The 72,089-nt window shown below is 40.2% G+C and overlaps 2 protein-coding genes across 2 annotated transcripts; both read left to right on the top strand.

Annotated features, from left to right (window-relative positions):
• The first annotated feature begins 27,094 nt into the window (after positions 1–27,094).
• Positions 27,095–27,889, top strand: LOC122936232 (oligodendrocyte transcription factor 3-like). Its single transcript, XM_044292329.1, has one exon. It carries the CDS (start codon positions 27,095–27,097, stop codon positions 27,887–27,889), a length of 795 nt encoding a protein of 264 aa, XP_044148264.1.
• Positions 27,890–34,041: 6,152 nt separating this feature from the next.
• LOC122936243 (oligodendrocyte transcription factor 3-like) lies at positions 34,042–34,857 on the top strand. The gene has a single exon (XM_044292340.1). The coding sequence runs from the start codon at positions 34,042–34,044 to the stop codon at positions 34,855–34,857; it is 816 nt and encodes a 271-aa protein (XP_044148275.1).
• Positions 34,858–72,089: the final 37,232 nt, after the last annotated feature.

Here is a 72,089-nt window from a genome sequence, read left to right as displayed (position 1 = left end):
ATTCTAGATTTTTTTTTTCATCATTAACCTTCCTTTTTGCTTGTGGGCCAATGAGAGAGCTGCGATGTCTTTGTCTGAGCTTAGCAACATCCCTAGCAACCAATAGGAAAGTTGCCTACCCCTTACTATATAAGAACCTCCCCAGCAGCCCTTGTGTGCAGTTTTATGGAGATCTGAGAGAGACAACAGTGTTATTGCTGTGCTCTCTGCTTTCCTGTGTCATTACAATAGATAGTTAGTTAGTTAGTTAGTTAGTTAGTTAGCTTATATACATAATACAGATAGTTAGTGGGAGATAGTCAGTGTAGGTTAGATAGTGATATAGTGTAGCTCATACGTTCTGCTGTCCATACATACATGCTACATACATAATGTTTTATGTATGTATGCTACATACATACATACATAGTCCTGTGATGTCACAAGTTCACAACAATACTTAGTGCACCAATCACTAATAAGTAGTCAGACCTGCTGTGTGCGCATCCCAAAAATATCTGTGACATACAGTGTACTTTTTCAATAGATGGTTTCTGCTTCTGACAGTGACATTAACAGCGCCACATCTGCAGTGTAACGTGTGCGCTTCTAAAATGTATCTGTGACATGCAGTGTACTTTTTCCGTAGACGGTGACTGTTGCGGACAGTGACATTACGTGCGCCACATCTGTAGTGTAACGTGTGCGCTTCTAAAATTTATTTGTGACATACAGTGTACTTTTTCCGTAGACGGTGTCTGCTGCGGACAGTGACATTACCAGCGCCACATCTGCAGTGTAAAGTGTGCGCTTCTAAAATTTATCTGTGACATACAGTGTCCTTTTTCAATAGATGGTGTCTGCTTCTGACAATGACATTACCAGGGCCACATCTGCAGTGTAATGTGTGCGCTTCAAAAATTTATCTGTGACATACAGTGTATTTTTTTGTGTAGATGCTGCGTACAGTGACATTACCAGTGGTACCTCTCCTGTATAACGTTTCCTCATCCCAAATACCTGTGACATTCCCTGTAATTTTTCATTAGCCGCTGGTGACAGCATTGACATTATCTGCGTGATATCTTATGTGTGACTTTTCCACATCCCAAATACCTTTTTAAATTTGTTAGCGCATACACTTCCAAATCCTACACTACTGTACGTGTGACAGACTTTCAATCATATACAACATTTAATATGAAGAAGGCGAGCAGTAAGGGACGGGGCGGTGGCCGTGATGCTGATGGTGCATGCAGAGGCCGTGGCCCTGGGCGTGGTGAAACTGTGCCTGCTGCCAGAGCACAAGAAAAACTATCATCCACGATACCTAGCTTCATGTCCCAGTTTGCGGCGCAGGACACCACTCTTGAAGTCAGACCAGTGTGACCAGGTGGTCGGTTGGATTGCAGCAGATAATGCTTTCAGTCGGTTAAGCACCACCCTGTCTTCCACCAAATCCAGTCTCAGTAGCCAAGAGTCTGCTCAATCCAATCTTCACCCCTGATCCTTCTTCCTCCCACCATGGAGAGTCTGGGCAAACAAGTGATTCCACACTCGGATATGCCGAGGAGCTTTTTTCAGCGCCATTCGTTGATTTGGCCCTCTTGCCAAGCACACTTGAAGAGGGACAGATCTTGTGCCCTGATTCCCAAACTCTTGAGCATCCACAATCACAAGAAGATGACGGTAAGGAACAGCAATTACTGTTAAATGAGGTGGATGATGATGAGACACAGTTGCCAATAACTCAACGGCAATTACTGTCTCAAGAGGTTGAGGAAGAGAATGAGACACAGTTATCAATCACTGAGGTAGTGGTTAGCTAAACAAGTCAGGAGGATAAGCAGAGTGAGGAAGTGGAAGAGGAGGTGGTGGACAATGAAGTCACTGACCCAACCAGGGGAGGTGGAAAGCTGAGTGAGGACAGCAGTACAGAGGGGGAGGGATCTTCTGCACAGCAACAGGCTGGAAAAGGCAGTGGGGTGGCAAAATGGAGAAGGCGGGCCACACCAAACAGGCCCGCAACTGTTCCCCGGAGCACCCCCTTGGGGAACTCTTTCTTGCCAAGGGGTAGGTGTTCCTCAGTCTGGTGTTTTTTTGAGGAAAGTGCGGACGACAAAAAAATTGTAATTTGCAGCCTGTGCCATACAAAAATGAGCAGGGGTGTGAACACTAGCAACCTCACCACCACCAGCATGATCCGCCACATGGCATCCAAGCACCATAATAGGTTGGGTCCACAATCTGTGTCTGCAGGTCACACCACTGCCTCCTCTTCCCCTGTGTTACGTGCTGGCCAATCCCCTGTGGAAGGCGCAGGCCCAGATGCCGCCCACCCTGCACCTGGACCTTCGCAAGCACCATCAGCGACCACATCCACTTCTTTGTACCAGCGCAGTATACAAATGTCCTTACCCCAGGCATTTGAAAGCAAGCACAAATACCCAGCCACCCACCCACAGCCCATAGCACTAAATGCGCAGCTTTTCAAATTACTAGCCCTGGAAATGTTGGCATTTAGGCTTGTGGACACTGAGGCCTTCCGCAGTTTCATGTCGGTGGCTGTCCCGCGTTGCGCAGTCCCCAGCCGCCACTATTTTTCAAGGTGTGCCGTGCCTGCCTTACACCAACATGTGTCCCTTAACATCACACGTGCCCTGACCAAAACAGTTAATGGGAAGGTCTAATTAACCACGGACACATGGATAAGTGCATTCAGCCAGGGACGCTACATTTCCCTGATGGCACACTGGGTGAATGTTGTGGAGGCTGGGAGCGGGTCGTACCTTGGGATGGCACAGGTGCTACCGACGCCAAGGATTGCGGGCGCTACATTGATCAGGGTTTCCGCCAGCACCTCCTCTGCTGCCTCCTCCACTTCCACCTCCGAATTATCCACGTGCAACACCAGTCAGTCATCAGTCAGTAGCTGGAAGCAGTGTAGCACTGCAGTGGGGAAGCGGCAACAGGCAGTGCTGAAGCTGATATGCTTAGGGGAAAAGCAGCACACTGCACACTGCAGAGCTGTGGTAGGGGATAAGAGACCAGACTGAGCTGTGGCTCTCGCAACTCAACCTAGAACCAGGCATGGTTGTGTCTGATAATGGCCCTAACTTGGTGGTGACTTTGGAGCTCGGCAAGCTCAGACACATCCCATGCCTAGCCCACGTCTTAAATTTTGTGGTTCAGCGGTTTCTTAAAACCTACCCCAATTTGCCTGAGCTACTGGTAAAGGTGCGCTGCATGTGTGCACATTTCCGCAATTCATCGACAGCTTCAGCCGGTCTGTCAACGCTGCAGCAGTGCTTGAAATTGCCAGCTCACCGGCTGTTGTGCGATGTGAGAATGTGCTGGAACTCGACGTTCCACATGTTGGCCAGGCTTTGTGAACAGCAGAGGGCGGTAGTGGAATATCAGCTTCAACATGGTCATTGCCTTTCCAGTAAGCTTCCGCTATTCACAAGCGAGGAGTAGGCATTGATGTCTGACCTCTGTAAGGTTTTAAGAAACTTTGAAGAATCAACACAGAAAGTGAGCGGCGATAATGCTATTATCAGCGTAACCATGCCACTTCTGTGTTTACTCAAACGCTCGTTGCTCACAATTAAAGACGATGCTTTGCATGTGGAAGAGGTGGAAATGGAGGAAGACATTATGTAAGATTGTTGATAAGCTCTGCCTGTATAATGTTTATGTTTAAATTGTATTGGAGCTGTCATTTGGCATTTCGGGCACTAGAGGCCACTGTTTTGCAGCACAGTCAGCACACTCTGGGATCTGCATATGCAAAGCAGATGATGACTCATTCAAGCTGTTTTCTGTGTGAACCAGGAAGTGTTGATCTGACATGGTGAAAGGAATCTGTTGTGAGGGACTGAATACGATTCCATCCTGGCTTGTGGATGTCCGGCAGTGAATGGACACTCAAAGGAAGGAGAGTAGCTGTTGTCCCCTTACTGGATCCAGCTCTTTGAAAGAGAGGTTGTCCCAGGAAGACCATTTCCTGTGTGTGGACAAGAAGCCTTATCATCAAGCAAGGCTGCACTGTTGCTGAGAGCTCGGTGGCCATCCCGGGTAAGCGGCATCCTAGGGCCCGGAACGGACGCAGGTCAGTACACCTGATTACCAATTGTAATACAGTTTGGCACCTAAAGTAACAGAGACTAGCCTAGGCCTTGTATTAGCTAGTTAGTTAGGGTTATAGCTTTGTTAGGCCTTACTGGACTGGACTGCAGCGCAGTAATTTACTTGCAGGCTCTGCTGCGTCTGCCCACGGTTAGGTGTGTCCTCTATAGCGGCACAGCACGACTTGTAGGCTCTGCTGTGTGCGCCAACGGGCTAGGCCTGTCCCTCGGACAGGGACGGTGACTTTGGGCCTGGGGTGTTACTTATTCTGTTTGTACTTGTGTTATTACTGTTTCCAAAGTAAAGTTTCTGTTCTTGTATATAAAGCTGGTGTCAGTGTCGCTTTCCTTGTCTGTGACTTCGCTGTATCCTGGGGAGCCCACCCCAGTGCATGGCTTACAATTACACAGGGTGATAGCCAGACCACCCTCAGGTCGTCTTCTCAGCGCGAATTGGATGATGAAGAGGAGGATCAGAAGATGGTTGCCTCCGCTACAGAGGGTAATACCCATGGAAGTTTAATTCCATCTGTTCAGCGTGGGTTGGCAGAAGAGGAGGAAGAGGATGAGGAGATTGAGAGTGATCCTCCTGATGACGACAGCGAAGTCTTGCCTGTTGGTACTTGCCTGTTGGAGGTGGGGTTCACTTCTAGGCGCCAAAAACAGGTATTTGAATGACCTACCCAGCAATACTAATGCACCTTATGATACCAGGAGGTCTGCTATGTAACTATCAGTAGTTTGCCCACTAATATCAGATGGGAAATTATCTAATGAAACCTGCAATAATTTATCAACTATCCTGAGTCCCCTGATGAACCAGTCTTTACAACGTCTGGGGAAACGCGTCGGGACAAACTGCTAAAGAAGAGACGAACATCATCAATCCTTACAGACAGGGTAGCATTATGCAACAGCGGGGGCTTAGCCACCGAGAGGTGGGGTTGCCCTTTTGGGGCGGGTGCTCCGCCTGTAGGCAGGGGTACACTGAGGGATGTATTAGGGATATTGTTCCCTTCCCCTTATCCACCACCTCTCTTTCACCGTTTGGCCAGGTCCACAGTCATCTAACTGTAAGTTGCCGTAAATTTTTCTATACATCGGACTGCACTATCCTGATACGTCCAAAGTAAGGCCTTGTCTTTTTATTTGACGTAGCCTAACATACATATTAAGATGGGGTATTATTTTAACCAACTATAGTAAAAGTTATGTTTTAGATGAAAAGTCATTTTTCTCTGTGATTTATACAAACCGGATTCCAAAAAAGTTGGGACACTAAACAAATTGTGAAAAAGAAATGAATGCAATGATGTGGAGATGGCAAATGTCAACAACGTATTTTAGATGGTCAGATCAGCAGGCCCTTGCTCCAAATGTTTTTGAGGGTCACCAGCAGGCCATCAATAATCATAAATTTTCAAGGCTGTGTATGATGCCCTTTATGTGTAACAAAGGATATATTGGAGTGCCAATTCCTTGTTTTTTTGGGCAGCCCTTTCACTTAGTGCATAGGCTTTATGAGTGTAGGAGTCCCACTACCTGAACAATTGTACCACAATGTGAATGAGGCCCTCCTTTATGTGATATACAGGTTGTATCGGAGTGCCTCTTCCTTGTAATTTTTGGCAGCACTTGCACGTTATATACAAATAAATATACAGGAAAGAATGTTTCCTAACAAGTTTTCCCCTTGAACCGATTTTATCTTTGGTTTGGTGCGTATTATTGTCAGTGTGTAAAAGTGGTGTACTACTCGGACAACATCATTCCCAGCAGCACATCTCAGGAGACTTCAGAGTGTCATAAATGACTTTTTAGGGCAACTGGGGCACTTTGATTTGGACCCAATCAAATCTGATGACCAAATCAGACCTTAAACAAATTTTCAGAAATTCACTTATCTCTACTATACAATATTATTTTTAGCTTTAGAAACAACTTTCCTACACTCTACAAAGACGTTGCTATATGAAAAGCTATGTACAACTTTGCAATAATTTCACAATTAGACAGCTGTCTCTCTAAACTCCCCCATACATATACATGTTCGGTTCTGCCAAACAGGTATGTGTATTCAAAGGGCAGAAGGGAGGAAGCCGCAGCCAGACACCTCTGCACCTTATCTCCCTGGGTAACAAAAGTATCAGGTGAAAATCATGTTGGGGTAGAGTTGGGAGCTCCCTACACACATTATACTGCTGCCAGAACCTGCCGATCTCAGTGGGTTCAGCTGACAATACACTAATGTGCATGGGGGTCTTTACTCTCCTGACATATCTTTAGCACCATTAAAGGGCTTCTGTCACCCCACTAAAGTGATTTATTTTTTTTGGGCTGGTGAAATTAGTTATATTGCGATATATCACAATATAATTGTGTCACTTACTTTGATCCAGCAGTTTCTTCAAAAAACGAAGTTTTATCATATGTAAATTCGGTCTCTAACAGCAAGTAGGGCGGCTACTTGCTGGTAGCTGCTGCAGAAATCCGCCCCCTCGCCGTGTTGATTGACAGGGCCAGCCGGGATCTCCTCCTCCGGCCAGCCCTGTCGGCATTTCAAAAATCGCGCGCCTCTGTTGATTCGGCACAGGCGCTCTGAGATGAGGAGGCTCGTCTCCTCAGAACTCCCTCAGTGCGCCTGCGCCGATGACATCACCGAAATAGAAGACGTCATCGGCGCAGGCGCACTGAGGGAGTGCTGAGGAGACGAGCCTCCTCATCTCAGAGCGCCTGCGCCGAATCCACAGAGGCGCGCGATTTTTGAAATGCCGACAGGGCTGGCCGGAGGAGGAGATCCCGGCTGGCCCTGTCAATCAACACGGCGAGGGGGCGGATTTCTGCAGCAGCTAGCAGCAAGTAGCCGCCCTACTTGCTGTTAGAGACCGAATTTACATATGATAAAACTTCGTTTTTTGAAGAAACTGCTGGATCAAAGTAAGTGACACAATTATATTGTGATATATCGCAATATAACTAATTTCTCCAGCCCAAAAAAAAAAAATCACTTTAGTGGGGTGACAGAAGCCCTTTAAGTCTCACAAAGCTGAAACTAGACATGTAACTTGAAGCTCTTTTTAGGTAAAAGTGGAGTCATTGCGTCCCTTCAAGAACCATGGCAAGTGTGCTGTTGCATCTTGGAAATGCCTACTGGGTGGGCAGGGTGTGCTGATGATCATGGTAACCTTTGGATGCTGGAGCCTCACCTGCCCAGCTATACAGCTTAATGTAGAATGAAAGGATTGTCCAACTACTGCTTCGGTTTTGCTTCTTCCTGTGTCATTCATGCCACAATGATCATATCCACATGGATACAAATTTAATTTTTTGCCATACCAACAGTCTACTGAGACAAAAAGGGCTTATAGGAAGCCAGTCACTGTGAAAATGTTTAGGTGTGTGTACATGTGACATACTCAATAAACACTTATTGAAGACTGAACTTTATTTTTTTTAATCTAGTATAAGGTCCATATAAACCTATACTTAACACCTCTTTTATAGTAGATATGCATGTTCCTCTCATTGGCTAATTAAGTCCCATAACTGTTAGCCAAACAAAAATGTATTATCTAGATGTCTTTAGAACTTTTATTTAGGACAATTTTGTCTTTATTAAATAAAAATAGTTTTTTGTCCATTCAGTGGGCTTTTTAATTGGGCACATAAGATTTCCAAGGAATAGGGAAATGATATTGATATTAATTATCACTTTTATCCTATGTTTTGATGTGCCATACTAAAGCAATGTTCCAGCTGCTATTTCTAATGAACTTCATGATCAAACAAGAACTTGCTAATTAGTAAGTTAATGAGGACAAGTTCATATAAATATTTAAGTCAGGAATTTTAAGTTTCAAAGAAATGTTGAAACAGTGCAAGATCACAAGTTTTGGCTAAAACAGCATTTTATTGCATTCTCCCTTTGAATCCTGATACATAGGAAGCAGGAAGTCAGGGACTGAGGCAGAAAGAGGGTATACAATGATAAATCATTTCATAGCCAACGATAATTTGAGAACACAGTTGACATCAGCATGGCTTGACAAGCTCACACCAAGAAAAAAAAGTGTATTATCGGAGAAACTTTTGAAAATTCAGTATGTAAATCAAGACAGAAGTGAAGCAGACAAAGATAGCAAAGGACCACTATGCAAAATGTTATGTGAGCCCTGTTCTCTCTAATGACCAATTGGAAAAGAGTACACAAGTGCCTTCACTCAGTCACCACCTTTACATTTCTCTACCAAGTCCCTAGTTTCTTTAATGGACTGCAAATCATGAGTAATCATTGGTTTGGTATCTTACATGCAACATTGTAGAAAGTGCTTAAATCTAATTTTTACTATTTTTGTTACATTAAAAAGGATATTTTAAGATTAAAAGTATCTGTCAACTATTCATCTACCACAGCAAATACTTTTGATATGGTCATAGCTGAGAAGGAAAAGACGCAGTACAATGCATTTATTTTTTCTGACATTTACACTTCGATTTTAGTAACCCTAGCTTGATTTCATCAAAAAGAAATGGATAAAAACATAACATAAAGATATGCGATAGATAGGGATTTCACATTTACTGTAATACTTCCATTGTTCTGCTCTATTAAACTAGAAAAAGGCTAAAATAATAGTGGCACTAAATCCATCAAATGGATACAAACGGAGCTTGACTATAATAGGAGTTTCTATGATGCATCCTGACATTTTACTGGACAAATTTTCGCAGCATGCTACAATATTTTGTGCAGAATTTTTGTGGATAGATAGATAGATAGATAGATAGATAGACAAGTGGTACTGTATTGCATTTGGGGCTTTGTGGTCTAGGAATGAGATCTACAGTTTGCCAGGAGGTGAGGTAATGTCAGACATTGTTGCCCACCACTGAGTGGAGCCTGGAAAGAAAATAATAATGCAATCAGGCCATTAGCAGGAGACCTGCTGTGGTCCCACACCTAAAAGCAGCCTGTGGTTGAATTTCCCAGAGTTTAGAGATGCTGTCTGCATTCTGTAGTTCTGATCTTGTGTGTTGTAGCTATTTGAGGGGGAGTCTGCCCGCTGGGTGGGTTTCCTTTCCTTCCAGCCGCTCAGGGGAGGTGAGAAGGTTCCGTCAGGTCTCCCCCTTGATTCCCTCAACATACAATAGATTATCCAGCAGGTCCCTCTGCCAGGGAGCTTTACCCTCTCCCTTCTCTCACACTGAGACATTTTTCCACATTTCCAGGATTATGACTACTTTCACTTAGATCTATGTGTGTTGCATCCACATACAAAGAAGCACTTGGGGACAGGATTAGTAGGATTAGAAGAGAATCACATATGTCCAGTTCAAGCAATTGGTATTCAAAGCTTTACACTTTCAAATGCCACCAAGAGAGAGAAAAGGGCCTGAGCGCTAACTTTGCATTTCAGCACCCTCATGAGGAGGCCTGTGTGCTTTGGTTATAGAGGAGCCTAAAGATGTGATAACTGAAGATAAACAGGCTACTATCTGTTTAATCCTCCAACATTCAGAGGCTCAGGTCTGCATTGCAGAAAATATCCAGCACTTCATAAGAAGAAAAAACAAAACATTCATTTAAATGACTTGGATTCCGAGATGTGTGACTGCTGAAGGTCCATGAACCATGGATATCATCTGGCGCTACTATGAACTCTGCAATGAACCCTGACTAGGGAATACAGAATTGAACTTCAGCTATCTCTACAGCTTTGATATTGATATTCGTTGGTTTTTTAATGTTTTTTTTAAACACTTTATTTGGTTTTTGGTATAACATATAAAACCCTATTTCAGAGGCCAGAAACACAAACAACTGACAAGTTATTGAAGTGCCTTGCAATGTCCTTAAGTAACGCCAATATACTACTCCCAAATTTCTCACTGAAATCAAGCTGAGACTTAGACATAAGACCCAAGGGGCCCAAGGAATAGTATCTGTCAACCTCTCCACCCATCTCCTACTAACCGCCAACTGTCTGAGTGTTACCTTCAAGTTCTCTATCGCATACTACTGTGTAAACTGAAACAAACTCATTAATCAATCTCATCCCTTGAAAAATGTCAATCTATAAATGGCTTCCAATGATAAAATAATTTCTTAGAGTGGGATTCCTTGTGCCTCTCAACCCTTAATTCTCTCCAGATTCACCAACTTATAAGTGGTAAGCCAGTTCCTTACCAGATGGGATTTTAGTGTCCACCCAATGGAGAAACAGAAGCTGCAAGGTGGTCAAAAGTATTGTATGAAGCAATAAGGGGACAGCCCTAATTCCAATTGTTACACAGGCGTGTTCAGCAATTGCATTGGCTGGGTGTGGTGGTACACAATATTTGCAAAAGAGAAAACTAATAGACCTTCTGCTTGGCATTGTCCTCTTTTCACAGTATTCAGTGAAAGTGTTTTAAAATACTGATACTAGTATACCAAAATGTATTTAAATGTATCTGTAACATGTTATAGAGCAGGAACCTGATGAGATTGATATCTAGTTTTTGGGAAAAGATTCAGTAAAACTTGCAATTTATACATTTATAGGGCATCTGTTTGCAGATTTGTACCTATGAAACTGGCTGACCTGTTGCATGTGTGCTGAAGGCATCTGTGTTGGTCGCATGTTCATATGTACCCGCATTGTTGAGAAAAATTAAATTTTAATATATCCAAATGAACCTCTGGGGAGTTACTGTTACTCCTAGAGGCTCTGCTCTCTCTGCAACTGCCAAGCTCTCTGCACTTTGATTGACAGGGTCAGACAGTATAAACGTGATCATTATATATATTTTTTAATTATTATTTTGTTTGTCATATTTTATGAATTGCTTTTGAAGTTTTTTTTTTTTATTATTTTATTCTTATTTTTTATGTATATGACATATTTGGTTTATCATATGCTGATGGATCATCAATAAATCTATCAATATATGGAGGTCTCCAGCACCCTTTTTGTTTTATATATGATTTACCATCAGGGGTGCACTGGCCACTGCCTTACAGGGGGGTGATCAATGACAGAGGGGTGATCACCCATATACACTCCCTGATCACCCCCTGTCATTGATCACCCCCCTGTCATTGATCACCCCCCTGTAAGGCTCCATTCAGACGTCCGCATGTGTTTTGCGGATCCGATCCATGTATCCATGGATCCGTAAAAATCATACGGACGTCTGAATGGAGCCTTACAGGGGGGTGATCAATGACAGGGGGGTGATCACCCATATACACTCCCTGATCACCCCCTGTCATTGATCACCCCCTGTAAGGCTCCATTCAGACGTCCGCATGTGTTTTGCGGATCCGATCCATGTATCCATGTATCCAAGTTAGCGGAAATATATATTTTTTTTTTGTTTGTTTTTTCTTACAAAGTCTCATATTCCACTAACTTGTGTCAAAAAATAAAATCTCACATGAACTCACCATACCCCTCACGGAATCCAAATGCGTAAAATTTTTTAAACATTTATATTCCAGACTTCTTCTCACGCTTTAGGGCCCCTAAAAAGCCAGGGCAGTATGAATACCCCACATGTGACCCCATTTCGGAAAGAAGACACCCCAAGGTATTCGCTGAGGGGCATATTGAGTCCATGAAAGATTGAAATTTTTGTCCTAAGTTAGCGGAAAGTGAGACATTGTGAGAAAAAAAACAAAAAAAAAATCAATTTCCGCTAACTTATGCAAAAAAAATAATAATAATTCTATGAACTCGCCAGGCCCCTCATTGAATACCTTGGAGTGTCTTTAAACTGCCCTGGCTTTTTAGGGGCCCGAAAGTGTGAGAAGAAGTCTGGGATCCAAATTTCTAAAAATGCCCTCCTAAAAGGAATTTGGGCACCTTTGCGCATCTAAACTGCAAAAAAGTGTCACACATCTGGTATCGCCGTACTCAGGAGAAGTTGGGCAATGTGTTTTGGGGTGTCATTTTACATATACCCATGCTGGGTGAGAAAAATATCTTGGTCAAATGCCAACTTTGTATAAAAAAAATGGGAAAAGTTGTCTTTTGCCAAGATATTTCTCTCACCCAGCATGGGTATATGTAAAATGACACCCCAAAACACATTCCCCAACTTCTCCTGAGTACGGCGATACCAGATGTGTGACACTTTTTTGCAGCCAAGGTGGGCAAAGGGGCACACATTCCGAAGTGCACCTTTCGGATTTCGCAGGCCATTTTTTACACATTTTGATTGCAAAGTACTTCTCACACATTTGGGCCCCTAAATTGCCAGGGCAGTATAACTACCCCACAAGTGACCCCATTTTGGAAAGAAGACACCCCAAGGTATTCGTGAGGGGCATGGCGAGTTCCTAGAATTTTTTATTTTTTGTCGCAAGTTAGTGGAATATGAGACTTTGTAAGAAAAAATAAAATAAAAATAAAAATCATCATATTCCGCTAACTTGTGAAAAAAAATAAAAAGTTCTATGAACTCACTATGCCCATCAGCGAATACCTTAGGGTGTCTACTTTCCGAAATGGGGTCATTTGTGGGGGTTTTCTACTGTTTGGGCATTGTAGAACCTCAGGAATCATGACAGGTGCTCAGAAAGTCAGAGCTGCTTCAAAAAGCGGAAATTCACATTTTTGTACCATAAATTGTAAACGCTATAACTATTACCCAAACCATTTTTTTTTTGCCCAAACATTTTTTTTTATCAAAGACATGTAGAACAATAAATTTAGCGAAAAATTTATATATGGATGTCGTTTTTTTGCAAAATTTTATAGCTGAAAGTGAAAAATTTCATTTTTTTGCAAAAAAATTGTTAAATTTCGATTAATAAAAAAAAAAGTAAAAATGTCAGCAGCAATGAAATACCACCAAATGAAAGCTCTATTAGTGAGAAGAAAAGGAGGTAAAATTCATTTGGGTGGTAAGTTGCATGACCGAGCAATAAATGGTGAAAGTAGTGTAGTGCAGAAGTGTAAAAAGTGGCCTGGTCATTAAGGGGGTTTTAGCTAGCGGGGTTAAAGTGGTTAAAGGGGTTGTCTCATCATAGAAAATGGGGGAATATCGCTAGGATATGCCCCAATTGTCTTAGAGGTGTGGGTCCACCGATGGGACCTGCACTTATTTCGGAAACGGAGCCCTGCAAGGTGGTGGCTCCCCATAGAAGTGAATGAGAGCGCACCACGCATGACCGGCCACCGCTCCCACTCACTTCTATGGGCTCGACAGAAATAGCTAAGTCAGCGCTCGGCTATTTTCGCCGGCCCCATAGAAAAAGAATGGAGGGCAGCTGCACATGCGCAGTGCACCCTCCTTCACTTTTGGGCATCCGTTCTCTATATAGGTGCGGGTCCCATCGGTGGGACCCAACCCTATAAGACAATGGGGACATATCCTAGCGATATGCCCCCAGTTTGCCTATGATGAGACAACCCCTTTAACTGTCCTCCAGATGGTGATACAGTTGAATACTGTGGTTAGGGAGTGAGTATTATGTGCTGCACTGTGGTATTTGGTTCTGATGAAGAAGTATTTTGTGCCACACTGTGATAGTAAGTTCTTCTGGAGCGGTATTTTGTGCTGCACTATGGTATCGTGGGCCGCTTACTTCTGTTGTTCCTGCCTACATGTGTTGGCTCTGCCTACTTGTTTTGCCCTGTCTTTTGTCACTTTGGATCCATCTACGACATGGGGCCACTTTTAGATTTTTTTTCAGGGCCACTTAGCCAGTCTGCCCCTGTTTACTATTGAATTCCTAGCATTGAAGAACATAAATATAGTTGCTCAACCTAGCATTTCTACACCTCATCCCCATTAGAGTCTACCTCAATAGAATAATAAACGTCATCACACCTGATCCTGACTTTTCCTAAAGTCTTGCGCTTAAGTATCAGGCGCAATACAGGAAAGAGGCGCATTGGCAGTTTTTTTCTGTACTGCGAGCCTTTCTCCTGTAGGAGTTCAGAATACTCAAGACTTTAAGCGAAGTAAGGGCCAGGCATGATCATGTTTATACTGCCCTGTCAATCTAAGTGAAGAGGGTACAGCAGCTGCACAGAGAGCTGAGCCTCTAGGAGTAACAGTAACGCCATTGTTGCTCCTAGAGACTCATTTGCATATATTAAAACATAATCTTTCTCATCAATGCAGGCACATATGAACATGGGACTAACACAGATGCATTCAGCTGCCAAGTGCACATGCAACAGGTCAACAATTTTCAGACAGATGCTCTTCAAATCTCTGCTCTTTCTGATTTCCTTGTTCACAGGGGAGATGTTAGTGTCAGTGATTCATAGCATTCTATGTGTAAGTGTGTATACAGAGATAGATGTTAGTCACTGATAGCTGTTCACAGGGGAGATGTTATCAGTGATTGATAGCATTCTCTGTGTAAGTGTGTATACAGAGATAACGGTCAGTCACAGATAAATGTACACAGGGAGGTGTTATCAGTGATTGATAACGGTAAGTCACCGTTAACACTTCCTCCATGTACTGAGAGCTGTTTGCAGAGGAGATCTTAAAGGGGTTCTGCAGTTATTTTAAACTGATGATCTATCCTCTGAATAGATAATCAGCATCTGATCGTCAGGGGTCCAACACCCGGGACCCCCGCCGATCAGCTGTTTGAGAAGGCAGCGGCACTCCAGGAGCGCTGCAGCATTCTCACTGTTTACCGCAAGCCCAGTGACGTCACAACTAGTATCAATGGCCTGGGCGGGGCCAGTACCATTCAAGTGAACAGAGCTTAGCAGCACCCAGGCCAGTTGATACTAGTCATGACATCACTGGGCCTGCGGTAAACAGTGAGAAGGCCGCGAGTGTCCCGGGTGTTGGACCCCCGCCGATCAGATGCTGATGATCTATCCAGAGGATAGATCATCAGTTTAAAATAACTGTAGAACCCCTTTAAGTTTGAAAAAGCAGAGATATACAGTCAGGTCCATAAATATTGGGACATCAACACAATTCTAAAATTTCTGGCTCTATACACCACCACAATAGATTTGAAATGAAACGAACAAGATGTGCTTTAACTGCAGACTGTCAGCTTTAATTTGAGGGTATTTACATCCAAATCTGGTGAATGGTGTAGGAATTACAACAGTTTGCATATGTGCCTCCCACTTGTTAGGGGGCCAAAAGTAATGGGACATTTGGCTTCTCAGCTGTTGCATGGCCAGGTGGGTATTATTCCCTCATTATCTCAATTACAATGTGCAGATAAAAGGCCCAGAGTTCATTTCAAGTGTGCTATTTGCATTTGGAATCTGTTGCTGTCAACTTTCAAGATGCAAGCGAAGCAAGCCATCATTAGGCTGAAAAAACTAAACAAACCCATCAGAGAGATAGCAAAAACATTAGGTGTGGCCAAACAACAGTTTGGAACATTCTTAAAAAGAAAGAATGCACCGGTGAGCTCAGCAACACCAAAAGAACCAGAAGACCACGGAAAACAACTGTGGTGGATGAATTCTTTCCCTGGTGAAGAAAACACCATTCACAACAGTTGGCCAGATCAAGAACACTCTCTAGGAGGTAGGTATATGTGTGTCAAAGTCAACAATCAAGAGAAGACTTCACCAGAGTGAATACAGAGGGTTAACCACAAGATGTAAACCATTGGTGAGCCTCAAAAACAGGAAGGCCAGATTAGAGTTTGCTAAATGACATCTAAAAAAGCCTTCACAGTTCTGGAACAACATCCTATGAACAGATAAGACCAAGATCAACTTGTACCAGAGTGATGGGAAGAGAAGAGTATGGAGAAGGAAAGGAACTGCTCATGATCCTGAGCATACCACCTCATCAGTGAAGCATGGTGGTGGTAGTGTCATGGCATGGGCATGTATGGCTGCCAATGGAACTGGTTCTCTTGTATTTATTGATGATGTGACTGCTGACAAAAGTGTTTCGCGCAATATTATCTGCTCATATTCAGCCAAATGCTTCATAACTCATTGGACGGTGCTTCACAGTGCAGATGGACAATGACCCAAAGCATACTGCAAAAACAACCAAAGAGTTTTTTAAGAGAAAGAAGTAGAATGTTATGCAATGGCCAAGTCAATCACCTGACCTGAATCCGATTGAGCATGCATTTCACTTGCTGAAGACAAAACTGAAGGGAAAATGCCCCAAGAACAAGCAGGAACTGAAGACAGTTGCAGTAGAGGCCTGGCAGAGCATCACCAGGGATGAAACCCAGCATCTGGTGATGTCTATGCGTTCTAGACTTCAGGCTGTAATTGACTGCAAAGGATTTGCAACCAAGTATTAAAAAGTGAAAGTTTGATTTATGATCATTATTATGTCCCATTACTTTTGGTTCCTTAACAAGTGGGAGGCACATATGCAAACTGTTGTAATTCCTACACCGTTCACCTGATTTACATGTAAAAACCCTCAAATTAAAGCTGACAGTCTGCAGTTAAAGCACATCTTGTTTGTTTCATTTCAAATTCATTGTGTTGGTGTATAGAGCCAAAAATGTCAGAATTGTGTCAATGTCCCAATATTTATGGTCCTGACTGAAAGTGTATAAAGTACAAGTTTTATGGAATCTTTTCCCACATAAATTTGTATCAATCTGCTCAGCATCTCCTGCTCTATAAGATGCTGCCTGCAGTTGCCAATGCATTTTGTGATGAAAGATCCTCTTTAACAATTACTGCAGTTCCTTATTATACAATATTAATTGGTTCCAGGACAACAATTGTATGTTGAAACCATTGTAACTTGAGTCCTTATTTCTATGGAAAATTAGTAATTGGTTCCAAAGCTCCAAAATGGCATCCCAAGAAAAGAGAAAGTTATTAACACACAGTGCCTTAAAAGTTTATGGTGCCCAGCAAGTAGTGTCCCTGAAACTTATAGTGCCGTAAACATAGTGCTAAGCTGATATGGTGCCAGGGTGCCTCCTGATGTAACAGTCTTCCCAAAAGTCCCACCAATAGTAATAATTATCTGCCAGAGTGCACTTTGTGGTAACAGCGCACCCAATGGTAATAATGTCACTCATTTTACCCCCACAAGTAATAATGTCCCCAAAGTGCCTCAAGTAGTAATAATTCCCCCTATAACGTGTGCCATACAAAAAATGAATCCTTATAATGTGTAACAGTACAAATATAGCCTTTTATGTGTGCCAGTACAAAAAATGCTCCCTTATGACATGTGCCATTACAAAAATAACCTTTTTAGTCTCCCCTGTATAACAAATGTCCCCATGGTGGCCACCTTATAATGTGTGTCAGTTCCAAAAATGCCCCCTTATGTCTCAGCACAAAAAATGCTCTCTTATATTCTGTGTCAATGCCTTTTAGTGCCCCCAGTAGAACAAATGCTCCATGACCCCCTTATGTGTGCCAGTACAAAAATGCTCCTTTTTACAGCCACAATGTTCCCATAGTGCTTTCTCCACAATAATGACCACTCTATTTATTCTCCATGGAAGAACCGTAGATAGCCGAGTAGAACGGTGGAAAAGGACCCCTGTTCTCGTGATTGTGGGGGTCCCACCAGTCGGACCCCCAGCTATCAGCTAGTTATTTCCTATTCTGTGGATTGGGGATAACTTAAAAACTTGGCACAACCCCTTTAAATTTCATGAACATAAACAAAATAAATTACTTAATATTTTCCTCACTCTCTATTCTGTATCCCTGTTGATGCCACAGAATATCCTTTCCAGGAATGTGTTATCATAAGTTGCAGAGGAGGCCAATGTCCACCACTGTGTCGCTCTCCATGGCAGGCAAGGCCACTATGCATCTCTGATGTTTGCCAGATCCAGCGGTCCAGCAATCTCCTCCGCTTTCCCAGGGGGCCCAGCCTCTTCTTCCTCTTGCAGGCTACAGGCCTACTTTCACCTAGCACTGTATTTTGCTGCCTATAGGGTGCATGCATTTCCTTCAGATTTTAACCCCTTAATGACCTCTACCGTATACAGTACAGACCAAAAGTTTGGACACACCTTCTCATTCAGTTTTCTTTATTTTCATGACTATGTAAATTGTAGATTCACACTGAAGGCATCAAAACTATGAATTAACACATGTGGAATTATATACATAACAAAAAAAAGTGAAACAACTGATAATATGTCATATTCTAGGTTCTTCAAAGTAGCCACCTTTTGCTTTGATTACTGCTTTGCAAACTCTTGGTATTCTCTTGATGAGCTTCAAGAGGTAGTCACCTGAAATGGTCTTCCAACAGTCTTGAAGGAGTTTCCAGAGATGCTTAGCACTTGTTGGCCCTTTTGCCTTCACTCTGCGGTCCAGCTCACCCCAAACCATCTCGATTGGGTTCAGGTCCGGTGACTGTGGAGGCAGGTCATCTGGCGCAGCACCCCATCACTCTCCTTCATGGTCAACTAGGCCTTACACAGCCTGGAGGTGTGTTTGGGATCATTGTCCTGTTGAAAAATAAATGATGGTCCAACTAAACGCAAACCGGATGGAATAGCATGCCGCTGCAAGATGCTGTGGTAGCCATGCTGGTTCAGTATGCCTTCAATTTTGAATAAATCCCCAACAGTGTCACCAGCAAAGCACCCCCACACCATCATACCTCCTCCTCCATGCTTCTCGGTGAGAACCAGGCATGTAGAGTCCATCCGTTCACCTTTTCTGGGTCGCACAAAGACACGGTGGTTGGAACCAAAGATCTCAAATTTGGACTCATCAGACCAAAGCACAGATTTCCACTGGTCTAATGTCCATTCCTTGTGTTAGCCCAAACAAGTCTCTTCTGCTTGTTGCCTGTCCTTAGCAGTGGTTTCCTAGCAGATATTCTACCATGAAGGCCTGATTCACACAGTCTCCTCTTAACAGTTGTTCTAGAGATGTGTCTGCTAGAACTCTGTGTGGTATTGACCTGGTCTCTAATTTGAGCTGCTGTTAACCTGATATTTCTGAGACTGGTGACTCGGATGAACTTATCCTCCGCAGCAGAGGTGACTCTTGGTCTTCCTTTCCTGGGGCGGTCCGAATGTGAGCCAGTTTCTTTGTAGTGCTTTGATGGTTTTTGTGACTGCACTTGGGGACACTTTCAAAGTTTTCACAATTTTTCGGACTGACTGACCTTAATTTCTTAAAGTAATGATGGCCACTCGTTTTTCTTTACTTAGCTGCTTTTTCTTGCCATAATACAAATTATGATACAAACAGTCTATTCAGTAGGACTATCAGCTGTGTATCTGACTTCTCCACAACGCAACTGATGGTCCCAACCCCTTTTATAAGGCAAGAAATCCCACTCATGAAACCTGAGAGGGCACACCTGTGAAGTGAAAACCATTCCAGGTGACTACCTCTTGAACCTCATCAAGAGAATGCCAAGAGTGTGCAAAGCAGTAATCAAAGCAAAAGGTGGCTACTTTGAAGAACCTAGAATATGACATATTTTCAGTTGTTTCACACTTTTTTGTTATGTATATAGTTCCACATGTGTTAATTCATAGTTTTGATGCCTTCAGTGTGAATCTACAATTTTCATAGTCATGAAAATAAAGAAATCTCTTTGAATGAGAAGGTATGTCCAAACTTTTGGTCTGTACTGGTATGTACACGCTCACGCGTGCTGCGGGCGCCATAGCCTCGGGGTTTATGCTATTTTAAAAAGGAGAGACCCGCAGCACATGTATGCGATCAGCCATAAGGTTGATTGCACACATTTTTCCCTTCAGATGCCGTGGTCAAATGTGACCACGGCATCTGATCAGCCCGGAAGCGGAAGTCGCGCACTTCTGCTCCGGTAACAGCGTTCCCCGACTGAGATTGGGGAACCTGTTACATGCCTGAAATAGACCATAGCCTGCTTAAGGCTTTGGTGTTCTATTTCAGGAATATACCAATACAAGTCACTAGGTTGCAGCTTTGTATTGGTATAGTGCAAATGATGTTTTCAATAATAGATATTTAGTTAGATTTTAATGACATATGGCAAATGGCGTAACGGTAAAAAAAAATAAAAACAGCCAATTTGCCATTTTTTGTCATTTTTATAAAACGTGATTAAAAAGTCGTACACACTTCAAATTGGTATCATTGAAAATTACAGATCATCCCGCAAAAAATGAGAAAAAAGTTATAGGAGTCAGAATATGGTTATACAATGTATTTTTTTCTCAAAGGTATTACTTTTTTTTTTCAGTATTAAAACGCAAGAAAATGTTTACAAGTGTGATATCGTTGTAACCATACTGACCTGGAGAATGAAGATAACAATAAATTTTGCTGCACAGTTTACAGTGTAAAAATTTGTAAACCATTATCAAATTTTTTTTCCCACTTCCTACTACATGGTATGCAACCGTAAATGGTTCCATTAGAAAGTACAACTTGTCCAGCAAAAAATAAGCCCTCATAAGGCTATGTGAATGGAAAAATAAAAAAGTTAGGACCATGGGAAGGCGGGGAGTGAAAAACAAAAAAGCAAAAATGGAAAATCTCATGGGTCCTTAAGGGGTTATAGGACCAATGCATATGTCCTAATGTTCCCCAGCCAATGGCTGGTCACCCAGGGGTACTTAAGACACCTTTCCCTGTGGGAAAGGTGGCTGAGCAGTAGGTTCCAGTTTGCTATGCCCTGCTAAGTTGTGCTGCGTTACACTTATTTGCCCATGTACTTACTCCTACCTGTTTCCTGGATTTTGACTCTTCATTGCCTGTCCTGACTTCTGCCTGATCTTCATACTGACTCTGAGATGCCTGTCCTGACTTTGGACTGTTTACTGGATTTCACATACTCTGTCTGCTCTGACCTTGGCCTGTCCCTGAGAATGGTTTTGCATGATCACTCAGTGTTCCTCACCAGTGTATTTTAACACCCTCGGGATCAACAGTCACCCACAGACTACTCTGAGAGAAAGCGGCCTGGTGGTTCCCCTGCAGTGAAACCCCCCTATAGGGGTTAAAGAGTGAATACCAGGGGGAGAGCACTTAGATAACACCCTTAGGATTAGCCTCAAGTGTCACTTCACATAAGCCTCACTTAGAATACACTTCCTACTTCAGGACAGAAGGATTGTCCTTGTACCTTAGGCCCTTATTTCAAAAGTCCTCACTATACCATCTCTTCTTTTATTTATTTAGCTGAGTCTGCTACTCTTCAGAACTGACCAACTAGGCTCCACCTCAGGCCTTCAAGACAATAAGATCTCCAGGTTATTAGCTTTCCATTCCATGGAGTGGAATATTCCACAACCCCCAACAGGACCTAACTACATCTTGAGCAAAGTACTGCTAACCCCTTCCTGGTTCTTCCCTTAATGACATTCATAACCACAGCCTTAGAAGACCCTCCAAAAGCTAACCCTACTGATATTAGCGTATGTGTAAAATTGATTACTTCCAGTGCATTGGTGAGGAATAGACTTTCACTGGGTGGAAGGTTTGCACTGTAGTCTATCAGCTATGCCCTGTAGAGGAAAGCTGAGAACTGAAGACAGCAAGTGTCAGGCAAAGATGTAACATATACAACAATATCAAAATTGTAGGGTAGCGTTGCCAGCCAGTACTGTACTGGGAAGGAATCTGAGAGGAGGGTTAGAATATATGGCTTAGAAATAAGAATATAAGGAATTGTCATGAAAGGAGGCAATAGGGGCACCTAAATAAATGATTGTCCATCAAACAGGTATAATTCTGAACTTCAGGATAAGCTACTGCTGCTTAATACTACTGTAAATCTTTTTTTATAGTCCATAGATCAGGAGTACTCAAGTACTTTCTGCAAAGGTCCACATATCAGGGTATGCCTTTGGGTGAAGGTTGGAGCTGAAAAACAAAATGTAAGGAGGGACAACACCAGTGGTCCGTAGTGCACTGTGACAAGTTTATTTGTTTATTTAATTTGCTTTACAATAAGTCAGGCCTCCCACCCAATGTCTTTTGTGCCCGCACACTGTTATGGTGGGGTCACATAGCCTATGATTCCACACCCACTGTGGAATCATCTATGCTGTAAATGATGCCTGTTTACATTAAGTCCAGCAGTATAATGTAATCAATATAATTGAATTCCTTACAGCAAAAACTTGTAATTATTGTGTAACTAGTAATGATCATACCATGTGGACAATATCTTTATGCCTCGTTTGCCATTTATAGCATTATTAGTCAGTATACCTACGGTAGCTATAAAAGGTCTACGCACCACTGTTAAAATGGCAGGTTTTTCTCATGTAAAAATCAAACCACGACAAATTATTTCAGATTTATTTCCACCTTTAATGTGACCCATAATCTGTACAATTCCATTGGAAAATGAAGGGGGAATAAAAAATAACAAAACATAAAGTAATGCACTTACATGAGTGTGAAGATCCTCTTATAAATGGGGATGTGGTTATGTTCAGGATTAGCCAATCACACTTAAACTCATTAAATAATAGTCAGTACGCAGGTTCCATCATTTAAAGTGATTCTGCTTAACCCCATATAAAGTTCAGCTGTTCTAGTAAGATTTTTCTGACAATCTCTTGTATTTTACAGCAAAAGCCAGGGTCCATAAACAGCTTACAACACATCTAAGGGATCTATCTCATTGTTGGAAGGGATCAGTCAGGAGAAGAGTACAAACACATTTCCAAGGCATTAGATATACTATGCAACATAGTAAAGGCGGTTATCAAGAAGTGGATAACATTTGGCACAACAGTGACATTACCAAGAACTTAATCAAAAATTGATGAAAAGACAAGAAGAAAATTGGTCCGGTAGACTGCCAAGAAGCCTACAGCAACACTTAAGGAGCTGCAGGAATTTCTGGCAAGTACTAGTTGTGTACTGCACGTGACAACAATCTCCCATAAAAAGCAAGATGGAAGCCTTTTCTTACAAACACATCCAACCCGGCTATGTTTTGCCAACGCCTAGATCAAGTCTGCCAAAAGCATGTGGAAAAACGTGTTATGGACTAAAGAGACCAAGGTGGAACATTTTGGCCATAATTCCAAAAGGTATGTTTGGTGCAAAATCAAACTGTGCATCACCAAAAGAACACCATAGCAAGAGTGAAGTATAGAGGAGGCAGCATAATGCAATGGGGCTGTTTTTCTGCAGCTGGAACTAGGCAATAGTCAAGGTGAAGGGAAATATGAAGAGTTCCAAATATCAGTAAATGTTGGCACTTCAGGCCTCTGCTACACAGCTGGAGATAAAAAGGAATTTCACCTTTCAGCACAACAACGACCCAAAGCATACCTCTACATCAACAAAACAATGGCTTTGCCAGAATAAGATCAAAGTCTAGGAATAGCCCACCCAGATCTTAATCCAATTGAAGAGGGCTGTACACAGGAGATGCCCTCGCTATCTGACAAATTTGGACCACTTTTGCAAGGAAGCGGGCAAAGCTTGGCAAGTCAAGATTTAGTATGCTGATAGGCTCCTACCCAAAAAGACAGAATACTGTCATAAATTGAAAGGGTACTTCAACAAAGTATTAGTTTAAGGGTATGCATATTTATGCAATCACATTATTTTAATTCTTAATTTTTATTTTGCCATCCTAAAAGATTGAATTGTACAGATTATAGGTGACATTAAAGGTGAAACAAGTTTTGTAATTATCCTTCTTTGTTTGATTTTTTTTACATGACAAAATCCATGAACATTTTTTATAGACTTTTTATATCTACTATATTAACTAAAATGAATGGCTTGGTTTTTGCTACAGCTTTATCTACAATTTTATAAACTTTTTTAAAATACAGTAAAAAAAAAAAACACAGAGAAACCAAAATAGAATGTTCTAATACACACTTGAAATATGATATGGATTACTCTTCTGCACCCATAGGATTACTTACTCGGAATTCCACAATATGGGATTCTCTCAGCTTACATGTATATTCAGCCTAATCACTAACTCCACTGCCCAGCCATCTGTATAAACAATGTTTCACCAGCAGAGGGAGTATTTCTTTATAGAAATAACCAAGCAGTGCCCCCACAGAAACCCCAAAAAAAAACAGGATCTCTGCATTGCTTAACATTGGGTAAAATATGTATGAATTTGTAATTAGACCTGTTTACATTATATAAATCCACAAACACCAGTGGACATGTTTTGCACAAGAATCAGTGTTACACATTTTAAAACAAGTAACTTATAATATTAATATAGAGATAAACACATTAGAAAAGACATTTAAAAAAAAATATTAATACCAGGAATCACTTAATAAAGTTTTTGGGACCAACTGGCTTATCTCAGGTGTTGGGAAGTATTAATGTAAACCACCAGCATAATCAACCATACTGACATAGCTATTAGGAGTGCAGAGTTGGCAGTTGCATTGGGGACCTGGCGGTAACGACAAGCTAGATTGTTTCAGGCTTTGAGTTACAAGACAAAACCAAGAACAAAGAGAGTCTTTCTTCCAGAAGTAGAACTTATAATGTTTGGGCCAAAAAGGCCCCCTTGCTACCATGTGCTTTTTATCTTTTTGGTGTCTTCATTTGTGCTATCAGAGCCCACATAGAAATCCTAGTTTTTAATACTTTATATATGGCGCAAATGAAAAAGGAGATATGTACTGAGCCTTGAGAAAATACCATATCTAGATGTTTGAAAATAATTTAAAGCATACCGTTTTTCACTTGAAATTTCCAACTATTGCTTGTCTTAAGGGATGTTCACAAGATACATGTACACAGATATTTTCTACATGTACTAATGGAAGTAAACAAATCTGTCACAGTTAGCTAAACCTTACAGAACAGAGATATTATACTTTCAACATAAGTTTAATAATTCTTAAGTTTGTTATGTTATATTGGTACATCAGTAAAAAGAAACACCAGAGGTGGACTGCCCATAGAACCCATAGAAAAAATTCCCAGTGGGCCAATGCCCAGGGGGCTGCCCGAGCCCTCCTCATGGCTGCTGGCCAGGTACATAATGATCTGATGCTTTCAGCATTAATGCTAGAAGCATCAGGTACTTATGTATCTGGCTAGCAGCTGCAGCTGCCCTCCTAATTTCAGCTGGATCACAGTCCTCAGTATCGGTTTTGCTGGCTCTGCCTACTTGTGTTGCCCCACCTTCCGTCAGTTTGGACTCGCCTACAACATGGGGCCACGTTTAGTTTTTTTTTCAAGGGCCACTTTAAATTCCAAGTCCACTCCTGAAAAACACAATCCATCGACTTAATTATTTTTTTTTTTATAAAGTTAAATATTACAAGACATGTCTCTAATATGGCTAATATGCTGCAGACTTTTACATTTTACAAAATGAATGGATTTCTTATTTTACTGAGAAACATCTGCATTCTAAAAAAGATATAAAGTTATCATACAAAAGAAAAATTATAAAGGGAAACCTTGTGTTAAAGAGAACCTGTCATCAGGATTTGGGATATAGAGCTGAGTACATGGGTTGCTAGATGGCCACTAGCACATCTGCAATACCCAGTCCCCATAGCTCTGTGTGCTTTTATTGTGTAAAAAAAAACACGATTTGATACATATGCAAATTAACATAAAAGAGTCATATCTTACTTGTGTGACCAGAGAAGAGTCATATTTTCAAGCTCTGACTCATCTCAGGTTAATTTGCATATGTATCAAATCGGGTTTTATACACAATAAAAGCACACAGAGCTATGGGGACTGGGTATTGCGGATGTGCTAGCGGCCATCTAGCAGCCCATGTCCTCAGCTCTATACCCCAAATCCCGGTGACAGGTTCCCTTTAAATAAAAATACTTTACCATAGACTTTATTAACCAAAACTGTGAACAAAGTAAAAAGTTAGAATAACCAGAACTTGTCTAAACTGCACTAAGTAAAGTGAACACTGGTGTATTGGTGGGAGCATAAACATATCTGTGCAGTTTTAATTTACTTGCAATTGACGTATTGAAAACCTTTCAGCCATGTTCTATCTATCTAATATCTATCTATCTATCTATCTATCTATCTATCTATCTATCTATTTATCTAATCTATTTAATATATATCCATCTATCTACCTATCAATTCTATTTAATATCTATTATATATATCTGTCTGTCTATCTTAATCTATCTATCTATCTATCTATCTCTGTCTATCTAACTATCTAATCTATTTAACATTTATCTATCATTCTATTTCTCTCTGTCTATCTACCTATCTAATCTATTTAATCTATCTATTTAATATCTATCTATCTATCTTTCTATCTATATCTATTATCTATCTAACTATTATCTATCTATTTATCTATCCATATCTATTTATCTATCTTTCTATCTAGCTAATCTATTTAATATCTAGCATCTGTCTATATACCGTTTATATTTGCTTTCTTTATTTCTATATGTTCCAATTCTGTAAAAATAACCAGCCTACTAGTCAAGTTGTCACATGAAATAAATATTACAGTTCTGTGTAAACTAATTAGTAGTGTATACGTGTTTAACAATTTAATAATGAAGAATATATACCTGTACAAATATTTATTTTTCCATATAGAATACTGGATGCAACTATTAGTATTTATAGCAATATCTTCATTGTATACTGTACCAACACAAACTGTGCACATCGCTGAGTATTTGGGGAGGGAGTCTAAGGCAGCTCCTGCAGTAGTCAGTTTGCTTTAAGTCTGACGGTCGGGGGTTTTGTGTTTCCTTGACTCTGGATGGTCCATGGCCGAGATGTCCCAGGGTGGTATTACAATGAATATGAATAGGGCATCTTGCTTAATGTGACAGTCAAAGCGTACCGCCCTGAATAATGGCACGTCATCCTAACAAGACCATTGTAGATAGGAGGGCTTCTTTTGTCTGTCTCCTCTGAAGTAGCTCTATAAATGCTCCAGTTTTCAGTCTGTGTGCAGTGCATTTGCAGCTTCCATTGACTACCTGAAAGCTAAAGAAGAGTACAGCAACTAAGAGAGAAAGTCACTCTCTTTCCCTCTTTCTATCATCATTGCTTACAGAGACTTCTGCTGCCAGTCATCTTCTGAAAAGTTTTATCAAGATCTAAGAAAACACATCTCAGATAAGACTCGAGAAAATGAATTCTGATTCAAGCTCAATTTCCAGCAGAACCTCATCTCCAGATATAGATAACATGTATCTCAGAGGCCATCATCATCATCTCCAGGACAACAGACTGAACTCTGTATCTTCTACCCAGAATGACATTTTGCAAAAGATGTCAGAGGAACTTCTCACAAGGCACAGTTCTAAAGATGAAGGGGAAAACAGCAAATATAAACTTAAGAAGCAACTGTCCGAGCAAGACCTGCAGCATCTGAGGCTGAAAATCAATGGCAGGGAGCGCAAAAGGATGCATGACCTGAACCTTGCCATGGACGGCTTGAGGGAAGTCATGCCCTATGCTCATGGGCCATCCGTAAGAAAACTTTCCAAAATTGCAACTCTTCTGCTTGCAAGAAACTATATCTTGATGCTCACAAGTTCACTGGAGGAAATGAAGCGGCTAGTGGGTGAGATCTATGGGGGCCATCACTCTGCATTTCACTGTGGGACTGTGGGACATTCTGCCACTCACCCAGTTCACCCATCAAATGCCGTCCATCAGATGCATCCCATCCTAGGCAGTGCATTGTCTTCTAACACATCTGGCCTTTCAGGATCATTACCAGGAATTGGTAGTATTAGACCTGCACATTCACTGCTCAAAAGTACACCGGCCCCTCCACTGCCACTTGGCAGCAGTTTTCAACATTGGGCAGGCCTTCCTTGTCCTTGTACTATCTGTCAGATGCCACCACCACCTCAGCTGTCTGCTCTACCAAACAGTCTCAACAGGATCGCTGCAGAAGGCAAAGACTTGCTAAAGTAATAATTCCAACAGACTTTTTTTTTAGAATTTTTTGATGACCTGCATCAATCTAAATATATAAATGTAAATTTGTGGTATTCAGGAAGGCTCAGAATGAAATCCTGTCTGCATGCATGCTTCTTTTACTTTCAGCACCGTTTGTACTGTCTTCATGAGAAACATCTCTGAAAGGTAACGTTTAGTTGGATACAATGTATTATATGTAAATATTTAATGTAATTATATTCAAAGATTATGACTATACTGTATAGCCCACTTTTATTATATCAGTTGAAGCTTCTATTATATCTGTATATATATTTTCAACCACAGAACTGGGAAAGAACCATGCATGCTAGGAGTGAGTCTTGTGGAAACATTTGCCTGGCTACCAAGCATATTTCCTTGTAACAAGGAATTTATTAATGTGACTGTTCACATATATAGATACCTAGTCAATGTTTTTATTATTATTGCAGTGACAAGGTTAAAAGAACTTAAAAAATTAACATTTCTATCAATTTCATATTGTAATTTAGCATTTTTGTTCATTTTTCTCATTTTTGTCTAAATAATTCTATTTGTTGTAATCTATTCAAAAACAGTGTGTGCTTTTATTTTTTATACATTCTCAAGACGTATGGATATATTTATTATGTTTCAAATAAAAAAATATTTGCATTGGACCTTTGTGTTTTAATTATTCCTTTTCATATGAACCTAAATTATTTCATTTCAAATATGTTGTAAGTTGTATTTATTATTTGTTGAGTTACAAAGTGCCATAATTCAGCTCTATTCTAATATGTGTAAACACATTACTGTTAACTCTAATTAAAAGTTTACTACACTATGCCATATCTATCTATCTATCTATCATCTATCTATTATCTATCTGTCAATCTATTTATCTATCTATCTATGTATCTATCTCATATCTATCTAATACCGTTAACCTTACTTAAAAATGTGCTAATCTATCTAGCTATGGAACTATTATTTATCTTTCTATCTCATATGTATCTAATCAAATACTATTAACCATAAGATTGCTAGACTATCTATCTCCTATCTATCTATCTAGTATTTATCTATCTATCAAATATCTATCTTTCTATGTAATATCTGTCTAATCCAATACCGTTAAGCCTACTTAAAAGTTTGCAAACTATCTATTACACTATCTCATATCAATCTATCTCATATCTGTCTATCTTATATCTATCAGAAAAGAGCTGGGTGTAATCCCTCCAAAACCTTTAGCTCCTGGTCTAGGATTATCAAAACAGCATAAGAAGAAGCAGCACTCAAAAATAGGTGAAAGGGCTGTAGACCCGCTTTACTCAGTGGGTCCACAACCTTTTCACCTATTATGAAGTGCTGCCTCTTTTTTTGCTCTATCTATCTATCTATCTATCTATCTATCTATCTATCTATCTATCTATCTATCTACCTACCTATCTATCTTTCTATCTATCTATCTATCTATCTATCTATCTATCTATCTATCATATTGGATTCTGAGGTGATAAAGCTATTGATTGATATGTGTTAACTCTACAGATTAATGGAATTATAAAGCTATGATGACACAGAGGCAAGAAAAGATCCAAACATTTGTATAAAGAAATAGGTAGTTAAGGGGCTCATTATTCACAGAATACAGTGTCACTTCTCATTTGCTGAAATTGCATGTGATAAGTGTATATAAATGTATATATTTCCGACAGTACAGCTGGAGACAGATGGATTACACAGAAGAAATGTTTTGATCACATTAAGAAAGAGATTCATCAAAAGATGGTGATGATTATATTCAGTCCTCCAGTTGCCACAGATAAAAAATATTTCTAAATATCCTTAGAACTTTATATTTGAAAAATAAAAATGCTAAATGCACAATGGAACAAGTACTAATAAAACTTCTTACGAATAATTAAAGCAATAATTTTTTTCATTATTTTGTGCATTTCTGCATGCAGTTTAGCATCAAGAACAATTCTGAGTATCTGTTTTAAGTACACTTAGTGCATGATCTACCTAATGTATAACCCTCCTCCTGTTCATATCAATGGAACACATGAACTACTAAATAAATTTTACTAAATTAGCAAATGATGGTACTTTGCAATTTAAGCAAAATTTTCTTCTTGCAGTCATGCCTTCCATACATGAACCTTGCTGCATTATGTTGCATTGCTATCAACAGCAATACACAGGGATCTAGCACTAACTTGAATAGTCATAGAATTGAAAATCATAAACGTGCACCATCTATATCTATGAATTCTCCATTTTTTGATCATTCTTCTTTTCCCATAGAGTTTTAAAAGAGTTCGATATTTCTCATACGTTTTAAAATTGTGAAAAATGTACAAAGTGCATTTTTTATTTCAAATATATATATATTACTTTATTGGCTTCAGATTTGTTGTCCATTTTCTCAGTGTGCGAACATAAGTACTGCAAGTTGTTCAAGTAAGTGAAGCGCAAGCTTTGCATGGCGATTTTCATATGGAGACAAGAGAGCCCCCCAATCAGTTGATATAATTATTTAAGGGAAAATATAATATTAGAGGGAACCCATTGATTTCATAGTTACTATAGTTCTCCCAAGCAGAAAGCCAACCCAGCACAGGTGAAACAGAGTATTACATGCTAACCAGTGAAATGATGTAATACATGGACAAGCAGGATTGCCAGACGAGAGCTGCTCATTGTAAGCGACTCTTTGCTCTGTCTTCAATCAATGCAAAAGGGTCCCGATCAGGGCACCCATTATCCAATTAGCTTATATACAGAGAGAATGATTAATTGAGACAACCCAAAAATCAACAAAATAGAATTTAGCCTGTCAATAAAAACAAAAAATTATTGAAATAAATCAATATAAGCATATCCCCCCCTTTACAGTGCTAAGTGATGTACAGCAGGCAGATGCGTTTTTCAATGGATTTATTTCTATACATTTTTGGATTTTATTTGCATACTAGATCCTAATTCTTCTATTTCTGGATTACCTGGACATGAGCACGTCGTGGATCCTTGCAGTGATTCAGAACAATGACCCAATTGAGTGTGCTGGACTTTTATTTATGGATCTAATCCAGACAATATCTTAACTTTATTAATAATTATAGAAACAATTTAAGTTAATTCATGATTTGTAAATATGTAAAGGATTTGGAATAATTAAAATAAATCCCAGACTGAAGAGCAACAGTGTACTGTCAGGATCTTGCAGAGAGTAAAGACTAGTAAGTAGCAAAGAGTAGTAAGTAGCAGTAGTAAAGTGTATTAATTTACTGAAAAGGTAAAAAGAAAAATGCACAAAACTGACATACAGCAGAGTGGAACAATACTAAGCTTTTCCAAATCCAATTAGGCCATTACATATCTTGATAGCAGGCCTAAATCACTAGCAAGAAAGATGCTAGTGTGACATCAATGTAATATGTAATATGTCCAGCACTCTCACATATGTCCAGTACTCTCACATATCCTACATATCTATAGGTTAGGTAATCTACATTTAAATATATAGTACTGATATATGAAGATTCTTATAAAAGCTGTAAGGATTGTGCTTTAAGCTCAAGGGTCACTTAATAGCATTAAACCTCCAATATAATGTAATTCTTTGCTGTACCTTCATTCATATCAGTGATAAACCAGCCAATTACTCTCCCATGTTCTCCAGTACAGACTCTAACCCTCTGTGGCTGTACCCTCTCCTGTCATTGCACAATCCACAAACTATTTTCTGGCAATCAGAAGTGATAAACACATGAAGTCCGCAAAAGGAGGGAAAATAGCTCTTCACATTCCCATTTCTACTCAAGATTTATTTGAAATGTGTTGATGTTTTATGAGCAAAATAATAAAGGGTGTTCATTTAAGATGGGGAATGGGAATACTGTAATTGTAAGAATTTAAGAGTAGAAAGTCTAAAAATAAAACCATACTCTAAAGTCATTTGTTACTTTTATCAGCCTGATGCATAGTATGCTGCTTGTGTTAAAAACAGCAGCTCTTCATTTTTTTAAAATGTTTTCATACATCAAGAAAACTATCTTTAAAGACTTAGGGGCACATTCTAAAACACCCGTCTAAATAAGGCCCTGCGCTGTAGAGGGGCCGGCCTCTAAATAACTTCGGTGTATCCACCGCCAATTTTAAATGTAAAGCTTCCTTGCTGTCTTACATTTAGACAATTTTCTACTCCTAAAGCAGGTGTAGAAAATGATGAACGAGATGGGCCTGTCTGTCCCCTTCCCCGCTATACCCCCTTTTTGAAGACCTGGTGTCAGCTGGGAAGAAATTGCAGAATCTGCTGCAACATGGGGTGCGACAGTATCTGTGCCATATATACGCCACAAAAGAGACATATATCTGGATATGACACACACTAACCCATTGCACACACACACAGATATAATATACAGATACCATATTGTACACACATACTGTACACACTCACCTACTGTGCACACATACACAATATGCATATGCATACTGTACACACATACTGTACAAATACATACTGTTGTGCACACATACACAGATACAGTTACTGTACATACTGTAAACACATACCATACACATACTCTCATACTGTACACTCATACACAGATACAGTATATAGATACATACTGTACACATACTGTGCACAGATACCCACATACTGTACATACATACACAGATACAGATGCATATAGTACACACTCAAATACTGTACACACATATATAGTATACAGATACCCCCTGTTAATAGATACATACTGTACAATACATACATACACAGTTATAATATACAGCTACTCACATACTGTACACAGATACTCATATACTGTTTTCTACACATATACATGTATACTGTATACAGATATTCACATACTGTATTGTACACACATGCATGAATACTGTACACAGATGCACATGTACTGTATATACATACACACATACTGTACAATTTTTCTATACTGTGCACATATGCTGACATACTGTATACACATCCATGCAGTATATATTTTCCCATACTGTACACACATACAATATACAGATATTCACTTACGGTACACATACTGTACAAAGATATTCACATACTGTATAAACATACACACATACAGATACTTACATATCGCTTGCAAATACAACAAAGATATTCTGTACCACATACTATATCCAGATATTCACATATTATGCATACATACTCACACACAGTCACGTGTACTATATAATACAAGTCTGAGAAATATCCCAAATATGACTAATGACTAATACATTACTTAAAATGTTTAAATCAGTTACTAAACTGTATGGAAAAGAACATTATACAGAGGACACGTGTCTAATAGTACACAACTATTCCTGTAAGTTTTAAGTTATTCTTGAAATAATTTGTTATTAAGAGTTACAGTGCAACCATAAAGTTGAAGCGATAGCAATGAATATATCAGAAAGCATTATAGTGAGGGTTGTCTGTACTGTCTCTAACGTTTGATGGAGTACTCAGGGCAGTGCTTTAACTTAGATATTATTTTACCCTTTTGCATACAATCATGGATATTTTTATACTCATAATTTTTATTTTAGCAGGTAAAATCTAAAATTTCTGCTCACTTTTTGAATTGTTTAAGAAGTACCTCTTTCCAGGTGCCTTGCAGGCAATCTACACACAAATATGCACTTTCACATTTTTCTATGCATGTACAGTACTTTTTACTGTACATATGTATTACAAGCTGTTTTTAGTAGGAAGCGGTGAAGGGCATCTCCTGCCGTGGCCAGTGTGCTGTTAGTCTGTCACTCACAGGGTTTTGTATTTCCCTGACCAAGATGTCCCAGTGTGGCATCACAATGAATATGAATAGGGCTTCTTGCTTAATGGGACAGTCAAATGCACCGCCCTGAAGAATAGCACGTCATACTAGCAAGACCATTATAGATAGGAGGGCTTTTTTTGTCTGTCTCTTCTGAAGTATCTCTTTAAATGCTTCAGTTTCAGTCTGTGCGCAGTGCATTCACAGCTTGCATTGGCTACCTGAAGGAAAGAGGAGCTTGCAACAGATAAGAGAGAAAGTCCTCCTCTTTCTCTCTCGATATAAAGCTCAGAGAGGACAGAGAAGTCATCAAGACCTCAGTAACTCTTTTAAACTGAAATATCTATAAAAATGAATTCTGATTCTAGCTCAATGTCCAGCAGAGCCTCATCCCCAGATATGGATGACATGTATCTCAGAGGCCACCATCATCATCGTCACCACCATCATCATCACCAGGACAGCAGACTGAACTCTGTATCTTCTACCCAGAATGACATCATGCAGAAGATGTCAGATGAAGTCCGCACAAGGCACAGTTCTAAAGATGAAGGGGAAAACAGCAAATATAAAATTAAGAAGCAACTGTCCGAGCAAGACCTGCAGCAGCTGAGGCTGAAAATCAATGGCAGGGAGCGCAAAAGGATGCATGACCTGAACCTTGCCATGGACGGCCTGAGGGAAGTCATGCCCTATGCTCATGGGCCATCCGTAAGAAAACTTTCCAAAATTGCAACTCTTCTGCTTGCAAGAAACTATATCTTGATGCTCACAAGTTCACTGGAGGAAATGAAGCGGCTAGTGGGTGAGATCTATGGGGGCCATCACTCTGCATTTCACTGTGGGACTGTGGGACATTCTGCCACTCACCCAGTTCACCCACCTAATGCCGTCCATCAGATGCATCCCATCCTGGGCAGTGCATTGTCTTCTACTAACACATCTGGCCTTTCTGGATCATTACCAGGAATTGGTAGTATTAGACCTGCACATTCAATGCTCAAAAGTACACCGACCCCTCCACTGCCACTTGGCAGCAGTTTTCAACATTGGGCAGGCCTTCCTTGTCCTTGTACTATCTGTCAGATGCCACCACCACATCAGCTGTCCACTCTACCAAACAGTCTCAACAGGATTGCATCAGAAACTAAGGACTTGCTAAAATAATATTATTTACTGTATAAAGGGACTTGAAAGATTAATATAACTTTTCATCTATCTATTGTATATATAAATATATATTTGTGGTGATGCAGGAGGATGCAGACACTTGTCCTGTTTGCACGCATGTTTCTTTTATTTTTCTATGCCATTTTTTTTAGTTTTTCCATAATCTCTTTTGATTATGTATCTCACAAACCTAAAGACTAGGTAGATTCTTGTAAAAGTATGTTATATGTAAGTTTGTTCTCATAATATGAATAAATGAAGGGAAATGGATGGTTAACAAAGTTGCTAAAGCAGGTTATCAATCACATATCTGGAAGACTGTGCAATTCCTGTCTATGTCATTTCCACCAGCAAACTGAAAAGATTAATGCATGCTAGGAGTGAGTCTTGTGGAAACATTTGCCTGGCAACCATTCAATTTTCCTTGTAACAAGGATTTTATTAGTGAATTCTTTGAAATCTGATATTTGGTGTCTATGTGACTGTATATTGTCAAAGGACATAAGCTTCTAGAAGTGTCTGTTTCCAGTTCTAGAACCAATTCTATACTGGTGTTTAAGTCTGTCACAATGGACTTCTCGAACTCTTTATTTGTACAGAGACAAGGACTATATATTACATTGTGCCAGGTTTATAAAAATATCACCATTGAGAACCATTTTATTAGAATCATGTTTTTTTTTATTTTGTCTTCTCTTTAGTTTCTGAGCATTTGCTTGAAACAATTTTGTTAGGCCTCAAAGAGAGCACGTGTCTTTATTTTTATATATTCTTGATAAGTATAAATCTATTTATTATGAACTTGCTCAGTTTCAAATAAAAAGTCATATTTGAACATAACTTTGTGTTTGTCTCTTGCTCCAATCTAGCTATAAGAACAAATTCAACTATTAAATTAATAACTGAACATAGAATGTAAAAACACATTTAAAAAGTTTTACAATCCAGTAGGTAAAGGGTGTTAGTTTTAGTGATTTCTTCATATAATATTCAAGTAGATGCAATGCCACAACGTAATGCAGTAATTAACCCAATATCTTTCCCCTAGAGTGGTAATTAATTGCTGGATGATGATTATCTTCACAGTAAATGGTTAGAGTGCACCAATTAGCTCATTCCCCTGAAATATAATACAGTTTTTTTAGCTCTATCATAAAATTAGGATATACACATTTTACCATAATCTATGACACATCCCATATTTACCCATAAACTTCAAATTCTTCATAGAGTTATAGAAAATAATAAAATAGTTTAACTATTCTCTTGAGAATCAAATCTAATCTTGAATTTCTTACATAAGATATTTATTACAAAAATATCATCAAAAAAGATGCTTGTTTAATTAAAAGTTAGACCTTCCTCCTCAGTAAGATCAATTAGCAAATACAAGTTGATTGATACTTGTACACTAGTCAACACAAAGGAGAATTCTTTATGAAGAAAAGGTTATAGCTGATAAGTCTTGAAAATATAGTGATAATTATATACAGGATTTGTGATTTTATCAAACCATCAAAACTTTAAACTGCCAGTTACTTGCATACAGATATCTTTTCTTAGGATGTCAATGAATTGTGCACCACCTACTGTAGTACAGATCTTCCTCATCAATATACATCACAAAGGTTTATCCACATCAGTATTTTATGATCTGTCACCAATTTAAGGAGCACAGTCTGAATTTCCATTTCTCTTTGGGAACATAATGACAAGCAATTGAAAACAGAGTGGTTTTACTTAAACTGCCAGGAGGCACGACATAATCTCAACTCTTTCCCACCATTAAAAGGAGTCTTCTACACTTGTGTAAATGAGCCGAAACATGCTCTACTTTTTAGGCAGCAGAGGGCTGGCTACTTTCTGTTAATGTTATAACCAGCACATTGATAGATGAAAATAACCTTAATTTAACCTAGACTTATGGGAATGGTTCACATAGGTTCACATAAAATTTCTTAATGGTGAACTAGAATAATCAACAATTACCGGTAGATAATTTAATTTATAATCATTGTTAAAAAAAAAGCTCCAAAATCATACAGAGAAATCTAAATTTTATTGACATGCATTAATTGCTATTATAGTATACAACAAATATACTATATAGAATTGTGCAAAGCAACAGAAATATACATTCTTTTAACAAACAGAGTAGTAGAGATTACATATTAATTTTGTTGGCATTAGGATCAAATAAATAAATGAATTTGAAGGACTATAATGATCATTTTAATTAGTTTATTAATGACATTATTCATGTAATTCTTTATTATTTATAGTATTTATTACATTATTCACTATTTATTACTTACATTATTAATAATATTTATTGGCTTTTAAATTTAATTAAAATAATTATATGATGCAGAATTGTTGCTCAAGGAATAACCTTTTAAAATAAAAACTAGTTAAGGAACTGGAAACCTGTTCAGGTTCAAACAATTTTCAAGTTCAAACATAATTTTGTATATGATATAATCATTGATCAGATTTAATAGTTAATAGTAAATTAACAGAGTTAATAGTACAGATAAATTATGATAAAATGTTTTAACCTGAAAACATTTCTTATAAAAAAAATAAGAACATTATTACCCTTGTGTATTTAGCAAATAATATTATATTACCTATCTCTAGTATATAATTTTAGTAATGTAAAAAGCAGTTTACTTGGACAATGTGCAAAAAATAAACTGTATTTTTTTTTTAAATTTAATAATTTCAATAATTGAGGATAAATGTAACTTGTAAATGTAACTTAACAAAATATTGTATTATTACAGTATGAACGGATAGACATAGATATATAATTAGATAAGAGATAGATAATAGATGATAGATAGATAGATAAATAGATAGATAGATATATGATTTCACTAATAAGCATTCTCAAACAATAAACGCAATTTATACAAATTAATACATTTAAAAAAATTACAAATAAGTTTTAATAAAATATATACTTCTATTTTTCAATATCATAATCATATATTTGGAAATTAAGATGAAAAACTGGATCAGAGAATTGAGATTCTGCCTATTGTTATGGAAAAAAAACTTACACATTCTCGTTATACATACAGGACGCACTAAGTAGTACACATCCTGGACAGTCATAATTTAACAATTCCATCTGATAAAAAAAAAAAGAAGATATGTCTACCCATTTTTGGGAATATAATTTGTTGGATGCTGAGTTACCATTTTTATATATTTATTTTAATATTAACAGTGCATTTATTATTTAGAAAATAAGGCCTATAGAGTCCTCAGCATTCATGTTTTTTGTGAATACTACCTAAACCAAACTGCCCTTTGGTTCTAACATGAGAAAATGTTACATATATTTCCTTGATAACAAATATTTGTTTTACTCTGTGAATGAGGATTTTGTCCCATTTTATATATTTTTTTAAACTAGGTGAGATATTTCCATTGTAATTCATGAGGATTTTTCCACCTTTTAATTACCATTTTAATGTCAGACGATGGGGGAAATAAATAAGCATATAAACTGTCTATTAAAAGTTATTTATGCCAGAACAAACATTGTTTTCCTTCTTGCATATTAATGTCACATATTTTTCAATGCACTCAGATCAGAGCATTACCGTAGCCATGGCATTTCCTTTGCCCAGTCATTCACCAGACACAAAGCAATGATGAAAGACTTTATTGTTTCAATTTTATCTGATTAATCTATGTATTATGGACAAGATATGTGACATATATATATATATATATATTAGTGTAAAATATTCTTATAGGTCTCATTGGAGAAAACTTGCCAGAAGATTATCATTTTGGTTTATATTTAACAGACATACAGCTAGAAGTACACAACATAAGTCAATGGTCAGTGAGCAATCTGCATGACATATGTTTTCTCAGTTATGTTTCAATTCATTTGAACAACAAACAAAAAAACAGACAGAAATACAAATAATTGTATTCTATGTGTTATATATATAATTGTATAAAATGTGATATATAAAGCATATATCCGTACTTTAAGTCCCAGACATGGGGTGAACAGAGCCCTGCATTCTCTAATACATGTTTCTAGATTCTGAAATGTGGGGCAATGTACAGTATATAAAAAATACCTATAAAACATAAAAGTGAAGGTAAAAAAAAAATCAGCAATGACTAAGTTTTTGGACAGTTGCAAATTCTATTTGTTTATGTCTTCAGAGTAATCTTTGGGAAAGATGGATGACAACCAGCTTTCCTAGACACTTGAATGACAAATAATTATAATACATATCCTTTCTAATTTAGCTGTAAATGGTCTTCACAAAGTGCAGTTTTGATGTATTTTTTCTGTTCATATGTGGTGGGGTAAATGATTAAGACTGGCATATGTTTCTGACACCAGTTAAGAAACCTCACTTGTATGTCAATAACAATATCCCTTGATAATTTTTGTACAACCTCGGGAGGTCTGTGCACCAAAAATTAAATCTATGCCAGAAAGGGGCTGGGGGTTGGAAGAGGGTAAAGTCACAAACTTTTGTTGCAAAATGGTACTTGTGCCAAAATTAGCAACTTTGTATTTTCACTTTTGCTCTGGATATTGCTTTTTTGTCGTTTAAAAAAGATAAAGGATTGCTAGACAAAATGTTACTAAAACTTCAGTAGTGAAGCTATTATGATTGCCACTTTTGCGTAACATATAAAAAAATATTATTGTCCTTGAATCTCTGTTCTGATGGATCCTACAGTCAGGTCCATAAATATTGGGACATCGACACAATTATAAAATTTTTGGCTCTATACACCACCATAATGGATTTGAAATGAAACAAATAAGACTCTCTAATTTGAGGGTATTTACATCCAAATTTGGTGAACGGTGTAGGAATTACAACAGTTTGCATATGTGCCTCCCACTTGTTAAGGGACCAAAAGTAATGGGGCATAATAATAATCCTAAATCAAACTTTCACTTTTTAATACTTGGTTGCAAATCCTTTGCAGTCAATTGCAGCCTGAAGTCTGGAATGCATAGACATCACCAATGGGGGGTTTCATCCCTTGTGATGCTCTGCCAGGCCTCTACTGCAACTGTCTTCAGTTCCTGCTTGTTCTTGGGGCATTTTCCCTTGTTTTGTCTTCAGCAAGTGAAATACATGCTCAATCGGATTCAGGTCAGGTGATTGACATGGCCATTACATAACATTCCACTTCTTTCCCTTAAAAAACTCTTTGGTTGCTTTTGCAGTATGCTTTGGGTCATTGTCCATCTGCACTGTGAAGCACTGTCCAATGAGTTCTGAAGCATTTGGCTGAATATGAGCAGATAATATTGCCCAAAACACTTCAGAATTCATCCTGCTGCTTTTGTCAGCAGTCACATCATCAATAAATACAAGAGAACCAGTTCCATTGGCAGTCATACATGCCCACGCCATGACACTACCACCACCATGCTTCATTGATGAGGTGGTATGCTTAGGATCCTGAGCAGTTCCTTTCCTTCTCCATACTCTTCTCTTCCCATCACTCTGGTACAAGTTGATCTTGGTCTCATCTGTCCATAGGATGTTGTTCCAGAACCGTGTATGCTTTTTTAGATGCCATTTGGCAAACTCTAATCTGGCCTTCCTGTTTTTGAGGCTCACCAATGGTTTACATCTTGTGGTAAACCCTCTGTATTCACTCTGGTGAAGTCTTCTCTTGATTATTGACTTTGACACACATACAGGTCCTTCTAAAAAAATTACCATATTGTGATAAAGTTCATTATTTTCTGTAATGTACTGATAAACATTAGACATTCATATATTTTAGATTCATTACACACAACTGAAGTAGTTCAAGGCTTTTTATTGTTTTAATATTCATGATTTTGGCATACAGCTCATGAAAACCCAAAATTCCTTTCTCAGAAAATTAGCATATCATGAAAAGGTTCTCTAAACGAGCTATTAACCTAATCATCTGAATCAACTAATTAACTCTAAACACCTGCAAAAGATTTCTGAGGCTTTTAAAAAACCCCAGCCTGGTTCATTAATCAAAACCGCAATCATGGGTAAGACTGCCGACCTGACTGCTGTCCAGAAGGCCATCATTGACACCCTCAAGCAAGAGGGTAAGACACAGAAAGAAATTTCTGAACGAATAGGCTGTTCCCAGAGTGCTGTATCAAGGCACCTCAGTGGGAAGTCTGTGGGAAGGAAAAAGTGTGGCAGAAAACGCTGCACAACGAGAAGAGGTGACCGGACCCTGAGGAAGATTGTAGAGAAGGACCGATTCCAGACCTTGGGGGACCTGCGGAAGCAGTGGACTGAGTCTGGAGTAGAAACATGCAGAGCCACCGTGTACAGGCGTGTGCAGGAAATGGGCTGCAGGTGCCGCATTCCCCAGGTCAAGCCACTTTTGAACCAGAAACAGCTGCAGAAGCGCCTGACCTGGGCTACAGAGAAGCAGCACTGGACTGTTGCTCAGTGGTCCAAAGTACTTTTTTCGGATGAAAGCAAATTTTGCATGTCATTCGAAAATCAAGATGCCAGAGTCTGGAGGAAGACTGGGGAGAGGGAAATGCCAAAATGCCTGAAGTCCAGTGTCAAGTACCCACAGTCAGTGATGGTCTGGGGTGCCATGTCAGCTGCTGGTGTTGGTCCACTGTGTTTTATCAAGGGCAGGGTCAATGCAGCTAGCTATCAGGAGATTTTGGAGCACTTCATGCTTCCATCTGCTGAAAAGCTTTATGGAGATGAAGATTTCCTTTTTCAGCACGACCTGGCACCTGCTCACAGTGCCAAAACCACTGGTAAATGGTTTACTGACCATGGTATTACTGTGCTCAATTGGCCTGCCAACTCTCCTGACCTGAACCCCATAGAGAATCTGTGGGATATTGGGAAGAGAAAGTTGAGAGACCCAACACTCTGGATGAGCTTAAGGCCGCTATCGAAGCATCCTGGGCCTCCATAACACCTCAGCAGTGCCACAGGCTGATTGCCTCCATGCCACGCCGCATTGAAGCAGTCATTTCTGCAAAAGGATTCCCGACCAAGTATTGAGTGCATAACTGAACATAATTATTTGAAGGTTGACTTTTTTTGTGTTAAAAACACTTTTCTTTTATTGATCGGATGAAATATGCTAATTTTTTTAGATATAAATTTGGGGTTTTCATGAGCTGTATGCCAAAATCATCAATATTAAAACAATAAAAGGCTTGAACTACTTCAGTTGTGTGTAATGAATCTAAAATATATGAAAGTCTAATGTTTATTAGTACATTACAGAAAATAATGAACTTTATCACAATATGCTAATTTTTTTAGAATGACCTGTACACCTACCTCCTGGAGAGTGTTCTTGATCTGGCCAACTGGGGAAATAATTATTCGGTCATCCACCATAGTTGTTTTCCGTGGTCTTCCGGGTCTTTTGGTGTTGCTGAGCTCACCGGTGCATTCCTTCTTTTTAAGACGGTTCCAAACATTTGTTTTGGCCACGCCTAATGTTTTTGATATCTGTCTGATGGGTTTGTTTTGTTTTTTCAGCCTAATGATGGCTTGCTTCACAGAGTGACAGCTCTTTGGATCTCATCTTGAGAGTTGACAGCAACAGATTCCAAATGCAAATAGCACACTTGAAATGAATTTTGGACCTTTTATCTGCTCATTGTAATTGGGATAATGAGAGTATAAAACCTGGCCATGGAACAGCTGAGAAGCCAATTGTCCCATTACTTTTGGCCCCTTAACAAGTGGGAGGCACATATGCAAACTGTTGTAATTCCTACACCATTGACCTGTTTGAATGTAAATACCCTCAAATTAAAGCTGACAGTCTGCAGTTAAAGCACATCTTGTTTGTTTCATTTCAAATCCATTGTGGTTGTGTATACAGCCAAAAATGTTAGAATTGTGTCGATGTCCCAATATTTATGGACCTGACTGTATGTCAATGAAAACTGAATACCAGAGAAATGCTTTAGTTGAAATGTATTACCCATACTGTACAATATTTGAAGTGGTGCCAGTATCAGGGAGGGAACTAAAAGTGAGGCTATCAAATGAAAAATGAAATGGTATATATGCTGTGTAATGTATGATTCATCTCAACATGTAACATCCTCGGGGCCATTTTAAGAAATTGGTGGGCCCAGTGCAGAAATTTAATGAATGGGCCCCCTTTAGTGCCTCCCTCACCCCTTACTGCTCCTCTCACAAAATATCTTCCACTTTAGTGCCCCTTACAATAGTGTCGCCCCTTTACAATAGTGTTCCTCCCTTAGTGCCTCATCAGAATAGTGCTGCCTGGTTAGTACCTACTTTGAATAGTGCTGGTCCCTTATACTAGTGCAGGCCCCTTATAATAGTGCTTCCCATGTAGTGTTAATAAAATAAAAAAATAAATCCTCACGTAGCCTTGTTCATCCGATGGACGGAGCACATAATCTCCAGCTTGTGCTCTCAGCCGCTCTAAAGGAGCAATGACATCACTGCTTCGTGCCTACTCACTATAGTCAGAGAGCACAGGTCAGGCAATGATGGATCCAGGACGGTTGGGACGCTTGTGTCATGTGACCTGCTGCTGGTGGACCCAGTGCAGTTGCACCTTTTGCACTATTGTTAAAGTGGGCCTGAATACAACTGTCCAGTTAAATAGTAATTGTTGTTTCAAATTTTGACATGCCATAGTGAAATATCAAAAGTATTGATTGGTGGGGGTCCAGGTGTTAAGACCTCCACTGATTGCTGAAATCAGGAAGATGCCTTTAGCTAGCAAGAAGAGACAGTGCTCGGCTGAATCTTTCTACCTTCTCATTTCAGAAACTAGTGAAGTAACATTCAGCACCCAACCACCACAAATAAAAACTTTCTTAATGTAACTATACCAAAAGTTTTTGAAAATTACAGTTACCCTTTAAATTACCATACAGCACTATAAGTTGTTTTATGCTGGAGACATGTGCACCGGCCCGGCATCCATATCCTGACAGCATCTGTAGGTTTTGCTGTCTGATGCTGGGAGACATCAGGCATCAGACCCATGATTTTTCAAAATGTATGTTTGCATAGCCATATGAAGCCTTTTTTTTTTTTTTTGCAGGGGCACGTTGCATCTTTAATAGCTTTATTACATTAACCATATCTCGTATTTGTAATGGGAAAAAAATTATTTGTCAGATGAAAGTACTGTAAGAAGGAACAAGGGGCCGTCATTGACATAAGATAAGTTCCTGGCCTTGGTGAGGTAAGAACCGGGTTTTCCCCTGAAGTGTCAGTTTTGCAGTTGCAGTCTGACACTTCAGCTGTTAGAATGGCTGTAAAGCCAATCCTGGCCGGTTCTTATTGGGAGCAGCCAAAGAGCAGGGTGGGTGGCTGTTCCCCACGGTTCCAGGACGGGTTTTGGATGGGACATAAAAACCTAGCCAGCACGTTCAGCTGGTGGGGATTATCCTCCATGACAGAGAAGCTGTGGAGTCTGTCTTGAGAGCCGCATGCTGGGTGGAAAACTACTGGCCAGGTGAAGGTTTTTTGCATTGTGGACTTTGTGTGGTGTGAACAGGCACCAAAACTGGACACCATTACTTTTGGCTTGTTTTTTCCTATTGTATGAATAAAACACTGAACTTTGCTTTACAACCTTGTTTTTGCCTCTGTACTGTGTCCGCTTACCCTGCCTACCAGAGCAAATCCCCACAGTACGTTTAAGAAAAAGCCACAATTTGGATTTTTGGGGTTTTGTTTTTATGTTGTTCACTATGCACTAAAAAAGAAATGCCAACCTTACTGTAAGTCAATAATTTTTATTATGTTGCATTACTTTTAAAAGAGCAAGATGTGAAGAGATACCAATTATGTTTATTTTTGTATGTAAAATTGGCAAAGGGGGATTTCAATTTTTAATGTTTTTGTTAGTAACCGTGATTTTGCTGCAGGGGCTCCAATGGGAACACAGAGGGAGCCCCCTACCTCTATTTAACTTCTCAGATGCTGCTGTCACTATTGAGAGTGGAATTTGAGGGGCTTTTGAGTTATCTCAAATAGAAAACCAATGGGTCAGTTCTGTTATAAGTTTCTATTCTCTGTTTTATTACTACAGAGGGGAAACCACAATGGATGGTAATATTTGGCAACCCAACACAGCCTTATACTTTTCATATTAATTTATATTTTCATTCCCCACAATGACATTGATTAAGGAATATAGCAAAGTACTGAACTACATCCGAACCACCCAGATCACCTTTATAATAGATGGTGAAGACCAGAAAACATTTGAAAAACAGTTACATTATTTGTCATACCATACCACATGTTTCATGATGCACAACATTTGCTCCATATTTTCCAACTTTTTTGGCTTCTTAAGAAGTGAGAAAAGGGTTGGGGTTTAGCTAAAGGGGGCAAAACCTTCACAGGCCAACAGATATATTAAAGTATAGAGATAGAGATAGACCTAATTTATTAAGAGACATATGCTTCTCAATAAATTAGGTGCATCTCACTTCAGTGCTTAGGAGAGCCAGACTGGTATACAAAATGCCAGCCTTGTTATGTCTCTCTATGCTTCTTTAAAACTGCTGTTCTCATCACCATTCCTGCTTAATTTTCTTGCAGAATGGCTGTTAGTAACTGGATTGATGCATTGATACTTTGAATACAGTTAGCCCCATAGAAGTGTAAAGTATCTGTGAACTGACCCATCAGTTATTATTTTATGTTAACATACTACAAAAAAGGCAGTGTGAACATACCCTAAGGCATCAGGCACATGTCAGAATTAAATTTAAGACTCCAGTTCTAGAAGACAATAATTGCAATTTACGGAAAAACTAGCAGTGTAGACAGCAGATGGCCCTTGTGCAGAACTTTATGTGGTCTCCATCAGCCAACTGACAATGTCAATGAGTGGCATGCTCATTTTTGATCCCCACTCTATTGGTCTGCTTACACAACCATCAACAATTTTGTTTGTAGACTTAAAAATATATAAATATGGCTAGGTTCACGCATGCGTTGGGGAAAAAAGGATACAAAAACATAATACACCAGCTTTTACATCCTGGAGAGTCCAGTATACTTTAATGTATACGTTTTATTTTTGTTTGTTTTTTACAATTGACCTCTATGGTGAACAGATGTCACTGTATGGCATCCTTTAGCATATAATTTTTTTTTGTATAGGTTAAATGGATGGCAAAAACATGTGAACACAGCCTTTGGCATAAGAATGGACCTGTACTTTAGATGCAAACTAACTGCTACAATCTTACAGTATTTTTTTAAAGATGGTAGCTGCCCTTTTCTAGGGCCCCTATGCACCTGCAGGGGCATAGCTATAATTTATGGGTCCCATAGAAAAATAAGATGGGGTATGTATAATAGCACCATGTATCAGAAAACCCACATTATAGCAAAAAGCCACCATATTGTTATTCCCCTCAAAAAAATATAATGTTCTTGTACTTGATTGAGACCCCCAAACCTCTAGGCCCCAAAATAGGTGCTATGGCTGTAGTTATGTTCATGCTTGCATGTTCTTCATGCATGATATGACCAGTGCAAGATCCCTTGTCACCTTCAAAAGGTTTTAGCAGATATACAGTATAGGTATAACGGGTCACTGAGAGTTTAACTTCTAGGATGTTTATAGCTGAAGACCAGAAGTCACTATTTTTAATGATGTTTCAAAGATCATATTTTAATAGTCTTATAGTACTATAATTGATATAAGCCTATGCACTAAGATTCACAGGCAGTGCAAGAGACGGATGGCAACACAAGCAGATCTAGTGCTCCTCATAAATCACCCCAAACAAGTATACAAATGTAGATACTTATTGACTTTGTCCCATAGTCTAGTTGAAAAATGTCTGTGTGCCCTCAAAGGACACACCTGTTATCTGGAACAGTCCTTAACCAGCTTGTTAAGCGGCTTTGTCAGATCAAAGACCACATACAATGGGTACTAACTTTCACAATAGTTTAGCCCTGAGCCAAAGCCTCAGTCAAAGCCAGGCATGTGCCAGTGGTATTAGGGTTTGCAATTGAAAATAAATTTCTCTTGAATAAGTACCTCTGTCCAATCGGAGGCACAACTTTGTCTCAGACAATAGCAGTTGAGGATAAGTTATTGACTTCATTGACAGCTTGAATGAACTTCATTATGCTGCCCCACTCCTAGAAACGGTCAGGTTTTTAGACTGAATAAGGTGGCAGGTGCATAAGCTGTTATCCTGTGCCCCTTGAGACAAGTACAACCCAATCATCACCTGATTCTATACACAAATGTTTATGTTGATTTTAATGAATCCCTGCAATAAGGAAAAACATATTTAACTCATACGACTGATCCTATTATGTGATGGTTGGTTACAGACCGTTAGGCAAAGCCCACGATACGTATTGCTCTTCTGTTGCCTTTTATTATGCATACATTTATAGTGTGCCAGTGTTTCTCCCTTTAATGCAGAGTTTGATTACTTTTCTGACGGAAGATGTTTAATAGAGTATTATATTGATGGGGAGGAACCATATTTTTTATTTAATGGGATTCTTATTTTTTATTTTTTTATATACTCTTTATTTGGGTTTATGCATTCTCAAATAGAGTACACGAATGTCACATTAGTTACATACGGTATCACACCATTCTATAGGAATTCCCATGAACTATCCCTTCCCACCCTTCCCTCCTGTCCCTATATTCTCTCCCTGTCTGACCAAGTGTTTTATCATTTACTAGTCTATCAGAAGTCTTCCTAAATCCTTTGCAATTATTTTTTTTAAGATGCCACTCTGAATGAACAAAGGGTGTCATTATGTCCTTCAACTCTATGTCGGTGAATGCTATATTAATAAAAGTCTCCCATCTTCTAAAAAATGTGTTAATGTATTTTCCTTTTTATTGTTCCGCCGCCACTCTTTCCATATTAAAGCAAGTTTTTGTGTGTAAGAACACATCCATTACTGAGGGGGTTTCAGATTGAAGCTATTCTCTAAATAAACATCTTTTGGCTGCCAGTATCAAAAGATGTATTAACGGGGTTATTTTATTCCCTTCTGAAGCCACATGGAATAGGATAATCTCTGGATTGTTTGGAATTATTACTTTCAGATGGATCTTAATTTGGTGTTTGATTGCTTTCCAAAATTTTTTCGGGTTCTGGACAAGACCAAATGCCATGATATAGATCAGTACCCCCCAGGTGACATTTGGGACATGCACTAATTTTATTTTTATTTTGGGATTGTGCTTCTGCATGACCGGAAAATTGAAACCCACAAATGGCCTTATGGATCATTCTAAAATGTGTTTTTCTCTCCATATCTCGTTGGGTGTTATCTTCCTAATTGTGTCCCATCCCTGCAAAATTATGTTCTTAATATCCTTAGAAGGGAATTCTTTCTTCCATTGGGAGAAAAGTCCTTTTGCTATAGTCTTTGTTTCTTGTCCCTAATTCCCTGGTATAATTCAGCTTTTTCCTAAGTCCTTGACCTAACAATAGATCAAAATCATTTGGGGGCAATCTCCTTATTTTTTAGGAACCCCTGGATTTGTAGGTAAGCTAACAGGTGCTGTGCTGGTTCGAACTGGTGTTTTTCCCTAATTTCAGCAAATGAGTAATACCTGTTATCTTGCGTATTCCACATATCTCTCATGTCCTTGATACCTTTGACCTTCCAATGGCTAAAATGCCTAGACTCCACTCCTGATGGGAATTCCTGATGACCCCATAGATTCATATATTTAGAGAGTGTGAAAGGTAAATGGAATATCCTTCATGTCGCCTTCCAAGCTGCTACAGTGTCTCTGACCAACATGCTGCGTTTAACTATGTGAGGCGTCGCTCCAAATTTGGTATGAAGCAGTGCCGATAGTTTCCATGGCTATACCAGCTGCTCCTCTATAACTCTATTTGTATAGAAGTTAGAACTGAATATCCAGTCAATACTGTGCCTCATAAGACTGGCCAAATTGTAAGATTGCAGATCAGGAAACATCATTCCCCCCAGATTTTTGGGTAGTTGTAATTTAGCCAGTGAGAATCTAGCCTTTTTCTCGGCCCATAAGAATTACCTAAATGCAATTTCCAGTGAGTGTATGTCAGAGTGCTTGATGAGGATAGGGACGGTCTGCATGGGGTATAAGAGCTTAGATATGCACATCATTTTTAGGAGTTGTCTACTACCTCCCAAGGATAATGGGTGATTCGTCCAACTTTTTATATCATCTAGGATTTTTTTAAACAGTGGGGGATAGTTTAACATATATAAGGGACGGGGGTTTTCCCAATGCTGACACCCAGATATTTTATAGATTAGGGAGCAATCTGAATGGGCACCCACAGAGGTTGGTTACCTCGTAGTGGAGTTTTAGTACCCAGATAGAGAAGTTCAGATTTGTTTGCATCTACTTTAAACCCTGACATTGAACCAAATTCCGTTGGGAGCTGGAACAAGTGTTTAATATCTCTATGTGGATGTTCTAGGAAAACTAACAGGTCATTTAGTGAAAAGTGCATGTTTGATCCTCACTTTACCAATTTAGATGCCCTCAAGGTTACTGTCTTTTTCTTTTTTGTGGGATAGCAGTTCCAATGCTAGGTTGAATATAGGTGGGGAAAGCGGGCATCCTTGTCTGGTGCCCTTTGCCATAGGTATGGGGCTGGAAATGAATCCAGATGTATGGACTCTTGCTTGTGGGTTTGAGTAGACTACATCAAGGTATTGCCTGAAAGGACCTGTGAAACCCATGGTGTCCAAAACATCCCCAGTTCACATTGTCAATTGCTTTTTCTGCATCGATAGTGACTATGGCCGGGGATGTGTGAGAGGCAGGTTGCATTTTGACCTCGTCCAATACCGCCAACACTTTTCGTAGATTCGTTACCGCTGCTCTCCCTTGAATAAACCCCATTTGTGCAGAAGATATCAATTGCGGCATATCACGAGCCAGTCTGTCCGCCAAGACTTTGGATATTATTTTGAGATCAATGTTGATCAAGGAAATCGGGCAGTATGAGGCCACAGTGGTAAGATCTCTTCCAGGTTTTGGCAAGACCAGGATGTAAGCCGTATTAGTTTGGGTTGGAATCTGCGTCCCTTGCATATATACGGAGTAGATCTGAGTAAGCGTTGGAGCAATATCTTGGGGCGAGAATACGGAAGAACTTCCCGCTAAAGCCATCCGGTCCTGGTGCCTTACCCAAGGTTAGGTTTTTAATACAAGAAGTGACATCCTCGATTGAAATTGGGGTGTTTAACATTTCCCTATATTAATCAGATAATATTGATAGTGTCATATCTTTAAACCAACACTTCCCATCCACACTCTGGAGGGAGTGGGACTGATATAATTTAGCATAATAATCCCTCAAAATCTTATTAATTTATTTTGGGTAAGTACTCAAGTTATCTTTGAGGGTTAAAATGTTTGTGAACGGTCTTTGCCCTTTGGCTAATCTAGCCAAGAGTTTACCCGCCTTATTCCCATGTCTATATAAATGTGACTCCCACCGTGATTGTGCCAAGTTGTCCCATTTTTGGAGCCACAGTTCGTACTCCTTTTTAGTTATTGACTGGGTTTTCTGAAAGGTCGCGTAGGCCTGTTTGAGAATCTCACTTAATTGAGTTATCTTTTGTTTCATAAATTTTTTGTTATTAAATATATAGGCCATTATTTTCCCCCTAAGTACTGCTTTGCCCGCGTCCCATAGTAGCTGTTGGTTACTAATCTCCTCATTATCTTTTTTGTACTCCAACCACCACCCTCTCAGTTTTTTTTTTTAACTCCTCATCCTTAAACATATTTGATGGAAAACGCCAGAGGAAATCTGTTCCTCTGGGGATGTTGTTCTTGAGTATGATTGATACTGGTGATATGATATCGGATATGATCATATCTTCTATCTTTGGATCTGAGAAACGGTTAGTTCCACTCGTATTGATCATTATGTAATCTAGTCGCAACCACGAATGATGCGCATGTGAGAAATGGGTAAAATCTCTGCCCTCCGGATTTCGAAAGCCCCATGTATCTATCAAGTCTGTATCCTCCATGAGTTGTGATAATCTCCGATCAGCACCTGTCTTTTTCATCTCTTTCCACTGTCCCTTTTTCCTATCTTCTTCCCTATTAGCTACTGCATTCGTATCGCCTGCAATTATTCTTGTGTTGGTGGGGTCCTTTGATATTGTACTTCATAATGAGCTGAAGAACGCAGCATCCTGCTCACTAGGGCCATAGATATTATAGATACTAATATCTCCTCCAGGTGAGGACAAATGCAAGTTTGAGGTTCTTCCCCTGTTATTCTGTATATGGTCTACTACTTTATAAGGCAGACCCCTCCTTATTAGTGTCAGAACTCCTGCTTTCCTACCAACAGCTGCTGATCCATATATCTCCCCCACCCAGAAGCGCCTCATCCTCACAAAATCCTCGGAGGACAAGTGCGTCTCCTGCAGGAAAGCTATATCAGCCCCCAAGCGCTTAAGGCGTCTTAGGACCATTCGGCACTTGTTAGGGGATCTAAGCCCCATGACGTTCCAGGACACTATTTTAATAGAACTATCCATCATAGAAACTTTGTTGTAGTATAATAAACCCTGTAGACATGAGTGAGAGAATATTCAGCACCCCCCCACACACACAGTTTCCCTAACTATTAACTGAGCCCTCAACAAAAATGAGTTCATAAAGGATAAACTTCTCCTCACAACTCGAGGTAGTAAAAAGTAAACTAGAAACATAATTCTTTGGACTTTGCTTTTTTCCAACAGACAGGAAACCCTGAACCAGGCAATTATTTTCCTCGACCCTGGTCACCGCTTAATCTTTCGTTACATAAAGCTTGTCTAACCTGAACTTATAAAATAAAACATTTTGGAAGAAGTTTTGAGACAGTTTGTTTTATGCTTTTTGCCTTTTGGTGCCCCCCATCTTATGGTGTTGGGGCATAAAAGGATACCATAACTTATGTCTTACGCCCATCTCACCTTGTACTATTTAGCGAACAAAGTGTTCCCCAGAACCAAAGGCTACTGTGGCGTTTTTGGACGAAGTTGGTAAGTAGTGCTATCATGGTAGCCTCGTTCAATGCCCCTTCTTATGGTTATGGGGCATTGGGGAATTCATCAACCAATATGGTGGTATTTGTCATAATTTCCCGTCCTGGGCCTAGCATTGTGTGCCCTACTAGCTAATACCAAGTTGAGTACCCTTCTATTTAAATTCACAATATAGGGTGTCTACATTTAAGTGCTAGTAAAGTTTTTTTTTCACTGTTTCCCCCCTCTTGCATCCATTTCCCCTCTCATTTACTGGGACAATGTATCCCTCAAAACTGATAGCATGGTAACCACATGGCATAGTAACAGTAAATAAATAATAACTCTATGTTGTCTGATCTTAACATTAAAGCCCTAGCAAAATACTTATCATCCCATCAAAGTAAAAAGATGATCTATCAGCCAATGTCTTGATTCGGAGAAGGTCACTTGCCGACGGGAACTGTGTCATTCCTATCCCTTGGGGATGCACAGATGTCCTCTGGATTTCTGAGAGCTGGAAACCGACTCAAACTTTTGTGGGTGCTCTTCAAATCACGGTTGGCTTCTGCTGGATCCGTATAAGTCTCTGACTTCTCGTCTGGGTAGAAAATACTCAGTGTGGCTGGGAACAATAGCAAGAACCGGATCTGATTTCGGAAAAGTATGGAGCAGATAGGTGCAAAGGCCCTCCTGCATTTTGTCACTTCTGCCGAGTAGTCTCCAAATATCAATACCCGGTGACTTCTCAGGGTATTCGCATTGCCACCTTGCTTGTAAGCCTTCGATATAGCCGCCTTGTCGGCGTAATCCAGATATTTGTCCAATTACCTGTTGTGTTCTAGTTTTTCTTTGAGAGGTTGTAGGATATCTGGCGTGTCTGCTGTTCTCTGTAGGCGCTACAAATGGTCCCATGGGCCCTCTCCACTTTGCAACGAGACAATATTCGTAAGGCCTTTGGAATTTCAGAGTCGCATATTGTGACGAGATCCCTAGCTGGTATAGTCTCCGGCAAGCCCACAATGTGAAGATTGTTTCTCCTAGAGCGATTTTCCAAATCGTTAACTTTTTCCCACAGCCTCTGTAAGACGAGCATGCATAGCGCCTTTGTCTGTCTCCACTACTGCCACTAGCATCTCCAGCCCTTCAATGCGCGAAGTATGTTGTGTCATCTCCGCTTGTAGTGAGGTAAAGGAGTCCGATATCGTGGGTGATAGCGCTTCCTGGAGGTCCGGCAGAATTCTCGCTGCCACCTCTAACGCAAGATTTATAGTCAATATCTACCTTTTCCTCCCTTATGGATGGACCATGGGCCGCAAAGATTGCTGCAGTTTTGCTCTGAGGGCCGCCGTTGTCTTCTGAGTGGTCCGCCATATTGCTTTCTGTTAGCGCCTTTCCAGACTTTGCTGCAGCTTTTTTCGATTTGCTCCCCATTGAAATAACAAAACAGTCCGTAGACCAGTAGGCATGTTGTAGGTGGGTTCACCAGACAGTGCGCCGCTTGTGAACGGCCTGTTTGAAGGGGATTTTATGGTTTTTGGTGCCTCAGGTTGCAGAGCTACTAGTGCCCACTGCCTCTTATGTCAGCGCCGGAACCGGAAGTCGGGATTCTTTTGTTTTTCAACATAGTTTGCTGTTAGTGGATGAGAACCCTGATGGACTGTAAACTTATCCAGATCCTAGACCTAGGAGGTGGATACAACTGTATCATTCGATGTAATGTTGTGTGACTCCAGTCTGATACAGTGTAGCAAACCAGCTGTTTAGCTAACAGAGCATCACCTAGACTGAATACAATGCACTTCTTACTGGCACAATGTGGCACATCAAAGTTTAGAGCAGGGGTGCACAACGTTTCCTGGTTGGGGGCCACATTGCCAGAATAAACCAATGACGAGGGCCGAAATAAAAATTTAAAGGTGTATTAACAACTGAAATATTGTACTTAGGCATATTGAACACACATTATATACCATTAATGTCTAGTTACACTTCCAGGACTCCCATCTAATGGCAGAAATATATGTAAGCAGCCACAAGACATAAGCATACATGTCTGTTGCCAGATGGTTGGGGGCCGCACAGAATGGTATCAAGGGCCGCATGTGGCCCCCGGGCTGCAGGTTGTGCACCCCTGGTTTAGAGAAACTTTCTACACCTAATCCTAAAAATGGGTGTGGGAATGGAAAAAGGGTGTGATATCATGGGAAAAGGGGCAGGGCCTATGATGCAATGTTTTTGCGTTAATGAAGCATTAATTCTAGCATAAAGTTTGGTTTCAAAGTTGGCCAGAGTCAGAGAAAAGTGTCTATCCATGCATCAGATTTATCATCTCGCCTGAGACTCTGTGATAAATTCGGTGCAGGTCTAGACAGCCTGTCTGAATTTAAGTCAGCTATAGGATTAGTAAATCTGAACCAAAGCCCATTAGCAAGTTGTAGATGTAGTTGTACTTTTCATTTGGACACTGATTAAGCATTATGTATATTAAAGCTGGAAAATATCTGTACCTTGATTTACAATGAAGAGGCAGATCGTATTTTATTAAAACATATACTGTACAGTGATTCTCCATTAATACAGTTATAGGCATTAAAATCAAATTCTGTATGATGCCAAACTGACTTCAATCACTTGACTAATGATGTGCAGTCCAAGATGGGTCAAGAAATGTTTATTTCAGTTTTGGGATTACAGCCAAGGAGAGACATTGGATATTATGTGAGGGACTAGGATCACTAATTTAGCAGGTAGTAAGATGTGAAAAAGAAAGCAGCCAGGAGGCTTCTTATTCTGTTTTTGGGTCAATGCTTAAAGACATTTTCTGTGTGTCAAATACTGATGACCTACTCTCAGGATAGTTCATCAATACCTGGTCAGGGGTTCCGACAACCCAGCAGCCTGGCCATGTAGCTGTTTGATGAGGCCAGGAGGCCGTGTGAGTGGATACATAATGTGAGTGGATACATAATCTGGCATAACCACTCTGAGGGGGCACATATCTGGGCACATCTACTTTGAGGGGGCACATAACTGGGCATAAATACTGTGAAGGGGCACATAATCTGGCATTACTACTGTGAGGGGACACATAATCTGGCACTACTACTGCGAGGTGCACAAAATCTGGCATTACCACTGTGAGGGGACACATAATCTGGCATTACTACTGTGAGGGGGCACATAATCTGGCATTATTACTGTGAGGGGGCATATAATCTGGCATTACTACGGTGAGGGGCACATAATCTGGGCATTAATACTGTAAGGGGGCACATAACTGGGCATTACTACTGTGAGGGGACACATAAACTGGCATTACTACTGTGAGGGGCACATAATCTGTGCATTACTACTGACGGGGAAATTTTGGAGTGTAGGAAGTGCTGCTTCATCCAGGGCACTTTTAGAGTTTCATTGTAATGTTTTGCAGCTAAACTGGAACCAGCAAGTGAAAGGATTGAGCACAATGAAGACTGCAAAGTCTCTATAAATTGCTAAGTGAGAATGGCCTGTAGATGTCTGTATAATCAACAGGTAGATATAGCCTCCTGAGAATGCTATCGTGAGAATTTGTGATATTAAAGGAAAGCAGGTTTTTGTTAGAAAACAGCAGACAAGACTTAAGGCCCATTATTAGGTATATTATTGGGCCAATTATCTGGGAAAAAATATTTATATGAACACTCATTCCCAATACTTGCCCCTTTGAAATTTGTTACTGATCATCCAACAAACCAGCAAAAAGCTTCTGTCTCAGGTGATTTGATAAGTTATGTGGCACATAAAAATTATCATTTGTTGGTAGCTCAATGCTCTGTATAAACAGGGATTTGCTGCCAGCAAACAATGATACTCTATGGGGATGAACGATCATAGTAAAGACCATTCGTCGCCATAGAGAAGGGAATTATTGCTTCATGAAAATGTAGCTGACCCTGGTGCCAATTATTAGGAACAAACATCATATTCCCGATCATTATCTTATTAAGGGCTCTTAATACTGTCATAAAGACTGAAGAAGCCAGATCAAGTGAATGCCCCTCTTCATGTATAGCAGAATTATTATGTTTTAACAGTCTTAAGGATAAGGAGAAAGGTACCGAAAGGCAGATGAGGAGATTGAGCTGTCAATGTTAAAGTCACTTGTTAATGAGTATTTTACAAAATAGAAAATGGGGAAGCCAGGCAGCAAAGTGATCAAGGACCCGGTGAGCCCAGAGGGTAGTAGACAACCATCACTTGCAAGAGAATGGACGCTAGAGTTTGTAGTACTGTATAAACCTTGAAGGAGGTGTATGTTACTCAGAATACTGGGGGAATGACTGGAAAGTGCTGTGTTGAAAAAGAAGTATAACAACTATTTCACCTTGCCTGCTCTCAAGTCATTGAATGAGAATAAATTGATATCCCTGTATGATATTAAATTATATATATATATACAGGTAAAACTCGAAAAATTAGAATATCGTACAAAAGTCATATCATTTATTTCAGTAATGCAAATTAAAAGGAATTGTATTAATGCAGCTTAAAATTTGAATTTTGTGAAAAGGTTCAATATTCTAGGCTCAAAGTGTCACACTCTAGTCAGCTAATTAATCCATATCCCCTGAGCAAAGGGTACCTCAAAATTGTGACTTTGGGGTTTCATAAACTGTAAGCCACAATCATCAAAATTATAACCAATAAAGGCTTGAAATATCTTGCTTTGCATGTAATGAGTCTATCTTATATGTTAGTTCCACCTTTACATTACTGAAATAAATATTACTGAAATTAATTCAAATTTTTCGAGTTTCACCTGTGTATATATATATATATATATATATATGTATTCTTTATTTATATAGTGCCAGCATATTCCACAATGCCTTAAATTTCAGAATTGTAGAAAGGCTTCAGTACATAAAATGGATCTCTGTTTCCTGTGTACAGGGCTGTATAGCATGCAGCTGACCCCTGGCCAAAAGTGCCTACATTAAGCATAGGAGACCATCAAAATTGGATCATGGAATAAGGGCAAAAGTGGTCTGGTCTGATGAATCATATCTTCTTTACATCATATGGACAGTCAGGTGTATGTGCATTATTTACCATGAGAAGAGGTAATGCACTATAGTAAGAAGGTAAGCTGTTGGTTGAAGTGGTGCTTTGGACAATGTTCTGCTGGGAAGCCTCGTGTTTTTCTGTGGATGTTACTTTGACAAATACCACCTACCTAAGTATTGCTGTACAGCAAATACACCGCTTCTTGATAACGGCATCTCCTAATGGCAGTGGCATCCTTCAGCAGGATAATGCACCTTGCCACACTGCAGACATTGTTAGGAGTGGTTTGAGCAACATGACAAATTTTGAGGAAATGACTTTGCCTCCATATTCCCCAAAGAACAATCCACAATCCAATCAAGCATCAGGAGGATGTGATGGAAAACCAAGTCTTATCCATTGATTCTCCTTTTTGCAACTCATAAAGTATATGAGTACCAGATACCAGAGGACTCCTTTAGAGGTCTAGTGGAGTCCATGCCTTGATGGATCACACCTTTTATTAAGTTATGAGGGGGATCTACACAATATTAGAAGTGGTTTTAATCTTAGGGCTGATTGGGTTATATATTTGTTATTAAGTTGCTTCCAACCAGCTTTATTAATATTCTATTCAAAGCCAGTAAAATAAGTGCAAATGTGCAAATTCAGCTGAAATACCTGCTCACCAATGACAATTCTCATCACTTAATTATGAGAGGTTTTCCATCAAAGCCCCATACTATAAAAGTATGGTTTCAACTGTGAGATTTGGCACAAGGCCTTGGCTGTGTGCCGCATTTAAGTTAATGAGGAACATTTTCTTTTCTACAACAGATTGGAGGTTATTTTTCTGCAACTTAATGTGTAACACTCAAATGATTCTTAAATTGAAAGTTATTTTCTTAGAAAGTCTTGCTACATGCTAATATTGTAAAGTATTGTAGTGCCAATATCTTTTAAGTAATGCAAACCACCAAAGCTCCAGTACCCCATAGATCTATATTCTATAATACTACTACTAGCAGCACTATCAATTCTAATGCTTATGTTGTCGGACTTAGCATATTTTTTGTCCTATAAGATGCACTTCCCCACTTTGTACTCACTGCTCCCTGGTCTTTTCCTGCACGCTCCACATGCTGTACTGTGACCTGTGCACCAATATGAAGATATCAGTGTGATCTGTGACCTCATGCAATGCGACAGAAGGAGTGCTGGATCTCAGGATTGGCAGTGGTGTTGGTGTCCAGAGGGGGGTCTCATCTGAGGTCTGATTGGAGGTCTTATTAACATTTGGTGTCTGATCTGAGGTCTGATTGGGGGTCTAATACATATTGGGGGTCTGAGCTGAGGTCTAATTAAAATTTGGGTCTGATCTGAGGTCTGATTAACATTTGGAGTCTGACTGGGGCTCTGGGCTGAGGTCTGTTTGGGGATTTGATTAACACTGAGGGTCTGATCTGATGTCTTTTTGGGGCTATGAGCTGAGGTCTGACTAACATAGGGGTCTAAACTAAGGTCTGATATTGGGGGTCTGATTGAGGGGCAGATGGAAAATATTTTTTCTTCCTCCTCTAAAACCTAGGTGTGCCTTATGGGCAGGTGCCTCTTATTACAGGGCAAAAAATACGATATGTTATAGATTTTTTCACAACTGGGGTGTGACACACCATCCATTCTTCCTTTGGAGCCATTACAGTCACAAGCTGGACAATTACCCAATTCAAATTTCATATGGGGTTCGCCTATATACAAAATAGAATTGGGTTTTTCTCTATACTTGGATTGCCTTTTGTGATTTCAGCGTGAAATGATGGCTGTCCCTGGAGGCTTGTACTGATCATTTCACTTCCTGACTCCCACACTGTTGGTTTTGTTAAAGATATTTTAACTAAACTGAATTGCCCTTTACTTTTACTATTTCCCTTTTGTCAAAATACATTTCTTACATTAAAAAATCTATTTGTATATAAATGTATATTAATATACATTTTACAGTGACATTCTTACTCAGATGCACTCTGCGCTCACCATAGCCCCCTTCTTTACCAAGCAGAATTCCAAAATTTTAGAAGTGGCTGTTCCTGATATTACAGTTTACTACAGCTTAGACTGCACTGCAATACATGACACAACCCCTTTAATTATAAAAATCTATTGGTTTTTCCCATCAGAGCAGAGAGCAGCTACAAAGAGTCTTTCTCTCTCTGGAGGGCCCAGCCCATCTGTGCGTTACAACAATGGTCTATTCAATGACCACCATGTCATACTTCATTTTTCCCCCTAGTGCAAGGGGATTAAACAGTTGCTGTCAGCTTCCCCCACAGATTAGAGCTGATCACTGGCTATCCCAGCAGCAGGAAAACCTGTAACCAGTTTATTTTTAGGGGGCCTCTTTAACAAAGTTAACATTCTCGTCATTTCATAAACTGCACCACGCCTGCCCATATGTGGTGTCTGGTATTGCAACTTTGCTCCATTGAAGTGAATAGGCCTGCCGATTCTCCCACAGCCAGTAGACAGGTGTGGCATGCTTTTTTAAATAAGGCAGCCACGTTTTCCTAATCCTATAACAGTGATGCCATGAAATTAGTTACTATCATTTCAACGGGATAAAATAGGTCTTTAATATAATGATATGACCGTACAAAGCTGTTTATTGCTATATAAATACACTATAGATGTGGAATTGGTTGTTACTAAAGTTATGCGGCCACTTTGTAAACTCATTAACTGTACAAGATTAAGTGTCAGAATGTATGCACAGCTATGTGACCCGGTAGAAATTGCTGTCCTCTATCCTGGCAACATTTTAGTTGTGTCTCTCGACTCTTCACATCTAGCTCCTGTATTATTTGAAAGAGATGTTCATTTGCTCCCAAATTGCAGCAGATGGTGTTTCATAGTTGGTCACAAATGGCTGTCAGTGAGTGTTTGTCTCTATGCCAGTAACCCACAGTTTGGGGACTCCCTACAAGAGTGTACCAGCTCTGACTCTGCTGATAGCAGCATCTGAGAACATGATCTATCTTCTCTTCTTGTTGTAAAATTAGCCCACTCGCTTCTCTACTGCTGACAAGGGATTATGATTATAAAGGGGTTTTTGTGAAGTATAATACACTGAATGTAGTATCGGGGAAAAAAAACTAATTACAAAACAGAAATCTTTCCAGCCTTATATTATATAGAGTATATTAACTTTTAACAAGCATTGAGTATAATAAACTATGAATGTACTGAATGTGCTTGTTAGGTCCTTGTCCTCCTCAGGTACCATATTAGACCAATTACTGACCTCGATCACTGACTTGTCACTTAGAAGCAATTACTAATGTTCATATATTTGATCTTTTCCATTGCAATCTAAAATCTCTGCTACCGGAGTTTGGCTCCTTTCACATTACTTATGGGAGATCTGTGCTCCTGTATATCTTTTTAGATCAAAGGAGGATCGAACCATAGCATGAGGGAGAAAATTAATAATATGAATGTGTCTTCTCTCCCATTGCAGCAACACAATCCCTCTTTTGATCCAAAACCATGTGCGGCAAGCGAATATACTGAATATGAAACCTATTATTTATTTTTTGTGCCTGAGTTGGACACAACTGGTGGAAAGTTATCCAGCATTTATAGCGGCACAGAGAAATGTTCTTTGAATATGATTGGCAGCAAAACTGATTTGCCCAAACACAAAATTTACCCCATAAGATGTTCGATAAAGTTTCTTTTTATTAATCATCATGCACATGACTGTAGGCCTTTCACAGTCTGTAAAAGGCAGATCCACAACATACAGACACTGGCTGTGTGCATCCCTCAATTTCTACAACCCCTATTGACAAAATACCTATTCTTGTCTACAAAATGGACAAGAATAGGAGATATTTTTTTTGCGGTCCCATTGAAATGAATGGGTTCACATCCAAACCTCTAAAAAGGCGAATTGGATGCAGAAAAAAAATATTGTCATGTGCGAGTCCTAAACGAGAGGAGGAAAATGTGTGTCCAGACATGAGTGAACCATCAAAAAGAACTTAGGATCTGCAGTAGTTAAATTTGGACCTCTGTGATGGTGAGTAGAGTTGAGCGAATCAAAGTTAACAAAGTGAACTTCGATCCGAATTTCAGGAACAATTCTATTTGTCACAAAGGCAAATTTCCTTGCGCTTCATGCTAACAATTACATTTTTCCTGAAATGGCGGAAAAAAAACATACTTACCTTATTCATTTGATCGCGCCTCTTGATTGAAGAAAACGCCCCAAATCTTGTGCACGCTGACATGTGACATCACCACGTTATCACACTGGCCAAGCACAGTGAGATCATCAGTAATTACGTTACTGCGTCTGCCCAGCGTGATGACGTGGTGACATTACATCACCACATGCGAGATTTGGTGTGTTTTCTTTGATCAAGATGGGCCTCTCCATTATATAATGGATGAGGTGAGTATTAACTTTTTTTTTAACCCCTGATTAATGCAAGGCCTTAATGTGACTCTCAGATGCCACGGTCAGCAATGAACATGGCATCTGAGGGGTTCAATTACGGGGGGCGGTGTGATACCCTTTCCCCGTTATTGCGCCCGCTACATACAATGGAATGTGATTTGTGTCAAAGTACTTTGTAAGTAATCAAATTTCTTGTCGAAATTTGGCGAAGCAGCCAAATCAAATTTTTATGTTTAAAGGTCTGTTGTGTACCTGATGGCAGAAATGGTACCTGCAACTTCACCTTTGCATCTTATTAAGGAACAGGCAGTTTGCAGAACACATGCTCTATGTTTACCAAAGAACACTTTGTGTGATCATGGTGTCATAGAATCACAAACATATGCTTTTTAAACTATGCAATGGTGATACAGCATATTTGGAAATATACTTACTAAGAACAAATAATAAGTTTGTAAAAAAAAAATGCAACTGTTATAAGTTATGAGTCATGCAAATTATTTTTGGAATTTGCATTTTTAATTGAAATTATTTGCAAAGACTCCTTCAGTGGTTTGTTGCCATTATCTCAAGGAATTGAAATCACAAGTTTACTATTTGGGTTTTGATTATTTTTTTTTTATGTTATTTTATTATTGTTATGTAGATGTCCAAGACATGATAGAAATGAAGATGTGAATACACTGAAATATAGATCTGAGTCTAGATGTTTCCCAAATCTACATGGTTCCTAAATTCTAAATTAAACTTTTCAGTAAGAGTGTCCCTCAAGATTCAGGTGATCATAGACTGTGCATGTGAATAGTGTATATGCCTAGGGAGATCATTGCAGCTTGATATGAAAGATGATATCACAGATTAGTTAACCGTATGGGCACAGCCTCAGGGGAGGTATGTGGAATGAATCAGATTAAACAAAATTGATACAGTGAATACTTAATCAAACAGACAAAGGTAGTCTGCACAGCTAATTAGGGGCAAATAGAGTGTCCCTCTTGTACCTCATTTAACTGACAAATTGTGCAGACAGTTTTAATGGGAGTCTGTTTAGCAGAGAGAAAGCTGTATAGTTGACAGCTTGGCAAAATGTGGTTTCTGTAACACCACATGATGCTTATGGAAATAAGTCTGCTGCAGCTGAGCTCGGCATAGGGAGAGACACTCAACTGAAGGTGCCAACAGGAATCTGGATTCTGGACTTGATGCCTAAAGCGGTAGAAGGTGCGGACAAAACTGCAGATTACCTGCCTGAAATACACATATACATAACACTGCTGATTTTTCTGAAGCAACTACTGGATTGATACTAACAACTTGGTATTATGGTATTGATGGCTTATTCCTTCCATCAGCAATAGACTAAAATATAAAAGTGATGTCAATAGGTTCTAGCATTTTAGCATAAAAGAATAACGCACAATCTGAAAATAAGAGCCATAGCCTGCAGTCTGGCTGTATATCACACATACACTATGAGTAGAGATGAGTGAATCTCTCGAAATTTATTTTGTGTTCAATTTGGTAAAAAAAAAATTGATTCGGGTCCCAGTTGATTCTACCCAAATCAGAAGTGCTCCAATTGGCCAAATTGATGTATGACACTCCTAGGTCTCCTAGGACTCATATTTTTTTCCCTCTTGTCTTTCTCTATTTTTTTAAAAAAAAATTTTATCTCTGCATGCCCCCGCCTGTCAAGCTCTGTTATGTAAAGACAGCAAAAGCTAACAAAAAATGACATTGACAAATATATAGATATGGGTAAATGTATTGTTGCTTCTGTTAACAAAAAGCCTGTTTAAAAAAAAAAAAACACAGTTGAATTTGGTATGCTTTTTAAGATTTAAATTGAAATCCGTTAAAAAACTCTACTATTAACGCACTAAAGTACGCTTATTTGGGCACTTATAAACTGTAGAAAAATTGCAATGGCTTTTTGAGAAACAGAAAAAGACGCAATTGGACAGCTCCTGACTGCAACCAAACTATACACTGCTATTGATGCACTAAAAAGGAGAAAAAAAGCCGGCTTATGTACAAAAATGAATACTGTCTCCTTAAAAGCTCATGTGTTTTTTTTCTTATGCAGTGATACACAAGAAGTTATAAACAGCTCCAGCTGTCCTGACTGAAAGTCACAGAGTGCACTAACTGGCCCTATGCTGTCCCTTATGATAAAAACCTGACTTTATACCTAGTAATTCAGTCTATCTAACTAAATATATCTTCATAATCCCAGTGTCCCTTTCTTGTGTGTCTATTGCAGATAAGACATACAGGTCCTGTCACATCTGTGGCCTGTACTTCAGAGCTTGTATACAGCTTGATAGACCAGCCAATATCCTCCTTCCTGATTGGCTGTCAGGCTAACAGCAAATAACTGCGTGCAAACCTGCCGCTGGTGTCATGTGATCCTTCATATTTATCCTCCCTGCCCTGTTTCTCTCACTAGTGTTCTGAATTTTAAATGTAAAATGGTGGGCACCATTTTGCAAGATTTGTCTAAAGAAAGTAGGTAAAACTTCAGATTTGTTTAGAAGAAGAATTTTTGTGAAATTTGTAACAAATCCGATTTGTTTAAAATCAATACATGTATCTCTAACTATAAGGTGTCATTGAAATAAGTGTATTTTCTGATCCCAAAGTACTTCTATGTTTTATACTTCTATGTTATGTTATACTGCAGTGGTCCCTAAACACTGGCCCGCAGACCAGTACTGGACCATGGATGATCAGGTACTGGTCCCCAGGGGGCGCTGGAGTTGAAGTTAAACCATTCAGCCTCAAAGCTGCTAGGCCTGAGGTCTATGAAGCAGTGCTACGGCACAGGATGGTCACGATTACATCATTGTGACCTCCTGTACCGGGTCACAGGTGGTGTGAGACATCAACATATGGCCAGAGACCAGAAGCAGGAAGTCGCAATGACACTCAGGACTGCCTGGAAGAGGCCTGCATCACAAACAGTGGGAGTGAGGGGGACATTATATGTAAATAAGTCACTGCTTGGGGGACATTATATGTAAAGGGTCAGGGCACTACTGGGAGGCATTAAAGAGGACTTTTCATCTGTTTAACCCTAGTCTAATGAGGGTCTTACCTTATTGGGCGGCCCCCACTGATGTCACTTTTTTTGTTGTTGTTCCCCGTTGATTTTGGTGCCTTATATTCTAATTATCGACTTGGTTATACTAGGCAGAGACTGGAGCGGTACTCTTCTCTCTCTGGCTGTGAGCACATCCAATCAGAGCGCACCACTCATAGCCAGGGAGGATCTCATTTAAAAAAATAAAATAAATGCGATGACATCAGAGGGGGCCGCCCTATAAGGTAAGACCCTAGTTAGACTAGGGTTTGGGTACTTTCACACTAGCGGCAGGACGGATCCGACAGGCTGTTAAAGAGGACCTTTCATCTGTTTAAGGCTTTCATCTGTTTAAGGCTACTTTCACACTAGCGGCAGGACGGATCCGACAGGCTGTTCACCCTGTTGGAACCGCCCTGCCGCTATTTAGCCAAGCCGCTGGACTGCCGCTCTGTCCCCATTGACTATAATGGGGACGGGGACGGAGCTCCGGCACAGCACGGCAGTGCGTGGTGAGAGGCCGCCGGACTAAAAGGTCGGACATGCAGTAATTTCAGTCCAGCGGCCTCTCGCCGTGCACTGCCGTGCTACGCCGGAGAGCTCCGCCCTGCCACCCATTATAGTCAATGGGGATGGAGCGGGCGGTCCGGCGGCACGGCGAAATAGTGGCAGGACGGATCCGACAGGGTGAACAGCCTGTCGGATCCGTCCTGCCGCTAGTGTGAAAGTAGCCTTAAACAGATGAAAGGTCCTCTTTAAACGTTAAAAGGACACTACTGGGGTCATTATATGTAAAGAGGACACTACTGGGGGGCATTATATTTACTGGTGCAGTGTCCCACATATGTGTGTAAATGGGACACTTCAAACATCTGAATATATATATATATATATATATATATAATCCAGAAAAGTAGGCGGCACTCCGAGAAAGATGACAAGTGAACTTTATTCACCCAGGTGGTGCTTTTTCTTTGATTGTGTTCCAGTGCCGCCATTTTTCCTGTGTATATATATATATATATATATATATATATATGTATTGAATTGTAATGTATGGTATTCTTTATTATCTGGCTGGCAAGTTCATTTACATCCATTCGCCCCTAGTAGGTGCTAGCACCACATAACATATATAGTGGGGTGTGTCTAGCTTAGAGCAGAGTAAAGGAGAATGTAGAGAAGGAAGTAGTGTGAAAGTAAGAGAAGCAAGTTCATGAAGGAGAGAAAGCGGCTAAAGTTACCATGTAGCTGTGTTCCTTTCCTCTGGGCCCTGATCAAGCCTGGAGAAGATAACTGCAGAAACCAAGCACCAGACAGTAAGTCTATACACCAAGATGCAGAGGGACTAGTGAGGGTAACAGGAAACTATAGCTTATGGACCTCATCAGCATAAGTGACCAGGAGTAGCTTTCCGAGTACCTGGACACAAATGGATAATTGATGCGCAGAATTGTCTTTATCACTAACTAAACCTTCCGGGTAGTAGTGAAAACCAAAAACCTTTCTAGAAGAGTTTCCTGCCAAAGAATGAAGCAGATGTGTTTGCCTGCTGTGAGGGGAACGCCCTTAAAGGATAACTGCTAAATAAATAGTTAATAGCATCTTTAGTGCCAGAGTGCTGTAAAGAGTGAACTTAGGATTAACACCTGGATCCTAGCCTGTAAAGTATCAGCATTAGAAGAATCCCTCCATTGACAACTGCCACTACCTGGTAATAGGATTACCAGTGAACTTATTATTAATTGTACTATACAAAAATCTTTCCATTGATGAACTGTACCACTCGCCCAGAGACTATTGATTCTTCAATAAATGTAAAACTGGTTTAAATTGACCTCTCATTCTTACTTCATCTCTCAACATTTGCACCTAACGGTGCTGGCGTCACAAACCAGGGGCCCAGCCGCAAAAGCACCTTAAACCCATTACCATCAAGGGCTGATGTTCCCTGCAACCGAGAGTGCCTCTGAGGATTTCATACTGTCTTCCCATCCACTGTACACCAGCCCAGGGAGGCATCTGCTAACCGTGAGTACATGAACTATTGCACCCATCATCCCACCCTGAGCCTCACATGTTTTCCCCTGTGGTTTGGTATGCTACACTGGGGCCTAAATGGAAATTAATGCTGAGTTGGACTGGGGTCTAAATGGGGATGATTACTACATAAGGGCATAAAAGGAAGCATTATTAGTAATTCAGTGTGTTCTGTGTGTCCAGTTATGCAGAAACAAATTGTGGTCAAGAGAAGTCATCTTAGTGATCTGAGCATGACTGAGAAAAAATGATTCCAGTCAGAGGAGACACCATCTGTAAGTTGCTGAGTGGGGGCCCAAACAGGATTATTATTACTGGGACCTAAATGGGTATGGTCATAGTGCAGCTCTGTTAATATTGGTAATGTTGGGCACTGATTCTGTAATATGCACTTTATTGTGTTTTGTTATGCATGTGATTCTCTCCTTCCCAACCATCCTTTACCCCCCAGTCCGCAGGAAAATTGTCTTGCATGAAAAAGTTGGGGCTTATGGCATTTTTTAAAATCTTGACCTATGTTATTGCCAGTATTGTAGAGGCAAAAGATATTTGAAAGAATAAGACTTCTGTAAAATGCTTCTTTGTATAACAAATAACTCATCATTGGACTTGACATAATAGATAAGATTGTATCTGTATGTAAATATTGTGAGAGATCATAAAAAATATTCTTTACTTACTTTATCCAAATCCTGTGATGGTGATAAAAAAAAAAGAAGGAAATATTGCTACATGGTGAATGCCACAGAGATCATTCTTTTATGGATTGTAAATACTTTTACATAGCACAATGCAACAAATGTTTTCTGGTTCAGACCTACAAAATGAAAAAAGTTACATTACATCAGAGCTTACTTTGCCAAAGCATTATTGCCGGGTTTGACATTTGAGACAGATAAGCTAAGTTCATCATGTTCATATTCGTTTTGAAATAGAGGAAGGCAAAAGCATGTCAATGTATTCTCATAGAGATAAAAGAACAAGAAACAACAGGGCCTGGACTCTCACTAGTAATAGATATCGTTAATTTCTAACGATAATTTGTTTCCCCTTAGTCCTAACAGCAGCACAGATGGGGTTAACTGCCCCCTGTGGACTGGTAGGACCGGCGGAATTTTTAATGAGCCCAAGAACCAATAAGCGATCTTCGGCTCCCTCAAAGGGAGGAGATCGCCCCCCAGCCCACTGTGTCTGTAACAAGCATAATGTACCTAGGGTGGGAAATTTGTGTGCTCCTGTTAGGACTAAGGGAAAACAAATTATAGTTAGGATGTAAGGGAATCGTTAATTTCTATCAGCAGCACAGATGGGGAGATAGCAAGAAGAATCCCCTAGGGAGGGTCCTCATGCCTGGCAGAACTAAGAACTGTCTGCCCAAAAGCCGAAAACTCTGCCACCCTAGGATCTATCCTATAATGGGAGATGAAGGTTGACTCAGAGCTCCAGGAAGCCGCCTTACAGATCAACTCTAAGGGGAGAAGTCTTCTCTCCGCAACAGAGGTGGAGACAGCCCTAGTAGAATGGGCCCTCACAAACTCCGGAGGATCTAGAGATTGGGAGACGAAAGCCTCCCTAATGGCTTCCTTGATCCAGCGACTAATAGTGGCTTTAGACGCTTTACGGCCTTTAGACTTACCGGCAAACAGGATGAGGAGATTCTCATCTATCCTGAACTCTCTGGATCTATCCACATAGACCTGGAGGCACCTCGAAATATCCAGCGGGTGTCTGGCTGGAGTATCAGAGGAGGAGGCTGAAAACAAAACTGGTAAATAGATTACCTGGTTAATATTTTGGAAGGTTGGAACCTTAGGCCTGAAGTAGGGTAAAAACTTCAGGAGTACTCTGTCCTGCAAAAAGATGATGTAAGGGTGAATTGCAGAAAAAGCCTGTAGTTCAGAGATCCTTTTGGCTGAAGCTACAGCCAGAAGAAAAACCACCTTTAAGGTCAAAAACCTTAATTCCACCTCCTCCAATGGCTCAAAAGGGGGGAGATGCTAACCCCCTGAGCACTACTGAAAGATCCCACTAGGGAATAGGTTTCAGTATAGTAGGCTTTAGTCTTTCAGCTCCCTTCAGGAAGCGTTTGATGAGTGGGTCCTGAGAATGTGGCCTGTTAAGGCAGGCCGAGATGGCACATATCTGTACTCTCAAGGTAGCTGGAGAGAGACCTTTATCTAGTCCATCCTGAAGGAATTGTAATATCGCAGGAAGGGGCGGATCTGCAGACGCCACCTGTTTGGAATCACACCATGACACGAAGATTCTCATGATTCTGGAGTAGGCCTTCTTCGTAGACTCTGCTCTGGAATGCGACAAAGTTCTCAGGACCGACTCGGAAAGCCCTTCTATGTTGGGAAGGGACTGATCAACCTCCAGGCTGTCAGGTTGAACCTGTGCAGATCTGGGCAGAGGTGAGTGTCCCACGACACCAGGGTCTGCTCCGGGGGGAGTCTCCAGTATTGTCCCTGACTCATCTGAATGAGCTGGGTAAACCAGGATCTCCTGGGCCAGAACGGTATGATGGCTATTACCAAGGCCTGATCCTGACGGATTTTCGTCAATACCCTCGGTATCATGGAAAACGGAGGGAAGATGTAGGCCAGAAGAAAATTGAGAATTAACGTGCTTAATTAAGAAACTTGATACCTTTATTAATAAGTGGGTATGAGCGAGAGTGGTCTATATACTCAGATGCTCTGATATAAAAGGCAAAAAACAAACCTCCTATTATAGATAGGTGGTACAATAATAAATCACTATAGGAACGGGGATGGTTGTGGGTGAGTCTGTGGGAAAAATTCTCTCCCTAGACAACCCTACAGAACTATGTCTTGAAGCACAGGGATGTCCCCTAATGGTGGAGACACCCTGCCCCCGTACCTAAGCCTAGATGTGGCCCTAGTGATGCCCTACTTAGAAAAGCTGGATCGGGAAATATTGATCCAGTGAAACAAAACAAAAATAATAAGTCTAATGTAAATTATATAAAGACACAACCCCAACGCGTTTCGGCTGCATACAGCAGCTCATCAGGAGGTGATGACAGTGTAGTCAACGTAGGGAATAAAGTAAGCAATTTTTTTTAATAAAAGATAGTGCTTAGAAGGATGAGATGGTACTTAGCTCCTTAGCATACTTGATGGTGCTGTGTATACAGATATGTACCTCTTGTCCGTATGTATGATGAACTCAGACAGAGGGGGGCCCTGTAGAAAGCACTGCTGGTATGCGGTCAAGATGTCATCCCGGGAAACGCTCTGGTCAACGTCTGTCTGAATCTGGTTCAGCCTGGAGCGTAGGAAGGAGGCAACTTCAGTGGCCGCAATGGATGTCGAGGCGGAGGCAGCGGCCGCCGCGTAACCCCTTCTCAGGGGGCACTCTGCCCTCCGATCTAGAGGGTCCTGCAGACTAGACCCATCGTTTGCTGGGACCAGAGTGCGCCTGGACAACTTGGCTATCGCCATGTCCACCTTGGGAATGGAACCCCACGATTCCACCAAGGGTTTAGCCATCGGAAACAAAAGTTTAAATTTCCTGGTGAGGACTGGACCTTTTTCAGGCTTTCTCCACTCTGTGCGCATCACAGAAAGAAGGGTCTCATCCGCCCTAAAGACACGCTGTGTCCGGCCGGCGAGATCGGAGGACTCCCCCATGTCAACATCATGGTCCCCCGACCTGATAGACTTAAGCAACTTCTGTGTTTTCTCTGGTGGAAAGAAACAAGAAGTTAGTTCTTCTTCTTCAGAAGATGACCCCACCGAACAGGGGGTGGGTCTCTCGACTGGTGCAGCCACTTCCATAGGAGCCTGGGAGGGTCCTGGTAGCCTCTCGTTAAGTAGGCTCCCTTTATGGAATCGTCCACAGAGGTATTGGTCCACTGGAACATTTCCTGCATCGTGGGTTCCGTGGCTGTTTGTGTGCGACAACTTTCACACCTAGAGTAAAATCAGTTGTTGTCCAAGGGTGTGTTACAGTCGTAACAGGCCAAGCGCTTTCTCTTGGCCCCAGACTTCCGCTGCTGATCCGAATCCCTAGGGGAAGCCATCACTGTAACAGAAAAAGATAGGTTATAACTCCAACAAAAAACACACAACGGTGCAAAGAGACCATATGGGACGCCCACCAGCACTTGAAGAAAATAGAGCTGGAAAAATACACAATAGCAATGAAAATATGCCAAGCGCGGGGGACTCTGGAGCTAGCTTGTCAAAGCAACGCAACCAGAGACTGAATGACAGGCTCTGGGAGTTTAAGAAGGGAAAGCTCTGCCCCCTGGGTGGGACTGCCACTGAGAACTACGCCCAGAATTCTAACCCTCTAATGGAGCCTTATTATAGGCTCAGACCTTCACATACACATCTCTAACAATCGTAGACTGTGCAAGATGTCCCCTGGAAGAAAACAGACTGTGCGGTGAGGAGAAAAATCCCGCGCCGCCGGAGAAATAGAGAAACCGGAAGTGACGTTGCGCACATGCGCGTCACTTCCAGAAGATGGCGGCGCCCAGGGCGCCGACACTAGAGCGGCAAGAACAGACGCGGCACAGCTGCGTCTCCGAAACCAGCGCGGAGGAAGAGGGGGGGGAACCACCCCCCCAGGTACAAATAAAAAAATAAGCATGCGCTTTAAAATATAGCGCCGCAATAAGAGAAAAGAAAGAGGCAGATGGGCAATCTCTTTAGAAAGAGAGAGCTCCCCTCCACTGCACACTTCAGCTCCCCAAAAGGGAAGCCTCACGCCAGTCCACCTGTCCAAAGGACAGAAAAAGACACGGTGGGCTGGGGGGCGATCTCCTTCCTTTGAGGGAGCTGAAGATCCCCTTTTGGTTCTTGGGCTCATTAAAAATTCTGCCGGTCCTACCAGTCCACAGGGGGCAGTTAATCCCATCTGTGCTGCTGGTAGGACGTAAGGGAATGCTGTATTGAACTCAGTGGATACTCATCTATCAGTTGTGCTAAATATTGCATGAAATGGCGAGATATCCTAGGCTGGTGGTGTCGACAACCAACAGTCTTTAGTAGGTGTCTCCAGTTCAGATCACTTGAGGAGTATTTCTCTATAGTGCTGCCAAAACAAACCCTCAAATGTAGACTTCTGAGGTCATGAAGGAATATTTAAAAGTTTTATTACCCACAAAAGCACCCCAACCGTTATCATGCGAGAGAGAGTAACTAAACTTTTACACTAACACTTAATATGTTGTCTCTAACTTCCTAAAAAATCATTTTCTAATATACTTTATTTATTAGTTTTCTATTTTTACCGTACTTTTTCATCCCTAAAGCGCACCATTCACTGGTGCACTAAAACTCTGTTCTCGCTACACCACTGAGCTGTCAGCGGTGTACGGATTCCGAATACTCATTTTATGAATGGGGCCGCAGCAGCGCAGGGAGTACGGGCAAGAGGTTTCATGACTGCTCCTGCCCGTGCTCCCTGGACTATTACTAACTGCTGGCATAGCACATGGCTACCCGGTACCCATCTACTATGCCCGGATTAGCTGAGCAGAGCAGGCTCCTGCCTGTGCCTGCTCCACTCAGCTAAGAGAGCTGACATGAGTGGAGCAGGCAGAAGCAGGAGTACA

This window comes from Bufo gargarizans, chromosome 4, assembly GCF_014858855.1.
Source record: "Bufo gargarizans isolate SCDJY-AF-19 chromosome 4, ASM1485885v1, whole genome shotgun sequence".
Taxonomy (NCBI): domain Eukaryota; kingdom Metazoa; phylum Chordata; class Amphibia; order Anura; family Bufonidae; genus Bufo; species Bufo gargarizans.
Note: the sequence above shows the minus strand (reverse complement) of the source record. Positions and strands in the feature narration are given on the sequence as shown.

Bases quoted from the DNA above. Each gene is read 5' to 3' on its own strand.
- LOC122936232 (XM_044292329.1), top strand. From the start codon at position 27,095: ATGAATTCTGATTCAAGCTCAATTTCCAGCAGAACCTCATCTCCAGAT.
- LOC122936243 (XM_044292340.1), top strand. From the start codon at position 34,042: ATGAATTCTGATTCTAGCTCAATGTCCAGCAGAGCCTCATCCCCAGAT.